General features: G+C 36.3%; 6 protein-coding genes and 1 long non-coding RNA gene across 15 annotated transcripts; 5 read left to right on the top strand and 2 right to left on the bottom strand.

The window, feature by feature from the left end:
* Window positions 1-12,302: 12,302 nt before the first annotated feature.
* On the bottom strand, window positions 12,303-16,640 carry LOC137952721 (protein argonaute 2-like). The gene is made up of 3 exons (XM_068799780.1): window positions 16,289-16,640; window positions 14,262-15,474; window positions 12,303-13,982 (listed from the first exon to the last, which is right to left on the bottom strand). Exons 1-3 carry the CDS (start codon window positions 16,638-16,640, stop codon window positions 12,533-12,535), a joined length of 3,015 nt encoding a protein of 1,004 aa, XP_068655881.1. The 3' UTR covers window positions 12,303-12,532.
* Window positions 16,641-18,446: 1,806 nt separating this feature from the next.
* Window positions 18,447-20,443, top strand: LOC137953892 (DNA polymerase zeta processivity subunit). The gene is made up of 5 exons (XM_068801439.1): window positions 18,447-18,537; window positions 18,620-18,700; window positions 18,789-18,901; window positions 19,705-19,894; window positions 19,972-20,443. Exons 1-5 carry the CDS (start codon window positions 18,507-18,509, stop codon window positions 20,175-20,177), a joined length of 621 nt encoding a protein of 206 aa, XP_068657540.1. The 5' UTR covers window positions 18,447-18,506; the 3' UTR covers window positions 20,178-20,443.
* A 480-nt stretch (window positions 20,444-20,923) lies between these two features.
* LOC137953755 (putative germin-like protein 2-1) lies at window positions 20,924-22,689 on the top strand. The gene is made up of 2 exons (XM_068801254.1): window positions 20,924-21,885; window positions 21,990-22,689. Exons 1-2 carry the CDS (start codon window positions 21,774-21,776, stop codon window positions 22,532-22,534), a joined length of 657 nt encoding a protein of 218 aa, XP_068657355.1. The 5' UTR covers window positions 20,924-21,773; the 3' UTR covers window positions 22,535-22,689.
* Window positions 22,690-27,395: 4,706 nt separating this feature from the next.
* LOC137953079 (transcription factor MYB58-like) lies at window positions 27,396-29,706 on the top strand. Its single transcript, XM_068800287.1, has 3 exons — window positions 27,396-27,568; window positions 28,179-28,308; window positions 28,400-29,706. Exons 1-3 carry the CDS (start codon window positions 27,430-27,432, stop codon window positions 29,289-29,291), a joined length of 1,161 nt encoding a protein of 386 aa, XP_068656388.1. The 5' UTR covers window positions 27,396-27,429; the 3' UTR covers window positions 29,292-29,706.
* A 10,719-nt stretch (window positions 29,707-40,425) lies between these two features.
* On the bottom strand, window positions 40,426-42,466 carry LOC137953271 (ubiquitin-NEDD8-like protein RUB2). Its single transcript, XM_068800592.1, has 3 exons — window positions 42,294-42,466; window positions 40,898-41,157; window positions 40,426-40,736 (listed from the first exon to the last, which is right to left on the bottom strand). Exons 1-3 carry the CDS (start codon window positions 42,384-42,386, stop codon window positions 40,628-40,630), a joined length of 462 nt encoding a protein of 153 aa, XP_068656693.1. The 5' UTR covers window positions 42,387-42,466; the 3' UTR covers window positions 40,426-40,627.
* Window positions 42,467-53,865: 11,399 nt separating this feature from the next.
* Window positions 53,866-55,765, top strand: LOC137953629 (protein CURLY FLAG LEAF 1-like). Its single transcript, XM_068801077.1, has 2 exons — window positions 53,866-54,267; window positions 55,191-55,765. Exons 1-2 carry the CDS (start codon window positions 54,082-54,084, stop codon window positions 55,671-55,673), a joined length of 669 nt encoding a protein of 222 aa, XP_068657178.1. The 5' UTR covers window positions 53,866-54,081; the 3' UTR covers window positions 55,674-55,765.
* A 6,230-nt stretch (window positions 55,766-61,995) lies between these two features.
* LOC137953792 (uncharacterized) lies at window positions 61,996-67,441 on the top strand. 9 transcript variants are annotated; one of them, XR_011112430.1, is made up of 7 exons: window positions 61,997-62,515; window positions 63,091-63,281; window positions 63,559-63,670; window positions 63,786-64,026; window positions 64,212-64,261; window positions 65,618-65,660; window positions 65,769-67,441. It is a non-coding gene; the product is annotated as an uncharacterized lncRNA (long non-coding RNA). The 9 variants fall into 9 exon arrangements; XR_011112431.1 differs by lacking the exon at window positions 65,618-65,660 and having other exon boundaries at window positions 63,786-64,261; window positions 65,769-65,854; window positions 66,408-66,442; window positions 66,595-67,441; XR_011112427.1 differs by lacking the exon at window positions 65,618-65,660 and having other exon boundaries at window positions 61,996-62,515; window positions 63,786-64,261; window positions 65,769-66,442; window positions 66,595-67,441.
* The last annotated feature ends 3,586 nt before the right edge of the window (window positions 67,442-71,027 follow it).

Raw genomic sequence — 71,027 nt, 5'->3', positions numbered from 1 at the left:
CCCGATCGACGAGCCTCGTCTCGTTTTATGTTTCAACGAACTATTTTCTGGTTTCAAACTCATCAAATTGCCCTGCTTTTGATTGCCCTGGGTAAGAATTCTCGAATGCCATCTGGAGGAAATGTCCTCCAAGCAGGAGGAATTTCATAGGCAAAGAAGTGGGTGCTTCCGTTGGAACAATTATTCCAGGGAGAATAATTAGTGCATAACAAAATAAGACATTCTGACTGAGTAGAAATGTCATAACTCACGAGGAATTATATTTAAATTAATATTTTTATTTTCTATTTAAAGTTAAATTTATTAAAATAATATATTAATAAACTCATTCTCCACTTTCCACTACGTTTTTTTTTTAACATTGACAGAAGAAAGTACACTTTTCATTTCACTCTGAAAATATTAAACCCTAATCTTTCCCCAATATATATATATATATATATATTTTCCTCATTGGGATTATGTACAGTCACACACTGGTAAAAAAATTATCCCATTTTGTTTTATTCTATAATTTCCAAACGTGCCCTTTGGGGTTGGCTTCAGTGGAACTAGGGGTGTCATTGAATAGAGCCGAACCCAAACCAGCCTATGTTCGAGCCAAACTTGATTTAAATATTTTGAACTCAAGCTCGAGATCGAGCTGAGCCTAGCCTCAAGCCTAAAATTGTAATCGAGCTCAAGTTCAATAATTTTAACCGAGTTCGAGCTTCAACTTACATTTAAAACTTTACATAAAATATAAGTCAAATAAATCGTGTATAAAGTTATGCATACATTTTACATAAAATTGGGCATAATTTCTAGTTAAAATTGGACATAACCTTTGTATATTAACCCTGCATAAAACTATTTATACAGTATGCATAATTATGCATAAATTTTATTCAATAATCAAACACGAAAATATTCCTTTAAAAATATTACCCATATGAATGAGGCATTTTTCATCAACCCTTCTGATTTCTTTGAGAACCTCCAACTTATTTGCTACACTTGTCTTATACCCTCTTCTTTTTTAAAGAAGTTCTCCTTTTGAGAATCACTTAAAAGAGGGCAAACGCTACCTCTGCTTCATCAGGCAAATTGCCCACATCAAAATTCCTTTTACTTTTACCGGAGAATTCAAAAGTGTTACGAAAAGCTTCTTTAATTAATGTAAGGAATAAACATTTGTTTTGTAAAAGATAACACTAGGCTGATTAGCTGAACCAGGTTAAGATAGAACTGGACTCCTTCATTAGGGCATGCTAATCAAGATATGAATCGAAACGTAATATACTCTTAGAAAGAGATTGTTATTGAAATCTCATATTTTCGGGTAGGATTGCTGGTTTTTTGGAAGAAGCTTCTATTAGTTGAAGAGAGGAAAAATAGAACCCGTTGATTATGCATTCACGTACGTCACTCAGACTCACGTCACGCAAGTCTTACCGACCACGTACGTCTCCCAACCTGTCCGGGGGTTCTTCCACACCCGCTTTCTTGTTGTTCAAGAAGATGTCCATTCCCGGTCCCGGCCCTTGAGCAGCTTACATATAATATGCTAAATCTTGTAGAGCTGCAGACCAAACCCAGTACCCAGAACGAAAGCCTTTTAGACATTCCTCCACTGATTGAAAAGCTGCTCACCGCCTCAACTTCGCCGACAGGCCTTTTAGAATTAATAGGCAAAGCTCGGCCACGTGAGATGCTCACCACCTCAACTTGGCGGACTGCCTAAGAAAAAACAAAATTTCACCAAATCTCTCTCACTTCTTTGCCTATAAATCATCACCAACTCTGCCAGTCGATCCAGAAGGCCTTCGAGAACTCATCACCAACCTCAAGGCCTTTGAGAACTCATTACCAAGCTCTGCTCTGACAGTCGAACCCCCTCTCTCAATCTCTATAAAATCCAGAAGCACCAAGAGAGCTCTTCGCTAAGTTCTACCAGTCCAAGGCCCCTCCCTACTCATCCATAGAAGGGCTTTCTCCCTGTTCTTCTCACCACCAAAGCTTACTCTTACAGTCGATCCAGACCCCCTGTTCAGCGTACAAATGGACATCAACGAAGGAGAACGATTTGGAAGGGCGGGAACTCGGGAGGTAACTGATATGGAAAGATTTTTTATTTTTTATTTTTTATTTTTTTATTTTTTATTTCTTTGAAACCAAAACCTTATAAATTGATCATTTTCGATTCTTCAGGTAAACATTATGCCAATTTTATTGATAGCAGTTTTTCATAACACTGGTGCAGCAACAACAAACGATCCTACTCAAATTCTGAAAACGGGGCTAAAGATAGGAATCTGGGAGACTGGGATCTCCATTCCCGGTTTCATCGCTATGCTCATGGGAGCATTCGGCCTTCGAGAGGAGTGTAGGGTGGGGAAGTTTATGGCAGTGGTATATATATTGGCAATGCTCTCCTCTAGTATCTCCGGCGGAACCTTGCTCATACTCGGTATCTTCCGTCCTGACATTCCTCCACTGATTGCAAAAATAAAGGCTATCATGGCAGTTGCCATAGCATCCATGGCTTTCGTTGTGTGTACTGGGTTTGGTCTGCAGCTCTGCAAGATTTAGCATATTATATGTAACCTGTTTATGGCTTTCGTTGTGTGATCTGTGATGTGTTTTTGTTTTTGTTATAATAACTGTTGAGGAAGTCATTGGATTGCGTCCTGTCCTTTCTTCCTCCTCCACCTGTAGTTTATGATTGTGAATGGCTTTCGTTGTGTGTACTGGGTTTGGTCTGCAGTTCTGTAAGATTTAGCAAGCGCTGGTAGAAAAAGTTCAGAAAAGTTATTAAATAATATGTAACCTGTTTTTGGCTTTCGTTGTGTGTACTGTGATGTGTTTTTGTTTTTGTTATTATAACTGTTGAGGACCCTCCCGCTTTACAAAACTACATGTTGAACCAAGCGCGAGAGATCAGAAGGAACTCAAATACAGCCGCGACAGGCGCTTTGGTTTTTTCATTTGAGAGGAGAGATTAGAAGAAGAAACTCACTGATCTCTTGTGCTTTGTTTTTTTTTTTTCTTCGTAGTTTCCTTAGCTCCTATATTCGAGCATTCAGATTCGGAACTTAACTCGGATACATCAAAATCCAAGTCGGATTGGCGGAGTCGAATTGGGACTTGCCAGTTGGGTGATTGATTCAAGGGAAGTTGGAAGGGACTCGGTCAGAGTAGAAGGGTTAAGTCCATCCCTTTTGACTCACCATGGTTCCCTTTAATGACCTTCTAACGACAGCCCAGTGAGCGGACTCCCGTCACTCCCTTTCCCTCCTTCACGTTTTCGCGTTTCTTATAGTACTTAATTATTATAATTCGTTAGTTTAATCACTTAATCTCCTTATTTTAGAATTAATTAATCATCTTCCTGCCACCTCCTGCTCTCCTTCCTTTCGACTGTCCGTATATTCGTCGAATGCTCTTTTAAACTTTTTCTCTCCCTATCGACGAGCCTCGTCTCGTTTTAAGTTTCAACGAACGATTTTCTGGTTTCAAACTCTTCTGAAAAGATTGCCCTGGGGAAGAATTCTGAAATGCCTTCCGGAGGAAATGTCCTCCAAGCGGGAGGAATTTCATAGGCAAAGAAGTGGATCCCACAAGAGTGGGTGCTTCCATCGGAACAATTATTCCAGGGAGACGAGCTTGTTCCCACGGAACCTTACATCAACGGGATCAGCTCTTTCACCAAGTTTAACCTCAGGAAGATGAACGACAGGAAGGTTGTCTCAAAGGGATCAGCTTCCGTTGATGTGAGCTTTAATTTGACCAAGTTCAACCTCAGGAAGATGAACGCCAGGAAGTGAAAGCACGTTTTCTTTGACCAACCAAGAATCTTCTAACCGAAAGTGAGAAGAGATTCGAACGGCGGGTGAAAATGTTAAATTACGTCCCATACTTGCGGTCCAAGCAATAACATTAGAGTCACGGGCTCAGGGCTTCTACCAGCGCGAGTGGTACCCGTAAGATCATTTGGTGTTTAAAAATATGATTTTTACTCTACAAATATGCATAATAATGATCTAATTTTGATTTTGCACTCATGTATTCTAATGTTACAAAATTTGGCAATAAATAAAATATAAGGCAGCAATGAGAAGAGGTTCTTGACAGATCTATCCTCCCAAATATTCAAATTTTAGATTCAAATAAATTCGAATTTGACAGAACATAGAACTATCACATAAATTCGAGCTTCATTGGGTAATAATATCCACTACAATATCAAGAACTTGGCCTGCTAGAGCCAGTAATCTAATATGCAGTACCTTTGTTCACATTCTTTGTAAGTGTAAACCTAACTTGGAAGAAAAACTTTCTAATCTGGCTGCTTTTCCTAAGCGACTTCTCTGTTCCTACAGAGTTCTACTCAAAAAATTTCAACAAAAAATCTACTTCTACCCATGTTACAGACCTTTTTCAACAAAAGTACATACAATTCTCCACTTCACTGTGCAGCTTAGGGAAGCTATTGATGTCAAATGAAGCTTGAGAAGGAAACCCAGATGATGAAGACGATGAAGATGAAGGAGAATAAGAAAATGCAGTCAAAGCTGGAGAGCTAGATTGAACCCAAGCCTCATAGTAAAGCCTCCCTCTGTAAGCAACAATGTCAGCATAATACACTGGTGGTACCAACGAGACTGGTTTGGTAGAGCGAGCAAAAGTGTAGCACAGATGGTATATAATTTGTTGAAGCTGATCTGAAGTGAATGAGTGTTCATCCCATAGCACATGATAATGTGTTGGCTTGCTAGTACCCAAACTCCCATAGTGACAGCACAAGTAGAAATCAAACTCAAATGGATGAACAATTTTCCTATCAACCACAGTCCCAGGTTCCACATTACCATTGTCAAATAAGAATCGAGTTTGGTGACGTTTTTTAACCACAACAAGGGTAATGGTAGGTGAATAACCTTCTGAACATATAGTAGAGTAAAATATAACTTTGGGAAATGAACCGTTATGAGGTTTACAACAAAAAAATGAATGCCCCCAGGGTGTTCCATCTTGGAGCACTATTGATCTTCCTCATATACAGGCGGGTCTATGAAATACCTAAGTCTTATTCTTTAAGGCCTTCCTCTTCCCTCCACCAACATCACTCTAATTCTTCAGTCCTAGCTATCTAGATTTGACATCCAATGTAAAACATCAAACCGGAGACCTTCAATCATCTAAGCCATTGAAATCAGCACCTCTATTAGACCACCCAAAGAGAAACACCCAAAGCAGCCATTTATAATATATTCTAATTTTTTAAATATCCGCACAAGGTGAATTTTTTTTTATTTATTTAGCAATAAATTTACCTTTTTCCATTAACCGTTGAGTCTATTCAACCACGAAGATAACATGATACATTTTTTTCTCATTCTTACAAGACTACCGTCGCTCCCTACATATTATCATTCACATTTTACTTTCTTGAGTAAATTCTAAACTCACAAAACCTAGATTTTCAGTGAAAGTATAAGTAAAATTCATCACTGAGATATTTAACTGTTGAACCATTTCATATGAATCTATGGCCTTACAAAAGAAATGTGTGTATCTAGTTTTTGTTGTGTACTTCAACTAAACTAGGACTAGCAATAAAAGTTGATTGTGGAAGTAATAGAGGCAAATAGTTGGGCAATCATTTATAATTTCCACTTATCCATTTTTGTCCTAAATCAAGACTCAATCGGCGAGCGTATTAGCACATGAAGGGAGGGAGAGAAGCTTTCTCTGGCTCATCTATAGAGGACTATATAGGACAATATTACTTTCTCTCAAATAACATTCGACGAAATTTTTTCACTAATTTATCTTTTAATTTCCTCTCTAAATTTCATACTTTTTAAAAAGAAAATCCATTTACTAAGAAAGAAAGTAACTTAGTTGTTGTTAGTGCATGCTGAGGGAAATTGAAAGTAAAATTGAATTCACTTTCACTAGACCCAAAACGTTAGTATGCACTATTTAAAATAAGTGAAAGTGAATTACTTTTGAATATTCTTTCACTCGCTCTTACCTAAAACAAGTGAAAGTGAAATATGAGGCGTCACACTCTGAATTCACTTTCACCCTCTCTCTTGACACCCTAGCCTCCGATTCTTTTGCTTCATCTCGCTCTTTTTTTTCTCTCTCTAGCACTGCTCCTCTCTCGATGTGCTCCAACCCTTCTCCTTTCACCGGCCTCTCTACCCTCTCATCTTTTGTCCCTTTAACTTTATACAAAGAAAATATATGAATTATGTAATTTTACAAGGTATTATATATAATAAATATTTATTTATATTAATTCATGATTTTTTATATTATATTTAATTACTAAATTAAGAGTGAGAATTTAGATATTATAAAAGTAACTATTTGATTAAGCATCTGGACATTGTAAACAAACACATTTTTTTAGGTATTTTTTTATTATATTCAATTAACTTAGTATTTAATTTTATTAAAATACTTTTATTTATTTAAATAAATTCATGATTTTTAATATTATATTTAATAAAATTTTGATTAAGTATCTAGACATTGTAAATAAACATTTTTTTAAGTATTTTATTTTTTATATTTAATTACATTTAAATTAATATTTTTATTTTCTATTTAAAGTAAATGTATTAAAATATTGTATTAATAAACTCATTCTCCACTTTCCACTACGTTTTTTTTTTAACATTCACCGACGAAAGTACACTTTTCATTTCACTCTAAAAAATTAAACCCTAAACTTTACCCAATTTATTTTTTTTCTCATTGGGATTATGTACTGTCACACACTGAAAATTTTTTTTTGTCCCATTTTGTTTTATTCTATAATTTCCAAACATGCACTTTGGGGTTGACTTCAGTGGAATTAGGCGTGGCATCGAATCGAGCCGAGCCCAAACCTGCCTATGTTCGAACCAAGTTTGATTTAAATATTTCAAGCTCGAGTTCGAACTCGAGTTCAAGCCGAGTTCGAGCTCCAACCTACATTTAAAACTTTGCATAAAATACAAGTCAAATAAATCGTATATAAAGTTATGCATATATTTTACAAAATTGGGCATAATCTCTACTTAAAATTGGACATAACCTTTGTATATTAACCCTGCATAAAATTATCTATGCAGTATGCATAAAACTATTCATAAAAGCTGCATAATTATGCATAAACTTTATTCAATAATCAAACACGAAAATATTTATTTGAAAAGCAACGCTAGTTTTGTCCATTTGTACTCAATCACATCGTTTTGATTCAAGGACTGGAAAACCAGATCATGGAGACAAAGTTTAAGAAAAATGGTTTTGGATGACTTAATCATATGCCCATTTTCGTTTTTTCTTCGGAGCATGGATTCATACAGGAGCAGTTCTGAAATACTACCAATCTGTTCTTCTGAAAAACTTAAGTAGAGTTAGCATTAAAAGAGTACCTCTAATAATTTGATTCTCTTCAAGAGCCATGAGGAAGAGATAGTCAAAGTTCAAAAAACAGTTTTTTTTTACGTGCTTATGATCTCACATGTGCGAAATCGCATGAGTAGATATGGAAGAGTCTTAGATGACTCTCATAGTAACAAAATTAATATGGTGAAGTCTTACCTAATTTTCATAAGAGGAAGTCTCACAGAAGAATCTCAGTTAAAGGTGCTTTGCTTATATCATTCAACAAGAGAGAGAGAGAGAGAGAGAGAGAGAGAGAGAGAGAGAGAGAGAGAGAGAGAGAGAGAGAGAGAGAGAGAGAGAGAGAGAGAGAGAGAGAGAGAGAGAGAGAGTGTGAGAGTTATCCATGATGATGAACAAATTTAAAGTATTAAATACCTCATTTCCAAAAAGTTGGACTTTTTACATATCATAATTCCTAAAACATCTCAAGATTACTTCTTTGTCATTAAGCATGAGAAAATTTTCATTTCCCAAATAAAACACAAATCTAAGTTTATCAAGACAAACTGTTAGTAAGAAACTTGTCCTCCTGGAATATTTATTTGAAAAGCAACGCTAGTTTTGTCCATTTGTACTCAATCCCATCGTTCTGATTCAAGGACTGGAAAACCAGATTATTAAGACAAAGTTTAAGAGAAATGGTTTTGGATGACTTAATCATATGCTCATTTTCGTTTTTTCTTCGGAGCATGGATTAATACAGGAGCAGTTCTGAAATACTACCAATCTGTTCTTCTGGAAAACTTGAGTAGAGTTAGAATTAAAAGAGTACCTCTAACAATTTGATTCTCTTCAAGAGACATAAGGAAGAGATAGTCGAAGTTCAAAAAACAGTTTTTTTTTTTACGTGCTTATGATCTCACATGTGCGAAATCGCATGAGTAGATATGGAAGAGTCTTAAATGACTCTCACAGTAACAAAATTAATATGGTGAAGTCTTACCTAATTTTCATAGGAGGAAGTCTCACAGAAGAATCTCAGTTAAAAGTGCTTATATCATTCAACAAGAGGGAGAGCGGGAGAGAGAGAGAGAGAGAGAGTGTGCGAGTTATCCATGATGATGAACAAAATTTAAAGTATTAAATACCTCATTTCCAAAAAGTTGGACTTTTTACATATCATAATTCCTAAAACATCTCAAGATTACTTCTTTGTCATTAAGCATTAGAAAATTTTCATTTCCCAAATAAAACACAAATCTAAGTTTTTCAAGACAAACTGTTAGTGAGAAACTTGTCCTCATTGAAGGGGCATAAAGGAATCTTCTAAAAATACTATCTTTAATTTTTAGACGATAAGTCTCAAGACCCTCCATCATGACCTTGTCACCATAGCACCACTACCCATATGAATGAAGCGTTTTTCATCAACCTTTCTAATTTCTTTAAGGCCCTCCAACTTATTTGCTACACTCTTGAATTTGGTCTTTGGGACCAAACCCTGTAATTGTTTTTGTACATATTGTTTTACTTCAATTTTATTTTCTTACAACTGTCTAGATTTATGAAAGTATACAACAAACAAAAGAACTAATTTACACTTATCCATTGGGGACTCATGTAAATTAACTATAATAATAATAGTACTAAAATTAATTATATAATCCACACTACCTTTTGGGGATTTCATACATAATATAATTAAAATAATTTCATTTATAAACTGATTTAATTATATAATTTTAGGTGTGACTCATTAGGGATTATACTATATTAAATAGATTATACTATATTAAATAATGATTTTTTTTTGTAAATACTATATTAAATCAGACATACAGTACGTAAATTGGTAGAGAGAATGATTGAAGTAGAAGTGAACCGATTGGAATCTAACTGAATTAGCAAAAATCATGAAGAAAATGATATAAGCCAATACAACCGGATTTTTAAACCGAACCAAACCAACTTTGGACTATTTTGTGGGCTTTACGGCTTTTGGACGCAAGATGTATGAGCTTGAGTCCACGCGAGCCTAGGCTTGGGCTGTCCGTAGACTATCCGTATCTTGGGTTTCCTACGAGTTTTTGTACTTGCTCTTATCTAATATTATAAATGCTTGATGTTAATGTTAGATATTTTTTATTCCTATTTTTATTCCGGTTTTAAAAACATTAATTCTTCCTGTTAATTAGGCAATGTTCATGTGACTTTGAGTGTCAATAAGATAAAATAAAATAAAATAAAAAATCTATTTACTAGAATGTCAATTATTATGTTATTTACAACCATGCCATTATATGTATTTTATCATAAAATTAATATAAAAAAAATCTCAATAAAAAGGTTATTATTTGGATAATTTTAAGCTCATTAGTAAATCATTAATATAAAAAATTAATATGAAAACCCGTTTCGTCTGCAAGTACGTGGGAAGTGCAATATAAGGAGCAAAGGAAACTAAGAAGAAATAACAACTAAGCAAGACGTGTAACGTGTAACGTATGACGTGTGACTGTGACGTGTGATTGTGACGTCACATTCTTTACCAAGCTCTGCTCTGACAGTCGAACCCCTCTCTCAATCTCTATAAAAGAGAGCTCTTCACTAAGCTCTACCAGTTGAAGGCCCCTCCCTACTCATCTAAAGAAGGGCTTTCTCCCTGTTCTTCTCTCCACCAAAGCTTACTCTGACAGTCGATCCAGACCCCTGTTCAGCATACAAATGGACATCAACGAAGGAGGACGATTTGGAAGGGCGGGAACTCGGGAGGTAACTCATATTGAAAGATTTTTTATTTTTTATTTTTTTGAAACCAAAACCTTATAAATTGATCATTTTCGATTCTGCAGGTAAACATTATGCAAATTTTATTGATAGCAGTTTTTCATAACACTGGTGCAGCCACAACAAACGATCCTACTCAAAATCTGAATACGGGGCTAAAGATAGGAATCTGGTCGACTGGGATCTCCATTCCCGGTTTCATCGCTATGCTCATGGGAGCATTCGGCCTTCGAGAGGAGTGTAGGGTGGGGAAGTTTCTGGCAGTGGTATATATATTGGCACTGCTCTCCTCTAGTATCTCCGGTGGAACCTTGCTCATACTCGGTATCTTCCGTCCTGACATTCCTTCACTGATTGCAAAAATAAAGGCTATCATGGCAGTTGCCATAGCATCCATGGCTTTCGTTGTGTGTACTGGGTTTGGTCTGCAGCTCTGCAAGATTTAGCATATTATATGTAACCTGTTTATGGCTTTCGTTGTGTGATCTGTGATGTGTTTTTGTTTTTGTTATAATAAGTGTTGAGGAAGTCATTGGATTGCGTCCTGTCCTTTCTTCCTCCTCCACCTGTAGTTAATGATTGTGAATGGCTTTCGTTGTGTGTACTGGGTTTGGTCTGCAGTTCTGCAAGATTTAGCAAGCGCTGGTAGAAAAAGTTCAGAAAAATTATTAAATAATATGTAACCTGTTTATGGCTTTCATTGTGTGATCTGTGATGTGCTTCTGTTTTTGTTATTATAACAGTTGAGGAAGTCATTGGATTGCGTCCTGTCCTTTCTTCCTCCTCCACCTGTAATTTATGATTGTCGATGGACATCTTCTTGAACAACGAACGCAGGACCCTCCCGCTTTACAAAACTACATGTTGAACAAAACCGCGACAGGCGCTTTGTTTTTTCATTTGAGAGGAGAGATTAGAACAAGAAACTCACTGATCTCTTGCGCTGTGTTTTTTTTTTTCTTCTTAGTTTCCTTAGCTCCTATATTCGAGAATTCAGATTCGGAACTTAACTCGGATACATCAAAATCCAAGTTGGATTGGCGGAGTCGAATTGGGACTAGCCAGTTGGGTGATTGATTCAAGGGAAGTTGGAAGGGACTCGGTCAGAGTAGAAGGGTTAAGTCCATCCCTTTTGACTCACCATGGTTCCCTTTAATGACCTTCTAACGACAGCCCAGTGAGCGGACTCCCGCCACTCCCTCTCCCTCCTTCACGTTTTCGCGTTTCTTATAGTACTTAATTATTATAATTCGTTAGTTTAATCACTTAATCTCCTTATTTTAGACTTAATTAATCATCTTCCTGCCACCTCCTGCTCTCATTCCTTTCGACTGTCCGTATATTCCTCGAATGCTCTTTTAAACTGTCTTTTCTCTCCCGATCGACGAGCCTCGTCTCGTTTTAAGTTTCAACGAACGATTTTCTGGTTTCAAACTCTTCTGATTGCCCTGCTGTTGATTGCCCTGGGGAAGAATTCTGGAATGCCTGCCGGAGGAAATGTCCTCCAAGCGGGAGGAATTTCATAGGCAAAGAAGTGGATCCCACAAGAGTGGGTGCTTCCGTTTTCGAGGGTGCTTCCATCGGAACGATTATTCCAGGGAGACGAGCTTGTTCCCACGGAACCTTACATCAACGGGATCAGCTCTTTCACCAAGTTTAACCTCAGGAAGATGAACGACAGGAAGGTTGTCTCAACGGGATCAGCTTCCGTTGATGTGAGCTTTAATTTGACCAAGTTCAACCAAGATGAACGCCAGGAAGTGAAAGCACGTTTTCTTTGACCAACCAAGAATCTTCTAACCGAAAGTGAGAAGAGATTCTAACGGCGGGTGAAAATGTTAAATTACGTCTCATACTTGCGGTCCAAGCAATAACATTAGAGTCACGGGCTCAGGGCTTCTACCAGCGCGAGTGATACCCGTAAGATCATTTGGTGCCTAAAAATATGATTTTTACTCTACAAATATGCATAATAATGATCTAATTTTGATTTTGCACTCATGTGTTCTAATGTTACAAAATTTGGCAATAAATAAAATATAAGGCAGCAATGAGAAGAGGTTCTTGACAGATCTATCCTCCCAAATATTCAAATTTTAGATTCAAATAAATTCGAATTTGACAGAACATAGAACTATCACATAAATTCGAGCTTCATTGGGTAATAATATCCACTACAATATCAAGAACTTGGCCTGCTAGAGCCAGTAATCTAATATGCAGTACCTTTGTTCACATTCTTTGTAAGTGTAAACCTAACTTGGAAGAAAAACTTTCTAATCTGGCTGCTTTTCCTAAGCGACTTCTCTGTTCCTACAGAGTTCTACTCAAAAAATTTCAACAAAAAATCTACTTCTACCCATGTTACAGACTTTTTTCAACAAAAGTACATACAATTCTCCACTTCACTGTGCAGCTTAGGGAAGCTATTGATGTCAAATGAAGCTTGAGAAGGAAACCCAGATGACGAAGACGATGAAGATGAAGGAGAATAAGAAAATGCAGTCAAAGCTGGAGAGCTAGATTGAACCCAAGCCTCATAGTAAAGTCTCCCTCTGTAGGCAACGATGTCAGCATAATACACTGGTGGTACCAACGAGACTGGTTTGGTAGAGCGAGCAAAAGTGTAGCACAAATGGTATATAATTTGTTGAAGCTGATCTGAAGTGAACGAGTGTTCATCCCATAGAACATGATAATGTGTTGGCTTGCTAGTACCCAAACTCCCATAGTGACTGCACAAGTAGAAATCAAACTCAAATGGATGAACAATTTTCCTATCAACCACAGTCCCAGGTTCCACATTACCATTGCCAAAGAAGAATCGTGTTTGGTGACGTTTTTGAGCCACAACAAGGGTAATGGTAGGTGAATAACCTTCTGAACATATAGTTCTCTTGATATCTGTCAGCTCTTGATTGAGGACCATGTCAAATTGGCTTTCACTTACTCCATCTCTAAACAATATTATCTTCTCCGGTTTGACTTTGTTCATCCGAGCATATGTTTCAATGAGCTCCAAACACATTTTGCCCATCTCTTCTATCCTTTCAGTTCTATTTTTTTGTGGCCGGAACCGAGCGGCATACTTGTTAGCTGCAGGCCAGTTGATTGTAGCTACAACAGCAGCAATCGATGGGCCTTCACGATCTTGACCTGTGGGGTGATTCACATCAGCACCAATGAACATGAAAGGGTGATTGTCTTGCAACCCAGGAAGCCTACTGAAAAGCTCAACATTGGTACCACCCACCTTCATGTTTATCTTGAGACCGAGGTTCCCAAGATATTGGTCTTCCAACCTGTTTGCCATGCTACTTCGACAACACTGAGTGACAATTCCAACTTCTGTTTCACAGATAATTTTCAAATTCTTGTAACCTGGATGGCGATCTGTCATGGGACATAAAAGGATTTGCAGCTTCACTTTTGCTTTGTTGTATATTCTTTCAAGGATAGCGCGAAGTTCATGTGGATTGTCAAGGACTTCCATGTTGGATTGTTCAATAAAGAGGGGGCTCTCTCTCATGTGGATTCCAAGAGAACTGCATCGTTTAACAAGGCAAGCAATGAATCCTTCCACATTTAATGGTTCACCTCCATCCCTAGATTTGGATGAGAAATCAAGGATGCCCCATCTATCCACCCTCTTACCTTCCAAAACTTTCTTGTTCACAAAATTCCATTGGCATTTGTCTTTGGGGGTGAGTTGGATTTCATTATTGCTAATGTTGCGGATCTTCAAATCTGGTTGTCTGATTACCCGGCCAGTTGCTTCAGTCATATTAGGATCCACAGCTAGTTTGAAAGGCTGAAAAATCTCACGGCTGTTAAATATTTGTACAACAATGTAGTTAGAATTTCATACTATTTGTGACAAAATACAGTTAGTGCAGGACAAAATAAGACATTCTGACAGGCAAAAAAAAAAAAAAAAAAAACAAAAGGACTTCAGTAGAAATGTCATAACTCATGAGGAACTTTTAACTACTCTAGAAGTTATGAAGTAAAAAATTAGCAATTGATCAAATCAATCATTTAATGCTATGCAGTTAGGTAAAGTATCAAACACAAGATGCAAGAAATTTAGTAAAGTAGAACTATACCAACATGGCCCATCATTCGCTTTAACCAATCTACAAATATGATCCTTTCTTTCGTGCGGTTTAGCTAGAGCCAAATCCCTCAACTTCCTTTTCTGCTCATGACCCAACTCTTCTTTCAGATACTTTTGTGCCTCCACTAGCTCACAGAACTCCACTGGCACATAATTGATTTTATTATTTTTGCTCAGATCCAAGCATGGAAGGTTCTCATACTTAATATCCTTTTTGTATCTTGATTTATAATATTCAAGAATTCCCATCTCCTTCTTACTGCTTGGGGTGTTTGGATCATCAATGAAGAACTTCTCGTTTTTCGTAGAGGACTTCCTGAGAGCCACCACAACGAACTTCTGGGTAGTGGTCCTATGATTAACTGTTACCTTCAAGTTTTTCAGTGCCTTCTCAATTCTTCCTCTATCGCGCAGGTTCAGTGGCTTGTTATCTAACGATATTCCCAAGTGATCTCTCAGGAACTTGAAAACTGAAGTCTTTTCGTAAAAGGTGTTGACACAGTAGTCTACACACAGTGTCAGACCCTGACAAGTGGGCTTTAAGCTCTGCTGTAATCCCCTAGAAGCCACAATTCCCCTCTTAAGATGACAACCATTTTCTACCTCCTTCGGATAAAACGCTTTCCCGAACTGTATACGGTTCCTACTTGGATTTTCTTTGAAGATGACATCTAGTCCCTGTAAGATGTCTCTGGGAGGAGGAAGAGCACAGTTGGAGCATTGGAGATAATCTTGGAGCCCCCTGAGTTCCAACTGTTTCACAAACTTTATGGTAAACATGTAGGTCTGAGGTTTGCCATCTTCTCCCTTGGATACTACATATTCATAGACTCCCTGAGGAAGCCGGATTGCACTGTAAATGCTCTTCTCACCATCATAGGCCGTTGCGAACATTCCCTCCGGAGATTGACGGCACAAATACTCGTTTTTCACTAAAAGCGCATCAAATTTGGAGACTTTAGGACTTGCATTAGGCTTCGACTCAATCTTGCGTTTTATCTCGATGTCATACTGCAGAACTGCAACGTCGCGATCAAACTTGACAAGAAAGTGATTGACCTGAATCGTGCGTTGTTTTTCCCCGATACGCCCACCGTCATCTGGTCGCTTAATGGGTAGCCATCCTCCGTTTTGACCTTGTAAGGTCTTTGGTGGCTGAGAAACATCCAGTTTTTGGCGGAAATTCGCAGCTAGTTGATTGACTGCAAGAGATAAGTTAGTTTTTCGTCTCAGAAAAAATTTAGAGTTTCACTAACCAGTGAAATTCAATGAACAGAAGCTTAAGATGGAAAATCGGGATCAACTTTCTTTCGTGTAAATAATTCGATGAAGACATGAAGTTGGTCACTGATTCTACAGTCTACCCGGAAAACTTTAGAACCTATTTCTGTTCTTTAGTCCCAAAATTTTATAGAAAGAAAATACCAATTTATAAAAATTTATAGAAAGAAAATCCCAATTTACAAAATTTTATAGAAAGAAAATACCAATTTACAAAAATTTATTGAAAGAAAATCCCAATTTACAAAATTTTATAGAAAGAAAATCACCTGTGCTATCCTTTATATGAGAGAAATTTACTCAAGAACTGCTAGTTCAGCGTTACTTTCTTCAATAGATACGAAAGAAGATCAAACCGGAATGTAGAAGACACATTGACATCACAGTAACCAAAATAAGAAAAGGAAAAACAAGAAAGACGATTCTGAATTCCGATCCTTTCAATATCATTTACATGGAAAAGAGAAGACAAGCTGATGTAGACTCTGGACGTAGGACCTCGAGATCGATTTGACGAACAAGGTAGAGAGAGCAGAGCAAGTTCAAGATACAGCAAAATTGGGACCCTATTAGGCCACCTCGGCCCATCTGTGAACGTCTGAGTTCAGAGACGCCACCTACCCGAGCTCAAGACTCTCGCTGTACCGACGGCAGTCAAATGCCAACTGAGAAAATTCACCTAGGAGCTAAAACAACCGAAAAGAACAAGAAGCTGTCAAAAAAAGAAGCACTTACCATCAGTTGCCGAAGAAGGACCTCCGCCGTCGCCACCATTCCGACCTCGGGAAACCACATTCTGCAGCCTCCCTCGGTTACCTTCCTCACCTCCTCTTACCACCTCCCAGTACCCTCTGCCGACTCCCGAATACGATCGTCCCCTAGAAACCGGACTTACGCCACGGCCATACCCATAATCACCCCTCTGATCCCCACTCCTCCAATACCCCTGCTCAAACCCGTAATTCTGATGAACATTCCTCCGTTCATTCCGATTCTCATCACCTCCATCGCCTCTCCCCCTCCCCCTCCCTCTCCCCCTCCCCCTCGAGTAACCCGACGATCTCCCTCTGTAAGCCTGATTCTCCATCGAAACTGCGATCCTCACTTCCAATCCGCCCCAATCTCCACACCTTCAAAAGGAAAGGCGAACCAAGATTTCAAGACGAACATGAAGAAAGCGATCGGAAGTCAGCCGAAGCGAAAGCAAGGGTGGGCATTGGACAGGAAGGGGGGAAGACAAAAAGCACAAATTGGTCGGAGACCGAATTTTAAATCGCGGTAAATTTGTCTTTTGGGGTACTCAAACGTGATTAGACGTCATGTGAAGAACACGATTAATTAAAAAAAAAAAGTGGTTAGAGGGTGTTTAGAGTCTATTGGCGTGGTGGGAAGTTTCGGGCAAATTCGCATCGCCAGAATCGATAAGAGGAGGATTTGGAAAGCAATCAACGGAGAAAAATATGAGAGGCGACGTAATAATCCTAAAGGCTCTTTAACGCTTGTTCAAGACGTGTAAGAGGGAGGAAGATTCTTCGAATTTAATTAATCACCCTGGCCCCACAATGTACACGTGGTATCTGCTGATTTGTCTCTTTATTGTCTGAACTTTGCCAATGAGCGTAAAACCAGGGGGAGAGGGGACGAAGAGGCCGTTACAAGTCGCTGTCAAAAGGAGTCCTCAGGAAAACAACAACCTCTCTCGCCCTCTCTCCGATCTCCAGACTCGGGCTCGTGTAGGGCCCGGTGATGTGAACGGAATCTGAACCTGATGGATGGATTCGGTCATCATCAGGAGAACTTTCTAAATTGATAACTTGATAACAAAGACCGGAACCGAGGGCAGACCAGGGTCAAGTACTTTAGAGGTTACAGGCTTACGTTGCCAAGAAATCCCACTAGTGCACACACTTGGGTTATACTCAAAATAACAACCAGAAATCCTCAAAAATCTATTCTTTGTAAATATATAATATTTATATATTTAACTTTTTAATACTCAAAATAATTATAGATAACAAATTAAATGTTTTAAATTTTAAATATGTTAATAAAACTTGTTTTTTTTTAATATGAGAGAAAGAGTAGGGTCATAAGGACAAACATTAATAATTATAATTTTTATATTCTGTTAAAATTGATATTTTTCTCAGTTTAATATAAATATAAAACTTTATAAAAATAAAAATAGTTTATTGAATATTGTTGAAGAGTAAATACGGAAGAGTTTATATAACTCTCACAATAAGAAGTCTCACAAAGCCAAAATATCCATGTAATTGGACTTGCAAACTTGCTTAAAGTTTCAAGTGAGGTTTACCAGGACGAGATTTTTGAATTTTTTTTATATATATTAAATACGACAAAATCTAATGCATATCGACTGTATACAAAAATTATCCATGTATACAAAATTCACAAAAGTGATGGTAATTTTATTTTAGTTTGAGGGAAGATAATTTTGTATACAAAATTCAAAAGTGAGTTTTACAAGTATACATAGTTTTAGTGTTATTTTATTTTATATATTTTAATGTTACAAATTAATTATTCAAATCTCAAAATGTTCAAAATAGTCATTTAAATGTTTAACTTGATTTCAAAAATGGGACTTGTCCTTTTGATTCTTTCACGAGCAATTATAAAAACTCCACCCAAGCTTAAGGGTTTGGACCCGTTCGAGTCCAGTTCAGTCGGTCTAATAATCTAAGACGATGAGTCACCCGTTACAAAGTAAATACCGGCCGTTACAAATCTATTATTGCGGAATATCGGGTGTCACGTTGTGACGATTTTGGATTGCGTTTATCGTCTTCTTTTCGACTGTTTCTGGAAGCTAACTCAAAACCCTTCTTTGTCTTTGCCATATATTGAAAAAATCCAGTTAAAACTGAAAGTTCGACCCAGTAGGAACGCCCAAAGCGATTCAAATTTTTGGATTGCGCGACCGGCTGTGATGCAGCGTAGAAGCGACCCGTCTCGACAAAGTCTAGTTTTCCAAATATTCGAACTTGCTTCTTTTATTCTTTGCTATATTTTCTGTCTAACAATTTTGTCCCCTTTTTGCAGATGAAACAGCTGGTATTCTTCTTGAATTCCTTGAAGTCGCAGCTACTTCTGTTGTATTTCTCAAGTCCATGTATCCCCCAGGTCTGCAAAGCTAAGAAAATGCACTCATTCCCTAAGTCTCGTCAATTAGTGACGTTTCTTTTTTTTTTTTTTACTTCTTTCTCTTTAGGTGCTTTTGAGAGGCGGCGATACATGGGGGTTATTGTTCCCGGAGCACGCCATCCTGAACTGCGCGAGTACATCCACACTTCCATATCAAGCCTTCGCCCTTTCGTTGAAAAGGTACCATTGGACGGGTTGAATGTGCTTCTGTGTCGATTGCATTTATTAAAAAAACCTATATGTTTGTCTTTGATCAGGTTTTAGATTTTTTTGATACTGTAGTTCCAGTTTCATTTTCATAAGAGGTGCATTTTTTTATGTTGTTGTTTTCTTCTAGTTCTCTGACACTTCATCTCCGTTGAATCGTTCTTTGGTTATATTAATGTTATGGTTATTTCATGTGAAGCTGCATTCCAGCTCTTTCCCTGTTTTAGCATGAACAGATATTGGTGAGAGAAACTTGCGTTGTCTTTACTCTGGTTTTGCGATTCTCTCTCTTTCTTAGTTGTAAAATACAAGACTGATCCACCTGCAAAAACTGAAAAAACTATGGGATGACACTGTAATTCGTTGAGGAGATTCCAAGTGAATCTTTGATAAAATCATGAAGCTGTAGAGATAAATATAATGCTTGGTTATGCTTCCTGTAGGTCATAATTTGTGGGATATGGGATCCAGATGACATTGATGACTTGACCCATCTCTTTTCAAGCATGAATCTATTATTTGGAACATCTCATAAAGTTTAACATTGGAAGGTTCCTGTTATACGGGTGCTTGACTTATGAATGTTTTAACTGATAATAGCTGATATTAATGGCATATCGATTAACCAGATTTTACGGATGAAATTTATGCACTTAGGTAGTTCTGAAACCATGATTGAAGGGGTTGACCCATGATTATGATAGAAATAGATACACCTGATCAATATTCTTAAATGAGCGACACTGGTATTAAGAACCTCTGTTTTCTTCGAATAGGAACTGGTGGAGAGGGTTGCAGTCACCTTCTTCAACAATGCGAACACCCCCATAGAGAAATTTGTATTCAAACTCTCGTTGAACCTATCACATAAATTAGAGGTGGAAGAACCTGACTTTGAATTTTCTCTGAGGTCGTTCTTAATTAAGCTATCAGTAACCAAATCCCTTACAAGGGCTCTTCCAACTGGTAAGCATGTAACATCGTAATGTACTTTTATACAGTTACTATTCTTTGTTTGATTTGGGGATTGCCGCCATCAAAAGATTGCAGGTGGGAGATAACGGCCTATTTTCGATCTCTTCCCGAATATAGCAGTAAAGAAGCTCCACTTTGGACCCCAACCGACACAAAACTGTGGCAACAGCCACCTGTGATTACTCCTATCAAGTCCATGAGCAGTGAGCCACTCTCTGTGCAGCTGTATTTGGAGCATCCTGGTCCAAATGAACCAGCAGGTCCAATGGGGTAGGGCTTGTCAATCGGATCAAGCATCATTCAATTGAGAATTAGGAAAATAGTCCAGTAAAGCCAGCTTGCTTAAAGCTAAGTGCTTGTCTGGAGGTCATCCCCTATCTGTTAAGTAGTTCATTATGAATTAAGCAATGTGGGATATATATTTATGCAATGTAAAGTTCCATGTTTGTCAAATACACTCATCTCCTTGAAATTTGAAGTTGCTGTATCCATTGGGGGGAGCATTTGAAGTGGATGTCTTCTATGTCTGTACTACTAATATTTCATTGTTAATGTGTTTTTTGTTGTTACTAATATTATTGCATTTGCTTGTCTTTTTGATATATTGGCTTTTCTTAGTGCCTAATTTTAGACTAGTAAAGTCCATAAGAAGTTATGAATTCATATTTTGGACTTTGTGCTTCCTTGGTTCAATCAGTGGTTCATTAGATGCTCAGGATTTGAAAACATAAGGTTTTGTAGAACACAAATTCTTCATTTTAAAGTTTATCTGCATGTCTAGTTTTTTACATTTCTTTTTCCAGTAAATGGACCCTCTTAAAGTTATAATGTAAGTTTCAAACTTGTTAGACTGTAAAATTTTGTAGAACACCAAATGTTTCTATGAGAAAATTGACTATTTGATTGCAAATATGTCACTCATAATTTTATGGACGGTAGACCTCCTTTGAGGTTTCAAAGGGAGGTTTATCTGTGATCCAAAAAAATCTGTTACAGAAATGAGAGTCATGTTTGAGAGAGCTTGTAATTTTAGCATTATGATTTTTGTCTCTTCTATAGCTGCAAGTGTTTGTCATTTTGTAGGTCTTCAATGGAGTATGGTAGACTTGGTCCCACTGCCCTAGTTTCATCAATTTTTATAGATGATAAATGTAATTGAGATTTCCTAACAGTTAGCTGTAGAGGTTTGGAAATGGATTATCTGAATAGGAAGTGGTAGTTCTTTGATTGAATTGTTTATTCTCTTACTTTTTATACCACAAATGCTACAAATTTGCTCCTGTAAATGCCTTTACATAGCATCCCCTTTTTTTTTAACCTTTACAGATTTTTATCTGTAGTGTTGACGAATCTGCGCCAATATTGTATCAAACTAATTCTTCTTGTTTTCATTCAATTATGAATTTCTTCATTCATTCTACATTCCATAATCACCATAAGAAAGTAGTTTGAAAGGACTAATGGTCTAGGATTTTATTTTATTTTTTGTTGGTTTTTCTGGACATCTTCTCTACCACTAGGAGGATCTTTGACCATTGGTACAATATAAGCTTTACAAAAGAAATGTAAAAGGCTTTATAGCATTTGGCTGGGGACTACTGTGGTGGCATATGGAGATACGAGAAGTGATAGATGAAAATGGACAATAGTTTTAGCCGGCTGTCTGCCAGGCCATGAAAACAGAGGCTTAGAAATCAAATAAACAAAATCAGATATGACCATTTCAATGCCTGTCATGAGTTTGACGGCCAAGTGGGAACTGGGAAAATCAGTATAAAAACTAGCCAAACACACAGCTTTTCTGGTATCTTACAGGTAAGCTTTTCTTAATCCTCAGCAAGTATCTCTTTTCTGTTAGCTTTGTGAAAAAATGGCGATTGGATCCCTCTTGTTAGGATTCATTGTTCTCTCCTCTTCTCTTGCTTTTGCCTTCGAACCTCATCCACTTCAAGATTTCTGCGTCGCTGATTCTAGCAGCCAAGGTATATTTGCAAACTACTTTTTCTGTTGATTGTTCCGCTTCATTTTGTGTTACTGAAGAGTGGTTCTGAACAAATGCAGTTTTTTCTTATTTGTTGCATGGCAGTGTTGTTGAATGGGGTAGCTTGCAAGGATCCAAAGCTTGTACAGGCTGACCACTTCTTCTTCTCGGGTCTCCACTTGGCTGGAAACACGTCGAACCAGCTGGGTTCGGCGGTTACACCGGCCACGGTTGCTCAAATTGCAGGACTGAACACTCTTGGCATCTCAGTGGTCCGTCTGGACATTGCCTCAGGGGGTGTCATCCCTCCCCACTTCCACCCCCGAGCGACTGAGATCCTCACAGTCTTGGACGGAGCTCTCACTGTTGCCTTCATCACTTCCAACCCTGAAAACCGGCTCATCTCTAAGACCTTGAACAAGGGCGATGTGTTTGTCTTCCCCATTGGTCTCATTCACTACCAGTATAATTCAGGTCACAGCCATGCAGTCGCCTTTGCCGCTTTGAGCAGCCAGAACCCCGGCATTATCACTGTTGCAGACGCTGTGTTTGGTTCCAACCGGCCCATCTCTGATGATCTTTTAACGAAGGCTTTCCAGGTGGACAAGAACGTGGTTGATTATCTCCAGGCACAGTTCTGGAAGAACTAGTGAAGAATGAAGCATTTCTACTATATATTGATGATAATGTTTGTTTTTCTTCGTTGCTTTCATTTTATGGACTTCAGCAAACTGATACTGCCTAATTGAAGGACGGCAGAGACACTCCAGGTGGTACATTTATTCGTGGAAATGAGGTCGCACTTAACTCCAATCAATCTTGACCGAGTTACGAGGTTATTGGCCAATTACCCCACTATTACCTTGTATAATATAAAATATAAAATATTTCAAATAATTTTAAATTATTCATGAATGAAAATAAATTAATAAATATTTCATTAATGACTCTCTATCAATAAAAAGATTTAAAATTCCTATAGTTTAATATTTATGAAAAATGGACTTAATTAAACAATTTATTCTAAATAAATATTATTTTATTTTGTTTTTATAATTAAAATTTGAAATAGTTAATTTTATCTACACTTTTTGTTACCAATTTTCAAAAATAAATTCATATTATTTTTGGATCATAAGAAATATTTTATTTTTGTGCTAAGAAGGGCATCTTCTTCTATGCTTCTCACAATAATTATTTGTTCTCACCTAATTTAATTCCTTATTATCCTCATGTTAGCGTTAGGCTTACACAAATCTTAGGTCACAATTTCAAAGCACCAACCTAACAAAGACATGAATCCTACCCACCTCCTTAATGTAAACTATAAAGTAGTCTCATTTGTCTACAACTACCCTAATTTGGCCACAATCCACAACTAAGCTTCCTCAATAATCAAATTTGAACCCTCTAAAGCCAAAAGAATAATTTGCATTATAATTATTTTTTATAATCTCAAATTATCATTGATTTTAGTGTTGTAAAGAACCGACTGATCCAATTGGAGTGAGCTCTAATCGATCGAAAAATCTTTTGTAGATAATAGGAATTAGATGACTTTTCTCTATAGGGTTGTAAACACCTACTTTAATCATACTTATTTATCTAAACTATTCGATTAAAATTATACCCACAAAAATTACCAATTAATAGGGTACTAAAATTATCTGTAATTTTTTATTGATTCTACATTACTATTTGAATTTTCCCCTCATATTTTCAGTTAAAAGGTTGATGGGTTTGCACCCTAACGAATCTTTGACCCATGAAAAGTCTTTATAAGTGCCTATTTATGTCCTACTAAGAGCCCTATTTTCAATCATCCCTTCAATATTCCGCATCTCACCTAAAGCCAATAGAAATTCAGAAACTGTGACCTGATTATCTGCATGAACAATGTCACCATTAACCATGGAAAATAATTTTTTTTAAAAAAAGAACAAATTAACAGGACATGATTGAAGGCCTGACTGCTAATGTTTTGTCTTTGCATGCAAGCCAAGAGTGTGATTTAGGTTAAAGATTACTGCAAAAGTCACTCTACTCTATTTTTATTTTTCTTCAATCGCTTTCATCAGATCCACCTTCCTTAGGAGCGTAGAATTCTTTCAGCTGGAGATTTCCAGTTCCCCGACTTTGTTGATCTGCTTTCAGATTCAGACCCTTTATTATTATTTTGTTTTTCTGTTCAAACTGATTCAGAATCTCATCTCTTGCTTTCTGGGTTCCTTCAACAACCAAAGACTGAAAGCATCCAGATGCTTTGAAGAACCTATAATTGGTATCGAACGAGAATAGACTTGTCCTGATTTGTTTAAAGATTGCGGATTGCAGCAAAAAGTCGAGGGAACCCTGAATGTCAGCCTGTTGCGGAGGGTCTTTCAGCCCTGTCAACAACCATAGCCAACCCAGGTGGGACCTGAAGTTGAATACGCCTTCTCTGCAACTGATATGCATCAGTGCTGATGCAAACGGGCCAAGTTTAATTTTTCTTTCTTTGTTTTACTGCAGATGAAATGTTTCGCATTTCTGTGAGCAGTTGTTAGGAAAAAAAAAAACAGGAGCAAGGAAGAAGACAGGACCAGTGAGGATTACTGTTTCAATAGTTGATTACAGACAGAGAAGCAAAACAATAGAAAAGATAAATCGGATAAAATAACCATCTCTAACTATTCCCCTTCATACGTTTAAGCAAATCCTTTTTCAGTTTCACCTACTTGAAGTTGGTACGATTCAGTAGTGCAAACCAAACTATATCGTAGTTTTGATTTCTTTAAGAACAAGACAGGCCGATACTGAGACACCCACCGTTCAGAATTGAGAAAACAAAACATCGAAAAGATTAAGAGAGACAAGGAGGATATTATATTAAGAATCAAGAGATTAGAAAATCATACAAGTTGAACAGTAGAATCACAATATTGAACTTCAAGATTCCATCCATGAGGATATATATTGTGTCATGCATGATGTCTATTATATAGAACATTACATTATATTTCTTGGTGCTAACTTAGTTTTCCGTTCCTTCACAAGAATATAATCTGGACTATCTCAACATCGACATAATTTTGGATTTGGTGAGGAGAATCTTGTCGTTATTGGTTATGTTGGGCAAAAGAAAAGAGAGAAATTAAAAGTAAAAGTAAAAGTAGCAACATGCAGGTAGAGGTGTCCGAGGAAAAAAAGATAAATTAGGAAGAAAGAGGAGAGTAGGAGAGGAGTCATGTAACTAACACTAACAAAGCTTTGGTGATCTCCTCCCCTTACTCTTAATGTCGAGAAAGAAAAGTAAGACGAAGGCACCCAGTTCCTTTCCAATATAATAAATAAGGAAAAGCCAACAAACCCCTATATAGAGCGAAACATATGAAACATTTTCTCAGTTATCCGATCATGATCAACAACTATCTCAGTCGTCCGATCAATGACTATCTCAACCGTTCGATAATGATCAAACAATTGATATAGCCGTTTTACATATTTCACACGAAATGACATTTCGTATTGGATCAACCCTCTAATATATATTCATAAACTTATATTCCAACTACTAGCATGAATGGTACTTAAGATTTTGGATAGAATAAAGAAGACATATTTCTCACTACAAAATAAGATAAATATTGGTGCTAACGATGATTAAGATAGATTTAAATAAGACCAAAATCATGGGTTTATTTATTCATTTTGATTCAAAATGAATGGAATCACCAGATGAATTTCTCAACGTGTGTGTGTGTGTATAAAATAAGAAAATGATTAGAATATGAAACAATTAGGGGGCAGTCCCTCTCCAAAGGCTGCTTGCACACGGGGCCAATCTTTTGGCAGTTTTCTCGTGGAAACATCAGGAATCTTTGATTATAAGTGACTTGGGGCCTGAGTTTTCCACATATTTTTATCTCAGTTTATACTCCACGTAAATTATATATAAGATGAGACATGAATGATAGGGTTGATTCCATGCAAATCCCTCAAATATGCCATAATCTGTGACAAGAGAAATCAATTATTTTATAGAATTGGGTTTCATTTTGTCAATAGGATGCACCGAGAAGAAGAGACCAAAGCAAAATTGAGGGTTTTCATGCAATTGGCGGCTGTTACATTTGATTCTCTCACATACAATATCATTATTGACTAAAAGCCTGCAGCCCCATTTGTTTTTTTTTTTTTTTTTGAATCTCATGCAAAAGATACAGGCATGGCAGCTGAGATGTCAAAACATAACAGGTATGACCACCCCCTTGAAATGAAGGAAGATCATTTGAGTCCTCAGGATCTTTCAAGCAGGTGCAAACCTTAAAAAAAAAAATTCAAAAAATTGGACTTGAGGAGGGTGGTCCTCAAAAGTCTTCCAAGGCAAGTGAAAACCCTACTTACCTGAAAAACAAGTCAAAAGTTAGGTACCCATAATAGTAAAACAAAAGCATTTAATGTTTGTTTCCCTAACTCTAAGACTTAGGTTAAGATTTTCAAAACAAAAAAACAAAAAAATTGGTCTTACGTGGGAGTCTTTAGGGGTGCATGGGATTCTATAAATTAGGATTTTGGAGTGTTTTCAAAGATGGGTTACCTAAAAAATTGTGACATGGGATTACGTTGCTTCCTTGTCATAAACTTCTGCTCTCATGAGAAAGGCTCTTCAACATGGTTAAACTAAAACCTAAGTAAATTATCTGGTTAACTGATAGTAACAAATTAATGAAGCGTGATTAATGAACTATGATTTAATTCATCGAATGTGGGAATTTTGGATGATCTTCTTAATGAATCCATGAACAGATCCATCAATGGCAACATCTTGCACTTGTTCTTCACTTTTTCCTCGGTCAAATGATTACTGGTAAGAGAATTAGGTACGAAATATCCCACTTGCTTATGTAAAAAAAGAGAGAAATTAAGGTCATGTCTAATGATGTTGAAGCTTAACCACAACGATGTCTTACCATAAAAGAAATCATACCGTAGCCAAGACAGAAATGCTTGTCGGCATCCAGCTTTTGGTTATGTCCCGGTCCGGCCGGAAAAACAAACCATGTTGCAGACTTAACTAACCAGAAGGACCAAACAATCACGTAAGCTTAATGACTGATGTCACTAAATCATCCCCATCAACCCTTTTGTTAAAGCTTTAATGAACCATTGGAATTTAAGTAATTAAGCAGCCGATAATAAAGATTATCACTTGGCACAGAACGAGTCTATGAATTTAGCTTTGAAGACTTTCTGTTTAGATGATAAGTGGGTTGTTTTGGGTAGTTTACAAGACTATACTATATGGGTAAACTGTGCAGCTCAAAGTGATAGAGAATAGTGGGGTGACAGAGACTTGAAGATGGTCTTTCTGATTTCTTTATTAATTGAAGAGTTTGGTAAGAGGGGATCTTAAGGGGAGTGGGGCAGACCCCTGTTGTTGAATGCTGAGATGACAGGGTCATCAGTTTCTCTCTTCTGCACTATATAAAGGGCTGTGAGCTGGAGATGTTAGAGGCCTGGCATCAGGGATAAGTTTTGTAGCTCAGAAGAGAAGTGCAGAAACATGGGAAGAGGGAGGGCTCCTTGTTGTGAAAAGATTGGGCTGAAGAAGGGTCCCTGGACTCCATCAGAAGACATGAGACTCATGGCTTATATTCAGAAGTATGGTCATGGCAACTGGAGAGCTCTCCCCAAGCAAGCAGGTCCCTCTCTCTCTCTCTCTCTCTCTCTCTCTCTCTCTCTCTCTCTCTCTCTCTCATGTCTGTCATCTTTGATGGTTTCTGAAATCTGAAGAACCCAGAAGCAGGAAAAAACTGTTTTACTGGTTTCATGCAGAGACATATTCATGATGTTTCCTAGTGGTTTTGATGTGTTTATAATTTTTAGGTTGTAGCATTCTGAGTTTTGTGAGAAAATGAACAGGTTTACTTCTCACAAGGAGCAAACTACAGTTTTTGCATGAGTATTTCTGAATTTGTAATCCTCTTACATTTATTAATGGGAATGTTTTGACTTTCTTATGTCACTTCTGTGCCATTAAGAATTACCAAACGCAGCAGCAATGGACCCACGAAACCTGAAAGTCCAATGAGACTGTTAGACAGCTACCAAATGTCAAGTTTGAGTTGAAAATTTAGGTATTAGGATAGCCACCACTGCTTTAGTTAATGTTTACAGTTCGGATTATAGCAGGGTTGGTGTTCACAAACACGAAACCATTTAAGAAAAACTGATTTGGATGTAGTTCTCTTAAGATTATATCGGAGTGGAAGTTTGATCATTCTTAATTTCTTGTTCTTGTTCTTATTTCAGGATTATTACGATGCGGGAAAAGTTGTCGGTTAAGATGGATTAACTACCTTCGACCAGACATTAAACGAGGAAATTTCACTCCAGAGGAAGAAGAAACCATCATCAAGCTTCACAGATTACTTGGAAATAAGTAAAACTTACAAATCTAGCTAATCACTAAGTTTGATTATAACACCTCACAGATATTGATGTTCCAGTGTACCCTCTCCTTTTTATTGCAGGTGGTCAAAAATAGCATCTCGACTTTCGGGACGAACAGATAACGAGATTAAGAACGTGTGGAACACACATTTAAAGAAGCGATTAGTGATGAAAGAAGCTGATAATCCTTCTTCAGAGGAGCCTAAAGAATCTTCGAGCTCATTTTCATCGTCAGGGTCGACTATGTCGAGTTGCAACCAAAGTGATGGCATCAAACATGAAGCCGAGCCAGCTGAGCCAGAATTCAACCTTGAGAGCTTCCATGAAGTGAGCAACAAAACACAGATGGAACTCATTGAAATCCCTTTTGAACCTAACCTGGATTTATGGGACATGCTAGAAGATGATTCACCTCCCTCCCCAAGGTCACAAGACACAAATAGTGCCACCACCATGTGTGACCTGGCGAGCTCGATTGAACAGCATAAACCATCTGCAAACAAGCCCAAGCCATCACTGAGCTCTTCGTCATCCTTCTCCTCCACTACTTCCACCTCCACCTTCATTTCATCTCTCAACCAGCAAGTCCTATTCAATGAAGAAACTAGAGATCACTGCTCGGAGGAAATGCTTGAGATTCCAAATGAAGCCGATTCAGATATTTGGGACATGTTGGATAAACACTTGTGGTGTTTGGAATCCACCAAGACTGTTCTTGAGGCTCAGCAAAACACCCCCGCAGAGGGACAAGACTCCAAAAGAGAGGATGGTTCGAAACAGTGGATTACAGACTTGGAATATGAGCTTCAGATGTCACCACAAGAGGATGAACATCTACTAAATCTAACAAAAGATGCAGCTGAGGCAGAACCCACTTTTCCTTCCTATGATGGGACCTTAGAATTTGAATTTGATCCCATTGTTGCTTATTTCCAAATCCAATCTCCTTCACCCACTCTTTCCAGTTTATAGAAACAAAAATAGCACCAAATTGAAGTCTAATAGTGGATTTTTGATGAGTTCTACGTCCCGCCGGTCAGACTGTCGAACAAACGTCGACGTTGGAGAAACTTGTACCCGTAACACCTAGATTACCCCCCCTCAAAGAAGGGAATTGAGATACAAACAAGAGGATTACGATTAAGATACATATTAGGTAAATATTGATCCCAAATCGGATTATAAAAATAAACAAAACAAGCGCTAGGTTGTAAGTTATGGTCCTTTCTTTCCGTTTTCTTTTTCCTTATGACTGCGTCCTTGACTCCAGGATCAGAATCAGGACCAGGAACAACTCTGTAATGAATTCTGTCTGTAAATACAAAGTGGGTAAGAATATTCAATGGCTTCAAGCTTGTACTATCAAATGTGTTGTGATGATATTGAAAAGAAATGGAGATTTCACCTTTCATGATTCATCAGCTGTCGGTTTTCTGCCTTTAGAGTAAGCGATGTTCCAACTGCTAACTTGAAACTGTTGCAGACGCGTTTCTGCTACTGAGTCACGGTCAGGAAGGAAGACAAAATTGACTCTCACTCATGCTGTTTGAGTTTTTTTTTTTTTTTTGTCCATAATAGTTCTTCGGGAGATTCCGGATTGTTTCTTTAACTTCAAGCAAGAACGATGGATTGACTGGAATTTTCAAGCAGTTGACAAAGATTTGATATGGTGTTAGAATTTGATAATTTGTGATTATGCCGACAAACTAACTGACAAATGACAATTGGCAACGGGGTCTGTCAGACTGGAAGCTGTCTGGTGGGTGGGCCCAGCCCATGGGTTCTGTTCAGTACAAGAAAAATGGGCCGGATTGGCTGGGGTAAGGTCGCACTTCTCGAAGCCCTCGCTGATTCAGTTTAAACCTCGCAAGTGATGGGGAGCCATTTATCGGTTTAAAGTTTTATTTTTGAAATTGCTGCGATGCCTCTTTTGGATTCCGGGAGACAGAATTTGTTTCTGGTGAGTAATGTATGTCCATCTATGCTCTCAGTTTCAGAATTTCAAGCTGTTCTATACGATTACCATCAACTTTAAAGAAGCAACTTTAGATGCATACAGACTACACGATTATGTCGATGGGCGTTTGTGATTCGTCCAATTGAAAGTTGAACATCTCTCCATTTAATTTGCTCTCCTTTGTCTGGTCGATCGTTTACTTAGTTCCTGGAATGGGGAAATTCGGGAAGAAGCCGAGGTCCAATTGAAAGTTGAACATCTCTCCATTTAATTTGCTCTCTTTGGTCTGGTCGATCGTTTACTTAGTTCCTGGAATGGGGAAATTGGGAAAGAAGGCGAGGAAGTTTGCCCGGAAGATGTTGCTTTTAGTAGGTGGAGACCAGCCCATGAGTGGGCTCCACCACTAAATCTCTTACATGTGAAAGAGATAGAAAAAAGGGACTTGCCGAGTGAGAAAAAACCAACAGAACGCGAAGACGAGAAAAAGGGGGGAAATAGAGAGTTCGACCGATAGGAGAAAGGAAGAAAAATAGAGAGTTCGACCCAAAGTAGAAAGGAAGAAAAGAAGAAAAGTTGGTCTTTCTCTACATTCTGTTTTTTTTTGTGAAATTTCCATATCCGGTGATCTCTAACCTTTGTTTATTTGGTTATCTCATAATTCTTGTGAATTTGCTTGAATTATGAATTGTTTTCTCTCATGATTTTGTAAACCTCAAGTTTGAGCAAACTTGAGAGAAATTGACATTGTAAGCCCATTTTTAATAGTGGAAGATTATTCGGATTTGCCCCGTGGTTTTTTCCCTTCACACTGAAGGGTTTTTCCACGTAAATCTTGTGTTGTGGTTGTTTGATTGTGGTTGATTGTTTGAGGTATTGGCTGAGTTCTAAACTTTATGTGGGTTTCAATTTCTGCACATAAGGTGTTTGTAAAAATATTTCAAATGAGATGATCTGTTAATATTGCACAAGTCTTATTGTCTATCAGCTTCCCATAACAAGTGGTATCAGAGCTTGGTTGTTTGGGCTGTTTTTTTATCCAATGGAGAGTTTAAATGCAGCTAATAGAATGGTTAGTCTGAACGGAGAAAATTGGATAATATGGAAAGCAAAGATGGAAGACTATTTGTATTGCAGAGACTTGTATGCACCCATTGAAGGGGAAAAACCTGAAAATATTTCAGATGAAGAATGGAAGAAACTTGATAGAAAAGCAGTTGGGCATATCCGACAATGGGTGGATGATAGTATTTTTTACCATGTTTTAAGTGAAATTTCAGCCAAATCATTATGGAAGAAATTAGAGGATTTATATGAGAGAAAGACAGCTGTAAATAAAGCTTTCCTCATAAGGAAGCTTGTAAATTTGAAGTACAATGACAATGGTTCCATTGCACAACATCTCAATGAGATAAAGAGCATTGTAAATCAATTGGCAGCCATGAAGATGGTTCTTGATGATGAGCTTCAAGCCTTTTTATTATTGAGTTCTCTACCAGATAGTTGGGAAGTGGTGTCTTTGAGCAACTTCGCTCCAGATGGAATTGTGAGTATGAGCCTTGTCACTAGCAGCTTGTTGAATGAAGAGACAAGAAGAAAATCACTAGGTTCTTCCCACTCTCAAGCATTGGTGTTTGAAAAGAGAGGTAGAAGTAAAAGTAGAAAACCTCAAGAGAGAGGAAAATCTAGAGGAAAGTCAAAGTCAAGAAGGAATCTTGAGTGCTACTATTGCCATAAGAAGGGACACATCAAGAGTGAGTGTCGGTTTCTCAAGAAAGCACAAAAGGAAGGAAAATATAGTGTCAAAGAAAAAGAGAATGAAAAAGATGAAAACAGTGTTGGATAATGAAGTTGCTATTATGACTTGTGATGTAGATTCTCTTTTAGCAAGTGATTTTGAAACAAGTTAGATTGTTGATAGTAGTGCTTCTTTTCATGCTACTCCTCATGCAGAGTATTTTTCTATGTCTCAGTCAGGTGATTATGGAACAGTGAAAATGGGAAACACAGATTTTTCGAAAGTTAAAGGAAAGGGGGACATAATCATCAAAACTAACCTCGGATGCAAGATGATTTTTCGAGATGTAAGGTATGTCCCAGATCTTCGCTTTAACATAATCTCTACAGGCATATTAGATGAAAAGGGATTTGAGAGCCATTTTGTTAATGACAAGTGGAATCTTTGTAAGGGATCGCTTATACTAGCAAAAAGAATCAAGTCATGTACTCTTTACAAAACTGAAGTAGAAGTCATTAATGAAGGCTTGACTGCAGCCCTAGAAGCAAGCTCATCAAATTTATGGCATAAGAGACTTGGACATATGAGTGAGAAAAAGGGTTAAAGATTCTAGCAAAGAAGGACCTTTTACCTAAAGGTATGAAAATTTCTCCTTGTGATCATTGTTTGTTTGGTAAACAACATAGACTTACCTTTGCTAGACACACATATTTTTTATCTTGTTTATACTGATGTATGCTCTATGGATGTTAAGTCTCTTGGTGGTGCAGAGTATTTCATTACTTTTATAGATGACGCTTCCAGGAAGGTTTGGGTCTACACTATGAAATTCAAATGGGAAGTTGAAGTTTTTGATATATTTCAAAGGTTTCATGTCATGGTTGAAAGGGAGACAGGTAAACAACTTAAATACTTACATAGTGATAATGGAGGTGAATATACTTCTAGAGCATTTAAAGATTATTGTTCAAAACATGGAATTAGAAAACATGGAATTAGACATGGGTTGACAGTTCCAATGACTCCTCAACACAATGGTGTAGCTGAAAGGATGAATCGCACCATTGTGGAAATAATAACGTATATGCTTTCTACGGCTAAATTACCTAAACCCTATTGGGGGGAAGCTGTGAGGACTGCAGTTTATTTGATAAATTTGTCACCTTCATACCCTTTGGGAGAGGATATTCTTCAGAGAGTATGGAAAGGAAAAGACATTTCTTATTCTCATTTGCATGTATTTGGTTGTAAAGTTTTTATGCATGTACCTAAAGAAAACAGGTCAAAGCTTGATGTGAAATCTATTCCATGTGTCTTTGTTGGATATGGAGATGATGAGTTCGGATACAGATTATGGGATCCTAAGAACAGGAAGTTGCATAGAAGTAGAGATGTGGTCTTTCATGAAGACAAAACCATTGAAGACTTTGAAAAAGTTGAGAAAAGTCAAAGTACTCCAGATATTACCTCATTCTTGCCTCTTGTGTCTCTTCCTACACCAGTTATTGAAGAAAGTGTAGAATCTCATGAAGAGGATAATGTTATCCATGAAGATGTGACTTCTAATGATGCTGAATTGGGGGAGCAACTAAATAAACCATCTCAAGAAGTTGAAGAAGAAGAAACTCCTATTGAACAACCGATGGTTGACTTTTCAGAAATATCCTTCTAATGAGTTTATTACTCTTACTGATGCAGGTGAACCTAGAAATTTTCAAGAAGCTCTGAAAGATAAGAACAAGGATATGTGGTTGAAAGCTATGGAAGAGGAGATAAACTCTTTGCATAAGAACCACACTTTTGAGTTGGTGACATTGCCGAAGGGTAAGAAGACCTTGAAAAACAAATAGGTTTACAAACTGAAACAAGAAGGGAATAATCAAGTCAAGTACAAAACAAGATTGGTTGTAAAAGGATTTAGCCAAAAGAAATTAGTTGATTTTGAAGAAATTTTTTCACCTGTAGTAAAGATGTCATCAATTAGACTGATTCTTAGTCTAGCTGCTAGTCTAGACTTAGAGATTCAACAAATGGATGTCAAAACAACATTTCTCCATGGTGATTTAGAAGAGGATATATATATGGAACAACCAGAAGGATTTAAAGATAAAGGGAAAGAACATATGGTTTGTAAGCTGAAAAAGAGTCTCTATGGGTTGAAACAAGCCCCAAGACAATGGTATAAAAAGTTTGACTCCATTATGATGGGTCAAAGCTATAAGAGGATATCTACAGATCATTGTGTTTACTGTAAAAGGTTCCCAAATGGTTGTTTTATAATTCTTTTGGTGTATGTTGATGATATACTAATTGTTGGGCAAGACATGAATTTGATTGACAGGTTGAAAAAGGATCTCAGCAAGTCCTTTGATATGAAAGACAAAGGTGCAGCCAAACAAATTTTGGGCATGAGGATTTCTCATGATAGAAGGAAGAAGAAAATTTGGTTGTCACAACAAAAGTACATTGAGAAGATTCTTGAGAGGTTCAACATGAAAGATACAAAACCGGTAAGTACACCACTTGTAAATCATTTCAAATTAAACTCCTAACAGTGTACTTCAATTGAGAAAGAAAAAGAAGCTATGGAGAAGATTCCCTACTCTTCGGCAGTAGGAAGTTTAATGTATGTTATGGTATGTATTAGACCAGACATTGCTTTTGCAGTTAGTGTTGTGACTAGATTTCTTACAAATCTAGGGAAAGAACATTGGGTTGCTGTTAAGTGGATTCTCAGGTACCTCAAAGGGTCTAGCAAATTGTGTTTGTGTTTTGATGGTTCAAAACCTATATTAGAAGGTTTTACAGATGTAGATTGGGCAGGTGACATAGATGGGAGAAAGTTTACGTCAGGTTACTTGTTTACTTTTGCAAAGGGAGCCATCTCTTGGCATTCTAAACTTAAAAAATGCATCGCTCTTTCTACAACAGAGACTGAATACATTGCAACAACTGAAGCTAGTAAAGAAATGTTGTGGTTGAAGAGATTGATGGGTGAGACAGGCTTCAAACAAAAGGGGTATGCAATTCATTGTGATAATCAAAGTGTTTTGGACTTGAGTAAGAAAGCTACTTTTCATAGTAGGACAAAACACATTGATTTGAGATATCACTGGATTAGAGATGTGTTGGAAAATGATATGTTATCTCTTGTGAAGATCCACACTGATAAAAACCCATCAGATATGATGACAAAAGTGGTGACTAAGGAAAAACATGAGTTGTGCACAAGTCTAGCCGGTATGGAAGATTGTGGTGAGCCCCCCTCATGGTATGGAGGGGAGATTGTTGCTTTTAGTAGGTGGAGTCCAGCCCATGAGTGGGCCCCACCACTAAATCTCTCACATGTGAAAGAGATAGAAAAAGGGGACTTGGCCGAGAGAGAAAAAACCAACAGAACATGAAGACGAGAAAAAAGGGGAAAATAGAGAGTTCGACCGAGAGGAGAAAGGAAGAAAAGAAGAAAATAAAAGAAAAGGTTCTCCAAAACTTCTCCAAAGTTGGTCTTTCTCTACATCTTCTTTTTTTGGTGAAATCTCCATATCCGGTGATCTCTAACCTTTGTTTATTTGGTTATCTCACAATTCTTGTGAATGAACTTGAATTATGAATTGTTTTCTCTCATGATTTTGTAAACCTCAAGTTTGAGCAAACTTGAGAGAAATTGATATTATAAGCCCATTTTTAATAGTGGAAGATTATTCGGATTTGCCCCGTGGTTTTTTCCCTTCACACTGAAGGGTTTTTCCACGTAAATCTTGTGTTGCGGTTGTTTGATTGTGGTTGATTGTTTGAGGTATTGGCCGAATTCTAAATTTTATGTGGGTTTCAATTTCTGCACATAAGGTGTTTGTAGAAATGTTTCAAATGAGATGATCTGTTAATATTGCACAAGTCTTATTGTCTATCAGCTTCCCATAACAGAAGAATCTTCAATCAATACTTAAGGAAAAGCGCAGTTCAAGTCTATAAGAGATTCTTTCGAAAAGAAACGAAAAGAAAAGTTCAGCAAGTGAGTTTTTTTTTTTTTTTTCATGTTTGTCATTTCGTGGAAATGAGCTTGTTTACTGAGTATACATTTAATCAGACAAATGAATATCAGTGGGTTGATGGAATTTGACTTTACTGTTTGCCAAAGTAGGAGCTGAAGAAACCTCTGAGGATCATGTGGAGCCCATTACAGGTAATAGAATCGAATTCTGTTAACTTCTCTTAGCATTGGATGTTGACAATATGATCCCTAAGTCCTGGTTTTGAGGACTTCATGAATAGACATATTGATATATGATTGACATCTTTCTGTAAGATTAGATAATTAATTATTTTCTATGAAACCTTTTGTTTTTTGTTTCCTTGTTGGTCAGAAGCTGGAAGTGTCTTTATATCTCCCAGAATGCAAGGAATTATTTCTAAAAGTGTCAGTAGCAAAGAATGTCAAATTTTATTGCAAACATGCAGTTTAGGCTTTTCTACAGGTAATATATACTGTTTTTGATGTATACCGATTGCTATTTTTGGAACCCTTGAAGGTACACTTAGAGATGCAGCTTTGGTCAATACTTTCTCGAAATGATATTTGATGAAGATGATAGTAACTTTGTAAATGAAGTGTCTGACGGTGATGATTTTTTTATCTGAGGTCAGTAGAATCTTATGTGTTTATTTGCTTTTTCAATCTTCATTTATATTTCGTCTTTTTCCCTGATATACTGCTAAAGTAGTCCTAGTAATATGTGATCTGGATGAAAACTCTCTGTGCTTTGCAGAAAATAAAGTGATAATGATTCAGAACAACACCAGACTTTGATCTCCACTATTCCATGAATATCTCTTTACTTTACTAACATGACTTTGATGGGCATTTCTACAGAAATGAGTGCTGACTGTGCTTCAATAGGACAGAATGAGGTGAGCTCATGGAGCAAAAGCGGAAATTAGATAGACTGAGAGAAAAAAGGTAAGAGTTCTGTATCAATTTTAAAATCTGTCCAATTTACTGAGGATGCATATGGTAACTTCTGGGCCCTTAGTTAGCACCACAGCACATTTTTTTCTTTTGGGACCACAGGTAGCACATATTTATTTCAAAAAGAATGCTAGCACATATATAAAAATTCATTGTTAGTCAAAACACTAAGGTTGTTCCAAGTAGTAACATATTTCATATGTTATTCAATATTTTGTATCTTTTATTTTGCCGATTGAAATACTAGAAAGAATGATTTTCAAATACATGAATATGCTACGCTTCCTACTATCTTCCCTTCCCCTTCCTAAATGGAAAGGTGAACCTTTTCCCTGTTATCTTGCTTTGCTTCTTCCCCGTTGCCTTGCTGCTTTCTTTTTTCCTTTCTCTTGGCACAGGAGAGTTAGAATAATGGGAGAGAAGGGATGGGGAGGTCAACGCCCAACCCGACCTAATTTATTTATTTTCTCATTCAGACAGGATTGGAAGCTGGGGGACTTTCATGTTTTCTGTTCTTCCTCAATGCCATGAGAGAGGAAAAGAGGGGAGAGAGGAGAAGGTGAGGGGTCCCCACCTCACTCTTCTACATGGGAGAATGTTCCTGGTGCACAAAGGGGGAAATGGTGCCCACTTCTTCTCAAACTTTAGACAAAGAATATAGTGGGGAATTGGTTGTAGTTTTATAAAGATATAGTTTCAAAAGAATAGCCCCCTCCTCTTTACTGGCTCCTCCACATTATGGATGAAATCAACTTGCTGGCTAACTCCTCCACAATTAGCTTCACACCCCGTGTCAGCTAATATGGTTGCCGACTCCTTGGGCATAAAAGGAGTGTACCTCCCAGATTTATCTCTTTTTCAAAGCCTCCTCCTCCCTCCCCCTCTCGCTCTCTTGCCTCTTAATAAAATTTCTCACTTTTCGAAAAAAAGATTTGTTCAAAAATTTTGAAACATACTATGCAAAATGATGTTTATAACCTCCTTGAACTTTCAGTTGCAGTTTTCACAGTAAGAGACCTAATCTGCCAACTTTTTGCAAAGATGGAACAGATATGGCTTGACTTGTTTGTATTCTTTCTCCCTCTTTTAATAGTTTATACGTCCTTATTCACAAAAAAAAAAAAAAAAAAAAAATGGCCTGACTTGTAAGCTCGTATTTAAGTTGTCTGGGACTGTTAATTGTTCAGGAAATGTCAATGGGTTATTTCTTCCTTTTTTTATTTCTTCTTTTGGTTTTCTTGCAACTAATGGGTGAATGTACAAATACTTCATTGTGTGAACTCTTGGTGTGTGTTCTGATTATAAATATGTTTCATGGCAGTCTTCTGATGAAGATGATGAAACCAGTGACCAGGATACTACAACAGTAAGTGAAGGCTCAAGATCACGAGAGGTTAAAATCCTCTCAAGCTCCATAGTGGATGCTTGGTTTGAGTTGGTTGTGGAGAAAAACAGAACATGTCTGTAATTCCTATTCTGTTAAATGGATCTCGAGCTGTATGCCTCTTTGGGCCCAGATTCAATCTTATACTATAAAATTCTATCTAAAGAAACTCTGTACAATATTGATGTGTATACTGGATGAGGCTGATGGTATATTTTGTAAACTATTGGGTATTTCCAACTCAGATTGCGAGAAAAGAACATTGTAGAGTTGGTAAATTCATAAAAAAAACTGGAAGATTGTTAAGTTTAATATATTCTTACCTGAGAGCACAGATTATCTTTTGAATCAGATTACAGATAGACAGATACTTGAGTTCTTTTTGTCTCTGATTTAGATCTCCTATTATATACTTGGTGGCATTCCCATCATTAACAAGGGTCATTAATGTACTTTTTCGTTCTCATAGTACATTGATGGCTAGTGCAGTATTTTGTTTTGTGGAAATAAATTATTTTTCTGGTCAAAGAATAAAAAACTAAACAATAATATGTACTGCTTTTTTTTTTCTCTTTTCTTTTTGTGATGGTGTGTTGGTGCCATTTGTTGGAAACTTCGTCAAAAGTTCAAGGTGCTAAAAGGCAATCTTAAAACCTGGTCTTCAGCCCGGCGTGTTATTGCTAATGAGGCACTAATGGTCCCTAGAAAAGTATTTCTGCTTGAAAAACCTTTCCAGTTTCCTGTAGAAGGCATTAACAGGGCCTAAGAGTATAAAAATTAATGACTTGTTGCAAGGTATGCTAACATTTTGTTCCATCTTTAATTTCTTGAGGATGTTCTCTACTTGATATTTCATCCAAGTTTGTTACCTGTTTGATTATTGTTCATCTAGTTCAAGCTTACTATGGGCCAGAAAAGGAAAATGTCCAAGAGAATAATATTCATCTCCAATAAGAGCAGTGGGAAGAAATGCTACTTGAACTGAATGAATCAAGATGATATAGGTACATCATTGCATCAATCGCTGGATCATGCTTAGTAGCTGAAAGTCCCTTAATAGCTTCAACAAAAGAAGCTGCATAGTTGAGGTACTATTTCTTACTTCCATGATTTAAGAACTGTTGACCTATTTGGCTCAATTGGCTTGTTGAATTCTGATATATTTCGAATAGTTAATATGGCTATTTCTTAACTTTTTATACTATTACAATAGAACACAGATAACTGAATGTTCGTTCCATTTGAACCAGTCAGAAGGTGCTTCCATAAATGCTTTATCTGGCCTTGCATCAATAGATCCTCTGATTTAATCTGGCTTCTGTTGGCTGATGTTCATTTCTCTTCGAAGAACTTTCCTTCTCCATCTTCCTCTGATTTACCTGAAGCCGTGCAACTGTTACCTCCTCCATCTACTCCCAAGGAGGAGAAAGTTTTGGTTTTGACGTTGACCCCATTTCAGCAGAAGTGGTGTTTCACAGTTTGCCGTTGGAAACCAGGCACAAGGCAAAAGTGTACAGTAACTGGAGAATAATTTGCAGTTCTGATCTTTATTGTATTTAGTGATGGATTAAGTTCATTAATCTCTCCGATTATCTGGTGATTCTAATCATAAAGTAGGAAAAATAAATACTGAAGCAAAGGCAGGTAAATGAAGAGAATGGAGAGGCAAAGCACGACAGCAGTGACTCTTCTTAGCTCAGAAAATTTCACTGACAAGCAGACCTTTTGCACCTGTGACTGGTGTCATTATGGTCTTCCACTGGGGGCTGCATAACATTGTGGCTGACAAGCCTCTCAGCAGATTGAATAAGTGCCAAGAACAGGAAACTTGTTGAACCTCTTTTCTTTTGGTTGTCCATAATCAGGGCGTTTTAAATCCACATCGAACATGATGCAATCCAGAGATTTGTTCTTTTCTGCGCTTTGTTTATGCCGGGAAGATGAGTCTTGTTCAACAGAATGTAAAAATGACGAAGTTCCTGCAACTATTTTATATTGATTAGGCTCTCTAAGCAAACCCAAAATTTGAAACAGTCTTATTGCACCCGAAACAATACAAATCTCTGTGACACTCATTCAAACATATATTATGACAGAACTATAACCAACATTTCACAATAATCTATTTAGTAATTGGAATCGTCTTCTCCGGTACACAGTAGAAACATAAATTGGGGTTCTACCAGAGAAACTAAGAAATAGGTCCTCCAAAATTCACAAAGAAAGATTATCGCTCTAGCCCATTCAAAATTCAGAGGGATTAGCATCATCGACCACCTCTCAGAGCAAGTACAAGATGAAGAACAGAACCACCCTCAATGTTGTAGTCTTTAGCAGTTTTGTCATCCGCTAGCTGTTTTCCAGCATAAATAAGCCTGTCCAAAAGTCGAAGACGACTCAGGTTATCAAACTGCATTTATAAACAGAAAGTGTCACTTTTGAAAGAAGTTGCACACATGACATATGTACTCTATAAACTTCAGGTGAACACTTCATGCCCTTTTCAGAGGTTCAATAAACAGTGAGGGATGCAAACCTTTGCTGCACAGGTGGAATCCCTTCTTTCTCCTCCACTCTCTCCTTAATTCTTTCAATTGTATCGGTGGGTTCAATGTCAATTTCGATTTCCTTTCCTGTGAGGGTCTTGACCTTAATCATGGTCCCACCCCTGAGCCTCAGAACCAGATGAAGAGTTGATTCTTTCTGGATGTTATAATCTGCAAGTGTTCTTCCATCTTCCAATTGTTTTCCAGCAAAAATCAACCTCTGCTGATCTGGGGGGATACCTTCTTTGTCCTGTAAAGCCATCCCCACTCATATTTATCAGAGATGTAAGGAAAGAAAAAACACTCAAAAAGGAATCGTCTATCAATTGCATATAAACAACTGAATTTTATCAGTGCAGTATATTACAACCCTAACCAGAATATAAGAACAGAATCATGCTGTTTGCCTCAAATTTCAATATCTTAATGCTTTCAGCATATTATTCTTTCCATAACTAAAAATGTTAAGGATGGACCATAACCCAGCTTAAATAAAAATTGAAAGATAACTTATAATATGGAATATATGAGTTTTTATGTACTTCAAAAAAAATTATATATTTTAATAAAAAGGAAAAAGAACTCTCGAAGTGTTCTACCCCAAACTGGTAACTTCCAGTAAGTCTCATATTGGAGTACTTGTCAGTATATAGAATGATGAAGCGTGGAAACAAGGTAATGCTCAAGAAAAATAACTTGAAGAAAGTCTCTTATATTCTAAAGCTATCTCATGCATAATTACCGATTTTTTTGTTCTCTGGACATAATAACCACTTATTTTCGTTAACGGCCAGATGAAGTTTGAGAATAAAAGTAGTAATAGTTGAAACATGAAGATCCAAACAATGAAAAGACAGGAAAGCAGAAGACTAAGCTGCTCCAGTTGTATTCTGGAATACAAAATTCACATAAAGCCTCTTTATTCACCCTTGCAGACTTCCTATATGCAACAAGCACATGCACTGCACGAAGCATATAGAGACAGAAACCTACAAATGCCCGCAAAACCAAAGCAGCACATCTAAGTACGGCATAACATACAAATGAAACAGCTTCCTAAATTTAAATTCACCGTACAAAAGCTCCAAGGAAAAAGATAAGTTAACAACAAAACGTACGCTTGAACCCTTCAATAAACCCAATAGAGATAACAAAAAAACCAACACGAAAACCCCGGTATCGAACTGAACACATCAAACTAAACCTTCATGTCGAAACTTTAAAACACACACACACACAAAAAAAAAAGAGCCAGACTTCGACCCAATCAACAAACCCATTAAAAAAAAAAACAGAACACCGAATCGAACCAAAACGTACACATTCGCGTGCGCAAACTCCAAACCAATTCGGTTTTTTTCTAAAAGAGAAGGATCAAATCCTAACCTGAATTTTCGCCTTGACGTTATCAATGGTATCGCTGCTCTCGACTTCGAGAGTGATCGTCTTCCCCGTTAGGGTTTTCACGAAGATCTGCATCTTGCCGCGAGAGACCACAAGAGGAGAGAAGAGCAACACAGTAGAGAGAGAGAGAGGGGAAAAAATGATTTTTTGAGAGAGAATTCGGGGGAAAATCCGAATTTATAAAGGTGCGGACCACAGAAAGCCCACTACTTTTCTGATTTTGATTCGCCTTGGCGTAGTCTCCACGTCCGACACAATTTTAACCAATTAAATATAGTTAAGCGGTTATCCGGCACTGATATTTCCGACCCGTGATCCGAGCCGTTTAACGCATTTGACTTTGTTTGACTTTTTTACGCCAAAAGTGGACTCGGCCACTCCTATATGTAGAAGCTGGAAATGGACATGGGCCTACCTGCATCTCATGGGCCAGAAATATAATGCAACAATGTTCCTTGCTAGATACTAAATCCTAACCTACTAATTTATATCTATCCACCAGAGGAATAACCCACCCAGTAAATTATTGGACTATTCTCACTGGGCCCCCTTTTGTTAGCATGGATTGAATTCTTTGTCTTCTAATAACACATCTTTTGGTACAGTAGTTTGGATTGGGTTGACTTGGTTTTTTTCAAGGTGCAAGTCAAGGAAGGGAGACATGTTTCTTCTTTCTAACTCATCCTATGTCCAACTCTAAACTCAGGGTAAGTCCACTCACCCGGGTTTTGGATAACTCAGGTCAGGTTCTAACTTTGGATCCAAAAATCCTTATTGCACCCTTAAAATTTGATATTTATTAATAGGGTTCTCATCGAATCAAGTTAAGCGCTTGGATTGATTGAAGATTTAAGCTCTAGCTTAGCATCAAGCCTTAAATTGGACTTGAGGTCAAGCTCAAGAATTTTAACCGAGTTCAATCGGGAGTTTGAGTCGGGTTCGAGTTCCAACCTAGATTTAAAATTTTACAAAAATACCATATCAAATAAATTATACATGAATTTGCATAAAATTGGGCATACATCTTGCATAAAACTATGTATAAATACAGCTAATAATAAACGCAAAATATCATATCAAATTTTATTTGATCAACAAAACAAAAACTATAAATCAAGTATAAATTTGGATTACCCGGACAAAAAAATATGAAGGCAATATTAAACCCAAACTTTTGTAATTTTGTTGCTCACAATCACAAAACTGAACTGATTTTGAGAATGAAAACTCATTCCTAAAAAACCAAAATGAAAGAAAAACTCCATCTCTTTCCCTTCGTGCTAGAAAATAATATGTCTTTGACTTACTATTTCCTCAAAGGTATGAGCAAAGTTTCCACTTATGACAAAAATGAAAGAATATAGCTTATTATTGCTTGATTAAAAATAGTCTTCCACTATTAATTATTTCATGTAATGGAAACTATATAAATTACAAAGATTATAAAGAAAACTAAAAAATCATGTAATTTATAGGATTGCCTCCACATGCTTATTCTAAGGCTCCAATCATCAAAAAATGAATAAAAAACTAAAATATATACAAGAAAAATATTGTAATGAATAATTTTCCAATATTACTTCACATTTTGATTTTTTTTTTTACACTATGCAAAACCCAGATCCAATAACCGCCACAAATCAAAGTTTGAATTGTATTTGGTGCCAAGGAAGAACGATATGAGTTTATTACTCTACCACCAACATTAAAGGTAGACTGTGAGGCTATAGTAGATATAGGAATTGTAAGAATCTCTATTGTCATCTTAGATAATACCCCAAATTTAAAGTTATTCATTTTCCACATTCTAAAATAGCAAAATCATATTGTGTAGTATCCTCACAAAAATACACAAAAAAAAAAAAACCGTTTGATTGGATGGGAATCAATGAAGACATGTTTTATGGTCCTATATTGAATCTGGAACCTTGGTTCTTCCAAGAATTTAGATGGCTTTATAATGCATATAAGATTAAACCCTGGATTATACCAATCAAATAAGTTTTTTTTAATTTTAATGAAAATAAAAATATTAATAGAAATATCAATGGAAATAAAAAGAGAGTCTTCGTATATCATCCAATAAAAAAGAAGAATATCTTGAATTAGAGAATCGAAATCAAGAAGAAAAAGAATAGCGAGGCCAAGAAGATTTTAGATCAAATCCACGAAACCAAAAGAATTCTTCAAGATAATTATAAAATTCTGACTTTAATGAATTCGCTACTTCCACTTGTTTCATTAACTTTGACCAACATGAACTTGATGAAGAATATGACATATAACTTGTGGAAACACCTAAAGAACTAACATTTGAAATGTCTCTTTATTACTAATTCCTACATTACATCTAGCTACATATTCGTCATAAATCTCAAATTAGGTCCACCAAACTAAGTTTATATTTATTTTAGCTTTCACGTCAAAATATATCTCTGAAAACATATTTAAATCAATTTAATTTTTACCATTGGTTCCAAAACTAAAGCAACAACCATCAACGATTTCAATTGATTTAAAAACTTGTGAATAGCATATGCTATGTCAATTCTTTTAATTTTCCAATCTTTCAAAACTTGTTACTAGTTTAGTAAAACCTTATTAAGATAAGCTAAATTAACTATTTTTGCATATGATACATAATTCTAAAAATTAATTTTTTTAATTAATATTAATAAATTTAAACATCATTTTAATTGCTATTAAAATTGTTCATTATTATTATTTTTATCTTTATTATAGTCTTTTAAAATGTGCATTTTTTATAGGTGGTATATATAGACAATATCATAATTTATTGAGTATCTTTTATTTTGGTAGATTTTCACCCATTACTTTTAATCGGGGAAACTATGAAGTTTGGAAGTTATTTGCATACTTTTGGAAAAAATAAACTATTCTTTTTTAGGGGGAACTATGAAGATATGAAGATTACAAGAATTTATGGATTGTATGATGAGTGCAAACGAAGGTTTAATTGTTTGTCGATCGCCACACTTTGCAGAGAAGATCCTTTATATGCATGGGGTTTATCTCCAGAATTACATACCTTGGATCAAATAAAAGTGATTGAAAGGTTTAACAAAATTCCAAATAGTGAATTCCTTTACTTTTTGGCTAACAAACTTGTGGGATTCCTTGATAAGAATGGGTTGGACTTATAAGTCGAGGGCATCAGGTTTGTTGAGAAAACATATACATAGTTTGACATTGCACTTTCTTTTCAAGTTTTAACTCATAATTTTTCTTAATTTTGAGCTATTAAAAATGGGAATGAATTCCTTGCAATACAGAGATTAGTCTCATAATCTTTTGCTCCTAATTTTGGGGGAGAGCTTGATAACGTGGGTGACCTATTAAGTGTTCATGAATAAATTGATGTGATCGTTTGAGATCTTGAAGTTTGTTCACAAGACGTCATCGTAATTCTATCAATGTGAACAAACAACCCAAATATAAATGTTATCTTTATAATTATAATTGATATTATTTATGGTTTTTAAGAAATGTTTTGTTGACAATCTGTTGGGTTTATTAAACTCTTCTAAGGGTTTATTACACTCTTATAAAGGGGCAAAGAGTTCATTAGTAATTGGCATTTCCTTTGGAGACTTTTTTTCAAAGATTATAAAATTTATTGAGACGTATTCAACTTCATACAAGCATTTATTGTTCAATGTATGACAAACCCAAATTAAGTATTTGTCATTGAAGTTTAACAAATTTTGACTTTCTAAATATAAATACGGTAATACAACTAAATATTATTTTTATCTCTTCCCAATACAATCATAAACCATGTCATTTTATCTACTTTTAATTTTTCTTTATCTTTGTTACTTTCACAATGATAAAAATGTAGAAATCTTCTCTAGTTGTATTGAATGACTATATTTCTCCAAGTTGTTTTAATCACTATTACAATATTTTTTATAGATTAGAGTTATAAAAAAATTGGTAGTATTTTATTATTATAAAAACTATTTTTATCACTCATCCATTGGACTTATTTTATAGTACTATAAAATATTTAACACCTTTTATCCATTGGATTTATTTTATAGTAACATCTCATTTTTTAAAAATTTTGAGGGATAGACCGTCATAGTTCAGTTGAACCCGGTCAACCATCTATCCAGTTTCATGGTGGGTTCAATGTTAACAACATTGGAAAATAGCTATAGTTACATACATTCTTTAATGTTAACAACATTTATCTAATTTTTTTCTCAATTCTTAGGCAAAATCGACGCTAGCCTTGACCACAACCCTTCATATAAAACCAATATAACTATAAATTGTTAGAAGACCTAGTTGTTTGCCTACTTTCAAGCCATCTTACCTTCCCAAATTAGCACACGATCGTCTTCTCTCCTAACTTATAAATAATACTACCCTTGTATCCTTGTTTTATCACCTCTAGCATATTCAATACAGTCGAAGAAATAGGTACAAGAGAAAGCAATGGCCAACACAAAATTGTTCATCGGGTTGTTGCTTATCTCTATGGTGGTCCTAGCAGCCATGCAAGTTGCCACTGCGGCCTGTTTCGATGACTGCTATCGTGGATGCTACAATGCAGGCAATGAGCGCCATTGTGATATCGACTGCATTAGTAGTTGTACCAAAAACTTTCCCGCCTATGGGTCTATCGTGCCTTAACTCAATCTCTAGAACACATTTTCATCCTTGCGAGCTTCATTTGTTCGATGCTAGGCTCAGTAAATAAAAAATATGATATCATCTTTGCTCTACATTTATGTGCATAAAATGTAGTACATTGTTGCATCTGGAAGGTCGAATAAGGTGTCCAGAATCAATATGACAATGTCCAATGGTTGTCTTCGTGTCTTTTGAAGTTTGTTCTTGTTTTATCAAGTTTGTGTATCAACTTTATACAAGCATTTATTGTTTAATTTATGGCAAACCCAAGATCAATACTTGTCATTGAAGTTTTATAAATTTTGACTTTCTAAACATTAATGCGGCCATACAACTAAATATTATTATCTTTTTCGAATACAGTCATAAACAATGTCATTTTATCTACTTTTACTTTTTCTTTAACTTTGTTAGTTTCACAATGATAAAAAAATTGTACAAATTTCTCTAGTTGTATTGAATGACTATCTTTCTCTACGTCGTTTAATCACTATTATAATATTTTTCATAGATTATAATTTAAAAAAAATTGGTTGTATTTTATTAATATAAAAACTATTTTATATCACTGATTCGTTAGACTAATTTTATAGTACTGTAAAATGTTTAAAACTTTTTAATATAGAATTTTTGTTACTTTCTTATATAGTAGTTTAGTAAAGCCTTTTAAGGTAAGTTCAGTTAAGTTTTTTTTTTATATGATACATAATTCAAAAATTAAAATTATTTATTAATATTGATAAATTTACGTGGCATTTTAATTATTAATTAAATTATTCATTGTGATTATTTTTTATTTTTTGTTATAACCCTTCGAAATTTGGGCCTTTGGTAGGTCATATACAAAGACAATACCATAATTTATAGAGTATTTTTTTATTTTTGTAACTTTCTACTAGTTACTAGCTATCTCTTTCTTGGTGACTAGGTTGATCGGGCAAACAAAGTTTATAAATAATTTGCATATTTTTGGCCTACTAAGTTAAACACGAAGATGAACTATTTATTTCGAGGAGAAACTATGAAGATGTGAATATTACTAGAATTTATGGATTGTATGATGATTACAAACAAAGGTTTAATGGTGTTTATGGAAAAAATTTACTGACTACTTTAATTGTTTGCCGATCGACGCACTTGTTGAAAAGAAGATCTTTTGTATGCATTGGTTTATATGAAGAATTACATACCTTGGATCAAATAAAATAGATTGAAAGGCTTACATAAATTCCAAACAATGGTCTCCTTAATGACATATTGTAGTTTGATCCTGATCTTAAAGTTGAAGAAAGTTGAAGGTTAAGCACAAAGGGCTATCGTTTACTTTTAGGGTTGACAAGTTTGTGGAACTACTTGATAAGAATGAGTTGGACTTAATATTTTGAGAGCATCACATTGACAAAACATGTAAATATTTTGACATTGTATTTTTTTTCAAGTTTTAACTAATTTTTTTTTCTTTCTAATTTTAGGTTATTAAAGATGGGAATGATTTTTTTGCAATATGGAGATTGGCAACAATATTTTTGCACCTAACTGTGGGGGAGTGTTTGACAATGTGCGTACCCTATTAAGTGTTCATGAATAAATTGATGTGATCATTTGAGATCTTGGGTTTACTCACAAGTCATAATCATAATTCTATTAATGTGAACAAAGCCAAGATCAATATTTGCCATTTTATTAATGTCAACTTTATACAAACATTTATTGTTTAGTTTATGGCAAAGCCAAGATCACTACTTCTCATTGAAGTCTTATAAATTTTGATTTACTAAACATTAATAAGGTCATACAACAAAATATTGTTATTATCTTTTTCCAATTTGGGGGGTCAGTGCACTTTGAAAATGAATTACTTTTTTGTATTAGTGTGTGCAATGGAAAATATAGTAGAAAGTAATTTTTTGTCTTAGTGTATAGGAAAAAGTATAGTGAAAAATACATAAGAAATTTATTAATAAAATATTCTAATAGATTCAACTTGTATAAGACATTTGAAAACAAAAGTATAGGAAAAAGTATATAGTTGAAAACAAAATATTTTTATATTATTTTAATTAGTCATTTAATTAATTACATAAATTAAAATGATCAAAAAAATACTTAGTTTTATAATATAAAAATACTTAATCAAATTTTTACTTTTGTAATATCTAAATTATCACTTTTAAATTAAAAATCAAGTCCAATATTAAAATCATAATTTATATAAATATAAAAAATGGTACATTATTATATAATTTTCTCTGATAGATTTAATTTGTATTAGTTAATTTTATTAATTATTCTATTAATAAAGTAAGATATTTTAAACTTTTTAAATTAATAAATTATGAAAAATAAATTAAGTTTTTTAATTAAATTAAATATATAAAATAAAAATTTTATTTTATTATATTCAAATACAAAAGTGAGAGGGCATAATAAGCAAAACAAGAGTGAAAAAGTGAGTGAGTAGGGGTGGTATTGAGTCGAGCCAAGCTCGAACTTGCATATGTTCGAGCTAGGCTTGATTTGAATATTTTGAACTGAGCTCTAACCGAGCCCAGCCTCAAGCCTAAAATTATTATGTAGCTCAAGTTCAAGAATTTTAACCGAGTTCGAGCTTATACTCAAGCCAGGTTCAAGCTTCAACCTACTTAACGAAACTTTACGTAAAATACATATCAAATAAATTATACAAAAAAGTATAAAAAATAAATTACATAAAATTGGGTATAACCTCTGCACGAAATTGGGAATGACCTATGTACATAAACCTACATAAAATTATCTATACACGGCATAAAGCAAAGAAAAGGGAAGGAATGGAGAGCTTCCCTCCTCTCTTTTCACTCTCTTTGTACCTCTCTGTCATCCATGCCTCCTTGCAGTCTGACAGTCACAAGCAGAAGGTGGAAACAATACCCATGACTACGGCTGCTCCAAGAATTTTGATGGGTTAAGATCAGCAAGAATTAACCCTTTTAACTTGATTTTTCCAATACTCAATTCCTTCTGTACGTAGGATATTGCCTAAAGTTGATGCTGAACTAACCTCCATAGAAAACCAACGAAGAACCAAAAACAGAACATAGCCATCTTTAAGACGAGTTGTCTTCACCAAATCAAGACTAGTGAAACAATAGAGACGCAAGTGAGCACTCACTTTTGAGTGCAGACACCACCTCTCTAGTATTCGGCCTTTGATACTAATCACAGTCCCAACAAAAACAATTGATAGAGTCCCAACTGACTCACAAGTAACAAACGGGAGTCAAACAAACCAAATGCCCCATTCCTATAGACGTTGCTGGGAAAAAGGGCAAACAAAAAACATGGAGGAAGAGACCCTGGAAACCTCAAAACACCATAACGTGAATTAGGGCGAAGAGAAAAGAAAATAAATAAATAAAGAGATAACTACCTAAAGAGCAAGAAAAATTGACGTTCACAATACCTTTTATTCCCTCGTTAATGACAAACGGAGAAGACGGTGACTCTCTGGTCGTTGGGCAGAAGACGAAAAAGAGATTACTTGAAAAAAAAATGATTGAAACAGAAAGGAACAAAAATAAGGGGAAAAGAGAGATTGAAACGGATAGAGAGCTAAAAATACAGTAATGACACAACGAATGGGAGGCAAAATTGAAACTTACCGGTAGGGAATGAAAAGCTTTTTACAGTTGGGAAGAGGGGAAGTTCTTTCTCCCGAAGTCGCCGCAGTAGGAAGACGACGAAGAGGAAAGACGCCCGTCTCTCGGTGTAGCCTATGTTTTGCTGAATACCCGTGGAATAGTCGAAAGCCCTTTGCCTTGTTGTTTAATTAGAATCTCCGCTCGCTTTAGCTCGGCTTATGTACTTAAATGAACCTAATCCAATCTCGAATTTGATTCTACATTAGAAATTTTTTAATCGAATATAGCCCAAACTGAGCCGAACTCGAGCTATTTGCGAACCAACTCCACCCCTACGAGTGAGCGCACGAGTGACAGTGAATTCATTAGCACGAGGGAATGATTTCGCTTTCACTCGCTACTTACTCTACACACTAATAGGTTTTGGGTTATTTTCACTAGTGAAATTATTTTTACTTCTACTTTCACTAATATGGCCTTGTCATTTTATCTGCTTTTAATTTTTCTTTAAATTTATTAGTTTCACAATGATTAAAAATGTACAAATCTTCTCTAGGTGTATTTAATGATTATCTTTCTCTAAGTTGTTTTAATCACTATTAAAATATTTTTCATAGATTAGAATTATAAAAAACAATGGTAGTATTTTATTATTATAAAAAAAATTATCACTCATCCATTGGACTTATTTTATAGTATTGTAAAATATTTACAACCTTTTAATATAGAATTATTTTTTACTTCTTATATAGTAGTTTAGTAAATCCATTTAAGGTGAGTTAAGTTAACTATTTTTGAATATGAGACATAATTCTATAAATTAAAATTATCTATAAGATTAATAAATTGAAGTGGCATTTTATTTGCTACTTAAATTATTCATTGCCATTATTTTTTATTTTTTTGCTTTAGTCTTTCAAAATTTGGGGCTTTTTTAGTTGATATATATGGACAATACCATAATTTATTGAGTATCTTTTATTTTGGTAGCATTCCACTAGTTACTAGGGGGAACCATGAAGATATGGAGATTATTAGGATTTATGGATTGTATGATGAGTGAAGACGAAGGTTTAATGGTCGTCTATAGAAAAAATTTATTGACTACTTTAATTTTTTACCGATTGTCGCACTTGTTGAAGAGAAAATCCCTTGTATACATGGGTTTATCTCAAGAATTACATCTTAACCATTGAAAATTATTTAAATCAACCACTTCTTGAAAACTGACAAATTACTCTCATTACCTTGATTTCTAAAATTCTTTATTGAAATATTTATTTTATTTTGACCATAAAATAACAAAAAAATCCTTATGACAAGAAATAAAGGGATTAAAATTCCTTTAAAAATCATAATTTTGAATAAATTTATCCATTTATAATTGTATTTTTCATAATATAAAAATTAAAAAAATTCCAAACCATGAAATGCTCTCTCTCTAATTTCCAACCCATTTTGCTTATCTGGCAATAGTCAATCTATAAATTACCATATTTCAAGGATTTAGGGTTTAAGGTAAAATTGGAAGGTGGGCAAAGGTCTCACCTTTTTTCCGCCAATCAAGTATTTTGTATTTTTCTATTAATATTGCTTATTTTTTAAAATATTTATTTTAAAATTTATATAATTTTTTTGGGTAATGGAATAGGTAGTTGTATGAAGACAATTTTGCCCCTTACTCATTTATGCTCAATAGTTATTGTAGGCAATCCAATATGAAAAAATTACCCCAGGTATTTGACATAATTACATATCTACCACCCACCCAAATCAAAGGCATGCATTCACGTACACGTGACTGCGAAAAGTTGTACCACCCTCTTCAATAATAACAATTTATTACAATCTAGGTACATCTGCAGCTCTGATCAAGACCATTCATCTTTACCGGGGCCCACCGCACGGGTGATGTCTCTTTCTCTATTTTCTCCACTGCCATCCAACAATGGTTGTCTGAACTTTAGCCAAAATTGTCCCCCGGAGTGGTGAGAGAATGCCTACCTAAGTTGTTCCCTTTTATAGCCCTTTTCGTACAAATACTGCTACGATTTATAATAGTTTCCTATCTACTGCTACATATTTAATTATATCATAATAATATCAACTTAAAATCAATTGAACTCATTTTGGCCGCATATTAACAATATTAATGTAAAAAAATACTCAGCAGTAATCTATTAAATTAAATACTAAAATTTGATAATTATCATTTATTACAGACCTAAGTAATAAATTAAATAAAAATATAAGAAATAATGATTTTTCGAACCCGAGTTTTCGGCCGATACACCCGACAGCTTGGATGACCCGGGCGGTACAGCCGGCAGCTCGTGAACTGGCAGTCGCAGCCAAATTATTTACTATAACTGCAACTCCGCCGCAGAAACCTGGTCAAAGCCGCCATTGCACACAACCCACGGCTGGGTCTGTACACTCTTAACCGGGGGCATTTACGCCATTCCAATAAAAATCACGCTGTCGTCATCTCAGACTCGGGCGTTTCGGCGTTACCTGCGCGCCTGCGCGGGCCATTGAATGCCCGATAATTGTACCCGGTAATTATTAGTAATAGTAAAACTATTATCGGATTTGTAAACACATTTAATCTGGAATTAATACCATCATTAAATGTGAGTTGGAGTTATCTGACGTTATCTGGCTTTATTTTTTATCCACACTTTTCCCCTATAAACTGGTAATTAATTTTACGGAGTTAATAATGATAATTAAGTGTAATAATTTCCCAATGAAACTATGCATTCTATGTAGTGCATTTAATGTTAATGAAGAGATTAATTTGTATAAATTCATCAATCATTTCTTATGATTTACCATAAAATAGAGGTACAAACTTGAAAGTTACTCAATTTATTGCTGATTGTTTGTCTAATAGTTTTCCATTAAATTATCTAATATCTTCTTCAATTTTTTACTAAATAATCTTTTTACTCTAATTTTTCCATTAATATTTTTATCCATTGGGTTGAAAATAAATTTTGAATATTTTTAAAAATAATAATGTAATAATTTCACCTAATTTAAGATATTTTTTGGTCCTAATTAATTAATTTTATATTTCAGTAAAATTTGAATTAAGTTTTTAGAGTAAGAAAAAAAAAAAAATAGGACCTATTTTCTTGTGTTGCCTTATTCCAGCTGGTGGCTTCTGCCTTGAATGCATTAATTGCCGCCATTACTGACACGTCTCTTTTCCCAATCTTCCCTAACGGATTCTATTTAACCATATTTAATATTTTTCTTGAGATTTCGTCATTTAAACCTCCCAGAGCCTTCACTCTTCTCTCCCATAATACAAGAATAAATCGGCTTCGCTTGCTTGCGTTATCTTCGCTTTCATCTCTTCCCCGTTTTTCGGATTCTCTGCGGACTGGGATTCTTTCAGTTCGGTCCGTTTCCTTTAAAAGAAGAGGCCTGTTGAATTTTTTGGTAGTGCCGGTGGGGTGTGTGCTCTGGAGGTGTCGTCAATGGCGGCGGAAGTGAGTTCTTTGGTGAGGATCCTGAACGGGTACAAGGACGAGGAGAGCAGCGGCGCGGGGAAGAAGGGTTTGATTACGAGGGATTTTTTGGGTGGGTGTTCGATTGTTGGGTCTAAGGAGTTGGATCTCGACTTGCAGGTGCCGAATGGGTGGGAGAAAAGACTCGATATGAAGGTAGAGAACTTCTCTCGATGGAATTTCGGTTTCTGCTGCTTGTTCTTTTTCTTGTTCTTATCGATGATTCACCCGTTTTTTTTTTTTTTTTTTTTTCTTTCCTCTTTTTTCTTCAGAAAGTATTTGATAACTTATTGCTTTGCGTTTTCTGTTTTGTTTTGTTTGTTTTCTTCTTTTGTTAGTACAAGGGAAGAAAACAAAATTTGAAAGCTACTTTCGTCGCATCCATGGAAGGCCTGGCTCCATCCTAGTTTTGTTCGATCGGGCTTTTGTGTGGCGATTTCAGATTGATGTTCAAGTTTGCCTATCATTCTGCCGAAAAAGTAACTAATTCATATGACGGTATTTATTAAAAGTATGTGATGATTATCTTTTAATTTAATGAAGTTCAATTCTCTGTTCGTCCTCCAATCCTTTCGATTTTTATTTTTATTCTTCGTCTGTGAGTTCAACGCTGTTCAACCTGTTCATCGACGTCTTCTGAATCGTTTTTCTGTTAGCGTTGTGCTTACTGGTTTCAAATTCTGCCTCTTTCCCGATAAAACATTAATTTTTCTGATCTTTTTCATCTCTGTTTCTCATATGTAATCTCCTCGTTCTTCAAAGTTTGAAAGACCTCCTTTTTCAATTCAATGCATTAACTCCTCCGTATTCTCTTCTCCCAGTTTTGAATTTCCCGATATTGTTATTTTAACCCCTCACAGCTTCGCACTTCACTTTCGTAAATTTATCCTTCTGTCTCTCGTGCAAATCGGATCATCTGAATCTGCCAGAAAAATTTTCAATACGAATTCTGAATTTGCTCTTTTTTACTAAATTACCAAAATCTTCTGAGATTTTCTCAGAAGAATTAGGTGAAGAATTCCTAATCCTCTCGGCTGTTCTAACATCAGAAACCTCTTAACTTTTTGAATCTCTCGCAGTCTGGGAAAATCTATCTTCACCGCAACAATTCGCCGACCTCCACAACGTCCAACGAATGGAACCCACAACCCCAGATGCAGGATCTGAACTTCCCGCCATCTTCTTCCTCCAGCTTCCTGGACGATGGCCTCGATCTCAAACTCGTTCCCTCAGGGGACTACCAGAGCGTCTGCACCCTCGAGAAGGTCAAATTCGCCCTCGAGCGGGCCGAGCGCGGTTCAAATTCCGGCAAGAAACGCTTCTACTTCGACGGATTGTCGTCATCGCCGGCGTCCTCATCGGAGGAAGCCAAATCTATGAACTCCTCCGAATCGGAGAAGAAACCCGATAACACCGAGAAGATGTTCGCCGCGGGCTGCCCCGGGTGCCTCCTCTACGTGCTGATATCGAAAGGGAACCCGAGGTGCCCCAGATGCGATAGCATCGTGCCGTTTCCGTCGATGAAGAAGCCGAGGATCGATCTGAACTACTCGGCTCTGTAGAAACCTCTGAAAAAAAAATCATGTAATCCCCTGTTTTTGTTGCAGCTTTTTTAATTAATTGCCGATTTTTAATTTTATTTTTCTGGGATCAATCATCTGTAAATGATCAGTGGTAGCGGAGGCTCAGGTATTGGGGGTGGGTTTATACTTTTTGCAATTACATACAGAGAATAGACGATGAACTGGAGATTGGTTTAGAGATATTTCTCCTTGTTATGTATATTTTTTATATGAATTTTCGGTTCCCAATTTTTTTACAAGAATTATATTTTTGACACAAATTATGATCCAAATGCAATCTCTATACTCTTCAAACCGATTCTAGTTTCAAAATCATTAATTAGCCGTTATTATGTATTTTAGGTGCTTCGGTCGCGAAATTGCTCAAATACCCCTTGTACGATTAACATAAATATGCCAACTGAAATTAAAATAAATACCTAAATATCTTAAAAATAAAATTTCTAATTTCTATTAAAAACTTTTTAAAAGGTGACGTCACGTCGAGTCTCCGTCTTCCCCGCTTCCGTCTACCACTTGAGAGAAAAGTCCAGTCGTGGCAATTAATTGGCCGATTTAAAGCGATCGCATTAATGAACCGACCCGGGGTCCACACTCTTGACCCGGGGTCCACACTCTGTCTAGATTGCCACATGTCATCCTACAGAGGGCCCCATTAAATGGGGTCTCGTCGTCGCATGTATGGCCTTTTATTAGTACGACGCTGCTTTCATCGATCACGTCTGTTTGCGGTTAAAAAAAAAGAAAGGGGGGGAGGTGGGACCAAGCGTGGGTGTATTTATTTAAACTCGCGAGTGGGGGGACGTGTACGCTACCTGGGGCGAGGTCCTTGGTCATTGATGGGTATTAAATGAGTGGTGGGCCAGAGATGCAGTTGAGAAGGATGGGGATTTGTATCTGTATTAATTGCGTGTATTATGGCGTTTATGGTAAGTGTAAATTGTTCCTATCGTGTTTTTTTTTTTTTCCGGTTCTGGGGTTCGCTCTGGTTCGACCGACGTCAAATCCGGTTAACCGGTTCAACCAAACTCGGTCCCTTCACCAATTAGACGTTGATTAGTAGTTAAGTTGTTATCTCCTAATAAATGAAGGATTAATTATTTATTAAGGTGTATTTATATTTGACATAAATGGAGTTCTGGTCGGGATCCGATGTTAGCTTGATTTGTACTGGCCGTACAAATGTGGGGAAATAGAAACATTATCTTCACTCCCCTCATAAATGCTAAATTATTCTCGTCCTCTTAATTTGCTTAAAAAACAAATTACTTTCTTATTATTTATTTTAATTTTTTACATTTTTTTTTATTAGGCAAAGTTGGTGGAGGGCAACGATTGACATGGCACTTCCCTCCTTGTCACTTGAAGTGAGGGAAGAGAGGTTCAACCTCAAAGAGGTAGTTGCACCTAATGGTGTTTGGCTTTTACACCCACAAAAAACCTGCCCATGTGAATTATTTATAAAATTTAATCTAATAATAATAATTAACCTTAATTACTTTGTTCTAAAAAATAAAATATTAGTAATATGATTATCTTTATTTTCTCAATTCACAACACTATAGTCGGACCTCTACCACCCATCTAGTCCCTTTAGTTAACGTACATACGAGCGGTAAGAAATGAAATGTACCCCTATGATGTCCGATATCTAATACGTTTGGTTGGGTACATCTTGATAATTGAAATGTACCAAAATTCTAAAGGGAATTTCACTTATTTGTACCTTCAATTTTAGTAACCATGCAACATAAGTGGGGACCTATGCATACATTTACCTTATTTAACCAAGAAATTCCAACTACGACTGTGCTTATAAATACTCATGTAAGCCAATGAAAACAAAGGAATGAAATGTCCTATTTGCACTCTTGTTAGTTATTACTTTGGAAAATTGGTGACCAACCATCAAAGCCAACTAACATTACCTACCCCATGAGATGTTTCAAGGAATAGTACCACAATCATGGGCATGTAATGAAGAAAAAGAGCATTTAACTCTAAGAAGACAAGGGGGGGAGTTGTGGGACATTAAAGAGAGTTAGTTCAGTCATTTACTTGACTCTACCTCCAAAACTAAATTGACACATCTCTAACATATTTATTCTTCTCCTTCAAATGACTCTGATGTCTATCCTCTCAAATGGGTGACATCTCCAATGGGTTTTGGATAATCCTTAATGTGGGTTGGCTTTCCTTTTCCTTTACTAGGACTCACCCCTGTAAGGTGCACATCAAGTGTCAAGGTTACTCAAACCTCATCCCTCCTTTCAATTGGTAGGTATGCTTCATTTAAAAGTCCCTTATAAAGGGGTGGGAAGTGGGGAATGAGAAATAATATGGTGAAGCTACTCCTTTTTTTAGCCATTTCATGCATGTGGGTCTTAAGTGGTGGACATTTTATTTTTGTGGAAAGGTTTGGGAAAAAATGACTTGAATGTGTAACATGAAGGCTATGTTACTTGGGATGGAAAGCCTAATAAATGTCACATGATGCCCAACAAACTCAAAGATATTACTCTATCATAAATACATAAAAAAATTTCTTAAAATTTTAAGCGGATATGGGAAGGATGCCTTAAATGATATCTTCAATCTAATTGAGTTTCTTGAATTTGACTTTTTTTTTTTTTTTTTAGTTTAGGGTTATAAATGGATCACATATAGACTCATCGACTTATATTCGAAATATAAACTTTTTCTTTCAAATAAAATATTGAATACATAATATCATTATATCATACAAATATCATACCCTCTTTTAAATTTGAGATGTATCTAAATTTAAATTATAATAATTAAAAATAATAACATATTGGTATAAATAAATGATAATTCTATTTCCCGTCGCTTGGGTAGGATCGTAAACTTGTTTTAAAAAAATAGAAATCCAAAAATATTAAGTTGAGGTCTTAAGTTACTATCAAGATTAGGAAATTTCTGATAATTTTTAATAAATAAATAAATAAATATATCTTAATAATATATTAGTTTTTTTTGTGTAAAATAATAAAAAAATATAATCAGTTAGACTCGTTGGTCACATTAATATCAAATATTGATAACAGCCATTAATGAAATGGGACATTCATATGACTTATGTTTTTATTCAAGGGTCCCATGAAACCCACTTTCATTTATTATTCATATCTCTATCCGAGTTACCGTTTTCATACATTGCTTGAGTAATGAGTGATTGCTGGAAATGTGTCCACATTTTCACAACCCACAAATAACCACACAACATAAACTCGTTAAGCCTAAATGGTTCAACTAAATGGAGTTCAACAGGTTTATATGCATGAGAGAGAAGAGGGTGTCCCCCCTCCTTTCCCTTCTAGTTTTAAACATAACAAGGGGAAGGGCAGGCCCCTCCTTCCACTTTGTTATGTAGGGAGATGTCTCCTTTATGACCCGTAGTTAATCGATTAGTTCAAATGAGTCGGTTCACCGATTAAGCCGATAGGCTTGCTCGAGGTTAGATTTCTATCACTTTCAATTCTTCAACATTTCACCTCTATATGAGAGGTTACACATACAACCTATTTATTGGTTTTATACATGGTTGACTAATGCAAAAACAAGATAGAGCAAGAAGAAAATTTTATTTGACTGTCATAATGTTAAGACAATTGCTATCACACCCTATGGATTCAAGGTAAGGCTGTTTTAGGTGAACATTTATGGGTTTGAAAGCTCCCAACTTCATAGGTTTTTGTTATTTGTTTAGCAAACCCTCCAAAGAAAGACCATTTCCACAAAGGGGTTAGGTGTATTTTCAATGCTTAGGGCCTCTTTATTGTTACCCTATATTTAATAAATTGTCCTAACATTATTAAGATGTCTCTTTAAAACAAGTATTATTTGGCTCAATAAAATTTATTAAATGCAAAAGTCGAATACTATGTTTGGTTATAAATATACAAAATATAACTAGTATAAATATGTTAATACCCTTATCATAATAAAATCGATTTATCAGTTCGAATGATTAGGTTGGTATATCATAATTATAGTAAAATACTCACATTCGTGACTTTGACTCAAGTTATTAAAATGGGTCTATGTTAAATGTCTAAGTTAGTATTAATTGCCAATATATTTTTTTTAATCTCTTTAAGAAAACTCATGTAATGTGAGATCAAAGAAAACAAAGTCATTAAGGAAGAAAAGATACTCAATTTTGTAAATACTTGCACTAGATTTTAAAGAAAAATGAAATTTAGTAAAGCCAAGAGTAGCAACTCAAAGAAGTGAAGAAAAAAATCAGTTTAAAATTTGGATTTATGTATGCTACAAGCAACTAGCATGACCTTGATTATTCTAATATGGATATCTCTCTTTGGAAACATTGGATTGAAAAATGATTTATCGTGATAGAAAGTAGTCTCATAGAGTTTTCTTTTGAGATGTAACTCTAGGGGTGGGCATCGGATCGGGTTTTACAGTGAAACGACTTGACCCAAAAAACCCAGGTCCAAGTTTCTAATTTCACCCCATAGTCAGGGAAAAAAACCTGCCAGGTTTTGAGTCAGGGACCGGTTTTCCCAAACCCGACCTAAATATGAAACAGAAATATAAAACAGGGTTGAGACGGGTCTGGTTTAAGGGGATGGGACGGGGACGGGTCAGGATGAAGTCAAGTTTACGGGGATGGACGGGATTAGAAGGATGGTGATCAGGTCGGGGTTGGGTTTGACAATTCGGGTTTCAGGACCGAAGATCAGGTTCGATTTAGGTTGTAGTAAACCCAACCGCCACCTGACCTATGCCCACCCCAGCATAATTTTCTTTATGAATTCTCCTTTTTGATGGTACAAAGCGTCTCAAGAAATAAACTTTCTACTACTCCGTGAATCTTTCCTATTGTTTGACTTTTACAATTTCTTTTTGAAGAAAAATCCGATTAACAAAATTATTTTTGAGTTAGAAAGTAGTTATAATTTATAACATGAAAACTAGGTTATAATTAATCTAAATACTTTAAATACAAAAATAATTACAAGGTAATAAAAAGACTAAAGGAAAAGGATAAAGAAAAATTTTCTTTTTGTTCTTCTTCTTATTCTTCTTCCCCTTCTCCATCTTCTTTTGCTTCTCATTTTCTATGTCAAGATCATGCATGCTCTGAGACCATATTAAGTTTAAGAAAAGAAGCATGGAAGAGATAGAGAAGAGAGGAAAAATGTAGGAAGAGATGAGAGAAGAGAAGGAAAGAAAGCAAACACAAGAGAGAACTTGAGTCAAAAGAAGCTTAGAGCTTCTTGCTCTTTCCCATACCCCTTGGACTATATTTATAATTGTAGAGAGATGTATAATATCAATAATACCCTTAGAGCTATACTTCTTAAAATAAAAAAAAAAAGACCAAGAAATATACACACATCGTATAATTATAAAGTCATGTCACATCTTATGAAAGAGTTGGCATATTTAGCATTGTGTCACGTTTTCACATGTGGATTATTTAACTCCGTTGTACACCCACAATCATGAGCACCTTGGTGGGAAGAGAACATTTGGATCCGTGTCTGTGAATCATTTATCTAACCCAATTCTTCATTGCACAAGTATCAACCAGATGCAACCTATCCGTACCTGAGTGGTGGACTTGCATCTGTTCTGTGGGAGCTAAGTCTACTCTTTGAGCATAACCATCCTACTGTCTCATCAATGGCTTCCGACCATTTCAAACATGAGCACAACCCACAATCCGGTTTTCCATTCCATTACCACTCCTCAACAAGCTTTTTTCAGATTTATCAATTGAGTGAGAGTCCTTCCACCCAAATAGCAGCATTCCAAGTTCAAATCGGAAAAGGAAGCAGGGAACCGGACCTTCGTCCTTCACCTCAAAGGGACTGAAGGGTCCAGTTAGAAGACAGTATAGAGGTAACAGTAAGTGTATTTCGTGCTTTGGTTTGGCCAATTTTGGTATCAGAAGTGCGACCATTTGTCTTTAAACTAATGAAGATTGCGGAGGTGCTCATCAGAGCATTCCTGGTGTGCAGTGAAAATCTGGAAAATGGGAGCGAGCTTGAGCTCTCCCACGGTGTGCACTTTGGTTGATGAACTAGCACGAAGAGTGGATGAAGTAAAAAGAAAGCTTCCTGAATTTTCATTATTGTATTTTAAAGATGTTGCAAGCTCCCTTCAGTTTGCTTGTATTACAATGAACGGATTGATTAGGACGTTACAGGTTGCATGACAAGAGAGGCCCTATGAGTCGGGGCCTGACGGCAGAACAGTTTTCTGTGTTGAAATTAAGAGGACCTGGACAACTTCTTCCTCTCTCCTGTTTTTTCACGGAGCGGATAGGACCCAGGCGTGTCCCCCCCCCATGGCGCCCTTTTCCGTCCCGATACGTCACTTGCCGACACCTCGATAAGGCGTCATTGCGAGCAAACTTATCGCAGCGCTGCCATCGATTTAACTGATAATATAGGAATTCGAAGTCTCAAAACTCGACGATTTATCTGTTTATCCCACCATGTTCTTGTATCGTTCTAGACTTGCTTGATTTCAGTTCGCGCGGCGGAGATGGTGGAGAAAAGAACAAAGTCGAGGATCCTCTTTTCGAGCGAGAGTCTTGTCGGTTCCGTGTTTAAACAATCTGGAAATTGTCTCGAAGATGGTAAGGGAGGTGCCAGAAAGTTGGAGCGCAAGAATTCGTCTTTGCTGCGGCTAAGAGTTGGATTACTCCGTTGTGACAAGGATGGGGGAGTCACAGGCAGCTTCCAAGACTCCGCTGTTGATGATCTGCGTTGGTTGGGGAATCGGTCCCGGTTTTGAAGAGATTGTGTCTGATATCAGGATCGCCGGTAAGGCTTTTTAACTTTTTTTTTTGCTATTATTTTTTTTGTACTTTGTTGATAGACAATTAGCAGTGAGAGTATTCTATGTGTCTTTTTGCTGTCAATATGAAACAGAATTTCATCAGGATGGGAAAAAGCATTTATGAATGTGGTTGTCTATACTTTGTTGATCGAAGATTACTAGTGAAAGTATTCTTTGTCTTTTTGTTACCGACATGAAAACAATTCACGTTCATCAGGACCGCAAATTTTTTTTAAGAATGTGGCGTATTTTATCGTCTGTATTTTTAAGTTTTCAGTGTTTACCTGAAGGCTGGTGACGTGAAATTTAGGTAGATTGGAGTTCGAGTAATACGTTGAATGATGAATATGCTACTTTTACTCAATATATTTTCATTTATATTTTGTGTTTTTAATTCTTACTATGAATTAGTATTAATCAAATTGGTGTTTCAGGAGACTAAACACACAATGCTGATCAATATTAGAGTCTATCAAATATAAATCCGCTGATTTGTTTGAATTTTTGGATTCAGTTGAAAGCATTATCACTTTCTATTCTCTTTTCTGATGGTACGCAGGTTCTGGTAAAGAATGTTGGAACTAATGTGGGGAGAATCGGCAGAGTTGTACTGTTATAAACTCCAAGTCTAATGATTTTTTGAAATTCAGGACTAGTCCTTTTGTTTGTTTCTGAAATCATGCTCCTAGAGCAGCTAATAGCTTAGCTGATTCTCTTGCTAAAGAGGGAATCTCCTTTCAATCTGTCATTGTAAGAGATCTCTCTTCTTGATGTTGTTTTATTGTTGCCTTCTGGCTTTATAAAATATGTACTTCAAAAAAAAAAAAAAAAACAGAGTGTTCATTGAATTTCTTTAGTGTTAAAGGGCAAGAGTTGATCAATATGTATGTAGGGGAGTCAGAAAACAATGTCTGTGATAGTTTTCAAAAGGCTTGTATCCCTATGAAGAAAACTCAAACATTCTATAGATTCAGGTTTTTTTGTCCACATGAAAGTCATGTACATTTTTATGTTTATTGCACTGTAGGCTAGATCAGCACGTCCATGTATTATTTTCTTCGATGAGCTTAGATTCTCTTGCACCAGCAAGGGGAGCTTCTGGAGATTCTGGCGGTGTTATGGCAAGAGTGGTTTCTCAGGTGATATTCCCTTTTGTTTTCACTTGTTCCTTTCTTCTCCAAAGTCAAATATTTTCTTTGTTGTCATATTATTAACATATCTATGCTAAAATCAGCTTTTATTCTGTGTGTATAGATGCTTGCGGAGATTGATGGTCTGAATGATTCTACTCAGGTTCTCTCTCTCTCTCTCTCTAATGTGTAGAGATTTTTCAGATCAGCTAATCCCTTTTTATTCATCTAGTTTTTATACAGGATTTGTTTATTATTGGTGCATGCAATAGACCAGATCTTATTGATCCTGCACTCCTGCTCCCTGGCCGGTTTGATAAGTTGTGATATGCTGGAGTAAACTCTGATGCATCTTATAGGGAGTGGTTAGTTTTTAATTGGTCTTTGCAAGCTTAAGGTTCATCTTTTACTTAACATAGTCCTGTTCTTGTGGTTCATCTTTCTCACCTTTGTAGGGTTCTTGCTGCGCTCACTAGAAAATTTAAACTGCATGAAAATGTGTCTCTGTTTTCATTTGCAAAGAGATGCCCACCAAACTTTACCGGTGCAGATGTGTATGCATTGGGTGCAGATGCTTGGTTTCACGCTGCAATGTGTCAGGTAGCCTTTCAACAGAAAATATTCTTACATGGAACATGTTTTTATTGTCACTCCTTTGTTGAGGTTAGAATCACCTTCCTGTAATTAGAAGTTCAACAACTTATATTTTTTGATGTTGGAATCACATTGTTGTACTCATTCATGATTATGGTGATAATAATGGTGATAATAACAATAAAAAAACCAGAGAGAGAGAGAGAGATGATTATAAGCTCAATAAACTACAGTTATGAAGTTTGGAATTAGATTTGAGCTGATACCAATTGCAAAATCTTCATTTGTACTGCCGTGACTTTCTCAGTTGGAATGGTTGTCTAAAAATGCAACTCCACCTGCTCAACCAACACCTACTCAACTTTGTTGAGCAGGAAGATCCTCACATTTATTGTTATTAACACTATTATTGCTATTGTTGCTCGCGCTATTGAGGTCATAGTTAGTTCCTATATGCCCACCTTTACCTTTGCTGTTGAGGGTTGTTAATGTGGATAATTTTAAAAAAGAAAGTTTATCTGCTGGTGAATAAAGCTCTCCCTCGGAGACAAATCCTTATTGCTTTTGTGAAGAACTTTCTTTTTTCCTTTTCCAAGTCATCTTGTGCTATTCAACAACATTTAATTATCATTAATGACCCTTAGTGCTGGTCCAGGTTTTTAACTAGTGTCTTGGAAGTTTAGCAGCTCTAAAACTTGGATAACTGATATAAAATAGTTATTCCTTGAGTTGCCTGCTAACTTTTTCTGATGTGTTTTACATAAGTCTCAAGCCTGCCTGCCAGTGTGGACGAAGGATCAGATTCAGTTGTCATAGGAGTGGATGATTTTACAAAAGTGTAGACTTTCTGATTCAGTTCTCAGTTTAACACTGCAAGTCTCTCTAGTCTATAGAGTTGGCAATTTTACACAATTATCCGTTCGATTGTCCTAACTACCCATTTTAAAAAACAATACAGAAAAAAAAATCTTTATAAGGATTTACCTGTTTACCTGCCTTTTGTTCATTAAATGGAATGGGTATGGGTAACAGTTATTTTATACCCACTTACCCAATTACCTGAATAAAGAGAGGGAAACTTTGTAATTTTAAACCTTTAATGGAATGAGTGCTAGAAATAGATACCTCTTTATAGGTGACTTAAGTTAATATGAGTTTAGTAAAATGATATCTTAATTATATACTTAAGTAATATTTTATATATGTCATAGTATTTTTATGATTTCTGTTATTTTATCATGATTTATGTATTTTATTTTAATGGTCTTACTAACCTTTCTATTTGCTTATTTACCTGGTTACCTGTGAGTGATTGGGTAAATAAAGAGGTAATAAAACACCTTTTACTTGTTTTGTATAAAGTAACTGGATAGCTTGCAGATGATCAGAGCGCATATCCCTACTAGTATGTCTTATATAAATATCAACTTGACCAACTCAGTTTATCCCTCAGATTTTAGAATTCTAGATCCATTATGGAAAGAGGGTTCTTATGTTTTTGTCTGTTTGTTAGGTGGTGGGAGAGCTATCACTATCACTGTCCATGGCTGAACTGAACAAATATGAGAAGCTTCGTGAGCAATTTGAAGGATCTTCCAGGTGACCATACACAAGTGGCAAACTCGAAGAATCAGTATGCAATGGTTATTGGTAAAAGTAAAACGTAACAGCAGGAATAATGACCAACTCTGTCTTGTGTTTCCCATGTACATATCAATACCTTTAATATTTCATTAAAAAAAGTTGGAACTAATGACTCAAGGTATTCATTCAGTATTGGGTTGAATGGGTAATTGACTCTTCACTATAACTATTATTGATGATCTGCTTAAATCAGAATAAGATATGTCAAATTTATCTCACCAAATTGTGCATCTGCCTTTGTGGTGACCTCTTGTGAACAAGTGTAGACCAAAATTGAATGTAAAGGTAGAGGATCTTGTTTATTATAGACTAATCAAACATTTTCTGTTGAGGGTCAATATGTGCATAATTAAAAAATAAAAAGGGTTTATCTGCTGGTGAGTAAATCAGTCGATAAAAGCTCTCCAGGGAACAAAAATCCTTATTGCTTTTGTGAAGAACTTTCATTTTTCCTCTTCTATGTCATCTTTTGTTATTCAACAACATATAATTGGCTTATTACCGACAGGTTCTACAAGCATTTTGAATTGGAAGTTGCATCTGGTGAGTAGTCATTTGGTGCCAGAACGCTACTTTTCTGCTTCAAACTGTATTTTACTCCTCTCTTTTTCAGTCTGTATGTAAATTTCCTTTTTATCTTTAATAATCAAGGCTAAACCGAGATGCTCTCACTTTGAGACTGATACAAACTGCAGGGCATATATGAAATAAACAGTTAACTTGCCATTGCACAAAATCTGTATCCCACAATACGAAGACAACACAAATGCAAGAGATGGGGTAAATCAAGGAAATGCCTTCGTAGTTGTGGCCATGTGTTATTCAGCTACATAAAGCCAAGTAAGAAATCACAGAAGCCAAAAGGAAAACCGAAGGAAAAAGCTTAATGAAACTACTACAGATCGCTTTGGGATGCTGTCAACCACCTTCCGGAAATGCTCAACATCACAGGGTATCTTCAAGACCCCATTTTGGTTAAAACCATATTCTTGAGCAGCAATATCTAGCAATGACAAGATGAATGGATGCCCAAGCAGCCGAGTGCGTATCAGGAACCTCTCATTGTTTTGCTCGGAACCAACGAGCAGTGGCACGAATCCTCTAGCGGGTTCTTGGCAGTTTTCCATCCTGCGCCTCCCTTCATTGTTCATCCCTGGCTATCCATCTCTCTAAATGCTTTACTCCTGTGTCTTTTTACAGCAGGCTAAAGCTGCAAAGGTGAACCAGCCTAATCAACAAAACCAAAATTGGAATCTGGATTTGGTGGAGTAGGGTGCCAAGGATTTTGTTACTTTCTAGCAACTAATCTTGGATTTTTCTTACTCGATGATGTATTCCAGTTGTAGTAACTTCACGGTTGGAGCAGTCCCTTTTGAGCATTGTTTCTTGGCTGCCTTTCCTTGTTTATTTTTGGTGTTTATTGGATGTACTTTCTCTTAGTTTATGTAATCTCACAGTATCTTTTTCTTCATACAGATTTTTGTATATAAGATACCTGGTTTAGGCCACGGCAAGTATGGCTGATATTGTTTTCCAATTGAGTCTTTCCTAGTATTCTGTATGTAATTTGCTCATGCTTATGATTTCACGCAATGGATTGGGTTGGTGAAAATTCGATACATCTGGGACATTATGTTATATTTATCTGTATATAGCGTCTAGTTCCTTGGATTGTTTGTTAGTAATGCATAATAGATTGAACTATCTCAAATTAGAGCTAAAAGTTTCGATCATCTCGGTAATTTCTACTGGTTTATTAATCCAGTCATTACGAGGATTCTGAAGGATATCGATTATCAAACTTTAACGATCTGCGATCGAATTAATTGTCTCTCTGTGCGATAATTCCAGTTCGTTGTCATCAAAGATGGCGAACAATTACAACGTTCTCATCATGGCTAACTGGAGTACATAGTAATGGCCTTCGTCGAAAAGCAACAAAGTTTAGCCCAAGCATTTAAAAAAAAAAATTCGCAGAGATTAATAGAATTAAAATTCTTATGACACTTGATGTCAAATTCATGGTAAAAAGTTCACACAAATAATCGACAATGAATTTTTGTACTATGTTTCATACTAGATGAGATCAGTTTACGAAAAAAATTAATTTCTGAACAAAAAATTTCTGCAAATTTCGCTCCCAAGTAATGGAAATCACGGAGTTGGAGAGCTTGGGGTTCATCAATGGTCACTTTGCTCTCGTAATCCAGTGTAACGGGTTCACCAGGGATAGCCAACCTGAGCAGGCAAGGACGATCGTCTTCCTTCAGGAGAGTGTTGCAGAACGACCATGTAAAGCAACTAAATTGGATCAGTTCGGAGGAAATTTTTCTGAAGTTTTCACCCATCCCATCCGGAAGTCGAATCCAAATCCTGCAAATAAGGCTCCTGTCACCCTTTGGCTCTTCAGGGAGAGGTGGGTAAGTAGCTCGCTTTCTGGTCGATTTGATCTCGAACTTCTTGTCTGCTTCTCGTCGTCTATACGCATAGACTGCGAAAAGCTTCTCTGCTTCGTGGTTCTTCATCTTCTGTGAAGCCTGTTCTTACGAATCTTTATGAAAATATTCCTGCGGACTGTTCTCCAAGAAAGGCATCAAATCCTTCGACCATTCAGTTCCAAGATATCTTCTGTCCAGTAATGGAGTCGATGACCAGCACTCCAGGAAACGAATGAATCTTATATGAAGTGCAGACCTTGTTTCCTTACATGGAATCTTCATACTCCCGCCAGAAGACGAAGTTACAGGAGTAGTTTGAGCCACAGTATCGTCTGCCGAGGTGGAGGGGACTGAACTCCTTGCTCTTCAAATTCACCAACACCCACTTTTTCTGATATCAAGTCTCCCTCTTCGCCTGCTCGAAGGACCCTTTATACATGAGTTACAGGGGAGAAGACTCTGCCCAGAAGCTCCAAGCGCTACCCTTTCTGACATTTAGTGCTGTTTCGTCCTCGATATATGTGTCAAGAGTTTCAGTTCAGTTTGCTTGAAGGTGATTATATTATTGCTGACTCAAAAGGATTGAGGAAGACTTTTTCTTTTAAAAACAAATTAATGACTTCGATGCATTTTTTAAGTCTCAAAATTACATCTTCTCCAAGGTTTTGTAGAAAGAGCACAAATTATAAGAAAATGGCTTAAAGTTTCTCTATTTCTGAGGATCTTCTCGATGGACATGACCTAGAAGCGGAAGAGTTTTCATTTACTTTTCTTTACAGGTTTTTTTTTCTTCTACCAATCTAAAAGTAGGAGAAAGACTGAAGAAATGAGCTGCACTAAAATGGGATTTTAGTGTGCCTCTGAAAATATATTAAACAGATTCTTCCCATAGCTGTGTTCCAACCCAATAACAGGACCAATTATCTCCTTCGCAGAACCAATCTACTAAATGGAATTGAATCTTATTCAATATATCTATGAAACTCATAAATCTCTTCACTTATCACAGTCAAGATGTCATTTCATTAGCAGTTCACTTGAATCCTGTCAGACTTTCAGCAACTCTCTTCTTATTAAACTTGCAGAGTGCAAATGAAATTTGTTTAATGCCCACAAGTAAGATTAGGATCACTGCAAATCTCTTCTGTTCATGGAGAAGAAACTGCATTATATACATGCTCACATGGTTGACATATCGGGGTAGATAGATTTCATGGGACTTGAGTTTTTATAAAACTAATCTTTCCCATTAAATTAGAACCCAAGGGGCTGCTACCAAACTATCTTATTCGTTTCTTGGAATCTGGTCTTCAATCTTGTTCTTCATCTACATGGGAAACATGCAGTCAAGCAGATATTGATTTTCATAATCCGAATCTTGAGTCTACTAATTGTGCATGAGCAGAAATCTTGATTCTTTGCAACCGGACATTGATGATCCTCCTAAAGGTTCCTGAGCAGGGGGCGGCAGTGCAACATAATTTGAAAAGGGAAGCCCCTGAGACCTGTCTGGAATGTGGACATCTGAGCTTCTCTGTACTGTAGAGATTGATTTCTGCTCTCAACTCAGCCTGAAGCATTTACATGCCTTTTAACATAATTTGAATAAGCAGAAGGAAACAATTAGCAGAGAGATTCATCCCGGTAGTAAGTACGAGGTGTATGTATATATTCCTTCTTATTGTCAGGACAAACGTTTGTTTATCCTTCTTTCTTACATGAAGGAAAGAGCCCGGAGAAAAAAACAGCAAAAGAGAAAAACAAAACTCTTATCATTTGGCCTTTGAGAGTGTATCCACCACTTGCCGGAAATAATCGACGTCGCAGGGAATTCTCAGTATCCCTTGCTGTTCATAGCCAAACTCATCCGCAGCCATTTCCAGCAACACGGCGAAGTGCGGATGCCGGAACTGTTTGGTGTGGATCAGGACCCTCTCCATCTTCTTCTCCGAGCCAACCAAGACGGGCACGTACCCTTTCGGCGCCCGCCCACCGGCCGCCTCATTTTCCTCGTCGACCAGCCGCCGGTAGACGGTAGCTCCACGTTCGGTCTTCCCCATCCTCCCTCCCCTCTCATGACCGGCTGAAGCTGTCTGACCTCCCCCACAAGCTCTGCTCCTCTTATACCAGAAGGTGGAGAGGTCAGGCACCTTATTAAAGTCATGGAAATGAGTATTGCAAAAAACTATGGTTGGTGTATAAGGGAGAGAAGCATTGACTTTGCTGTTCTTTGGGTACTTTTAAAGTTCAAAAACTCTCTAATGGGGAGTGGTGGGATTTGGACTGGGGAAGTGGTTTGGATCGAAAGGGATACGAGTGGAGGGAAATCAGGTGGGTGCAGACCTCTACTTATATAATTCATTATTGTGATTGATTGAAGTTAGTGTCAATTTCTTTTTTGGATGGTTGACACTTGAAAGGTTTTCAATTCTCAGCCCTTCTTTTTTTCTTTTCTTTTTTCTTTCCTAGCGCTTTTTCTCAAATAATTTGAGCTTTGGAATGGAATTCTCCCGCTACTTGATCTTCATTGGAGACTAATTTGAATTGAATTTCGGTCTCTGGTAGTGGAACTTACTGTTGCCAGTTTGTAGGATTTGGTCCATAAACATCTCTTAAGCTGTCTCTGGAGGCTTCATCTTCCTGTTCATGTAAAAATTCAGACAGGACAACTTCAACAGGGAAACCCGATA

Source organism: Aristolochia californica, unplaced genomic scaffold (assembly GCF_029961685.1).
Source record: "Aristolochia californica isolate CCGP_79_NKW_82.1479 unplaced genomic scaffold, dmAriCali1.0.hap1 SCAF_16, whole genome shotgun sequence".
Taxonomy (NCBI): Eukaryota; Viridiplantae; Streptophyta; class Magnoliopsida; order Piperales; family Aristolochiaceae; genus Aristolochia; species Aristolochia californica.
This window is presented reverse-complemented; position numbering and strand designations above follow the sequence as displayed.

Coding starts and splice junctions, on each gene's coding strand:
- LOC137952721 (XM_068799780.1), bottom strand. CDS start 16,640: ATGGAGAATCAGGCTTACAGAGGGAGATCGTCGGGTTACTCGAGGGGG. Junction 15,475..16,288: donor TCCTTCTTCGGCAACTGATG/GTAAGTGCTTCT, acceptor TATCTCTTGCAG/TCAATCAACTAGCTGCGAAT. Junction 13,983..14,261: donor GCGAATGATGGGCCATGTTG/GTATAGTTCTAC, acceptor AATATTTAACAG/CCGTGAGATTTTTCAGCCTT.
- LOC137953892 (XM_068801439.1), top strand. CDS start 18,507: ATGCAGCGTAGAAGCGACCCGTCTCGACAAA. Junction 18,538..18,619: donor AAGCGACCCGTCTCGACAAA/GTCTAGTTTTCC, acceptor CCCTTTTTGCAG/ATGAAACAGCTGGTATTCTT. Junction 18,902..19,704: donor TTCGCCCTTTCGTTGAAAAG/GTACCATTGGAC, acceptor TTCTTCGAATAG/GAACTGGTGGAGAGGGTTGC.
- LOC137953755 (XM_068801254.1), top strand. CDS start 21,774: ATGGCGATTGGATCCCTCTTGTTAGGATTCATTGTTCTCTCCTCTTCT. Junction 21,886..21,989: donor CGCTGATTCTAGCAGCCAAG/GTATATTTGCAA, acceptor GTTGCATGGCAG/TGTTGTTGAATGGGGTAGCT.
- LOC137953079 (XM_068800287.1), top strand. CDS start 27,430: ATGGGAAGAGGGAGGGCTCCTTGTTGTGAAAAGATTGGGCTGAAGAAG. Junction 27,569..28,178: donor AGCTCTCCCCAAGCAAGCAG/GTCCCTCTCTCT, acceptor TTCTTATTTCAG/GATTATTACGATGCGGGAAA. Junction 28,309..28,399: donor CACAGATTACTTGGAAATAA/GTAAAACTTACA, acceptor TTTTTATTGCAG/GTGGTCAAAAATAGCATCTC.
- LOC137953271 (XM_068800592.1), bottom strand. CDS start 42,386: ATGCAGATCTTCGTGAAAACCCTAACGGGGAAGACGATCACTCTCGAA. Junction 41,158..42,293: donor ACGTCAAGGCGAAAATTCAG/GTTAGGATTTGA, acceptor ATGGCTTTACAG/GACAAAGAAGGTATCCCCCC. Junction 40,737..40,897: donor ATTCCACCTGTGCAGCAAAG/GTTTGCATCCCT, acceptor ACTTTTGGACAG/GCTTATTTATGCTGGAAAAC.
- LOC137953629 (XM_068801077.1), top strand. CDS start 54,082: ATGGCGGCGGAAGTGAGTTCTTTGGTGAGGATCCTGAACGGGTACAAG. Junction 54,268..55,190: donor AGAAAAGACTCGATATGAAG/GTAGAGAACTTC, acceptor AATCTCTCGCAG/TCTGGGAAAATCTATCTTCA.